This window comes from Mixophyes fleayi, chromosome 7, assembly GCF_038048845.1.
Source record: "Mixophyes fleayi isolate aMixFle1 chromosome 7, aMixFle1.hap1, whole genome shotgun sequence".
Taxonomy (NCBI): Eukaryota; Metazoa; Chordata; class Amphibia; order Anura; family Limnodynastidae; genus Mixophyes; species Mixophyes fleayi.
In genome coordinates, this window is record NC_134408.1 from 152797647 (window position 1) to 152865631 (window position 67985).

Below are 67985 nucleotides of genomic sequence, written 5' to 3' on the forward strand. Positions count from 1 at the left end.
GAGAACGTGAGCAAGAGAGAACATGAATTAGAGTGAGCAATAGTGAGCGTGAGTGTGCACTAAACTCATTTATCACCCATTAGATTATTTTACTCCTTAAACATAATTGAGTTTGAATATGTATTGAGAAGATTGTTATATTATTTGAAATGATTGTAACATTGTTTATGGCCCATTAATCACCATTGTAATCATTTTAGTGCGATAGGTTTGTGAATCGGTTCCCGGCAACGTAATTCACCGTGTAAAACGACATCAATGAACAGTGCTCTGTGTCACAGCGTCACACGAGAAATGTTTAATGAACAAAATGATACATAAACCAGGAGATTCCCAGTTACTGCCCCTGGCTGGAGGTAAATAACAGACATATACCCCAGGATCGGGGCATCAGCTGTCATCCCAGGAAGTGGCTGCAAATCATCCGGCAGCTTTTTGTGGGGTGAACCAATATTCTGCCTATTGACTCTCTAGGGACATAATTGAGGTACGAGGCACGAGGCACATCTTTTCCTAGTCTATTGTTTGGCTGCATTCTCATAAATATCAGTTCCCCTACAAATGGCTGCCTTGTAGGGGACATTTCTCTTTAAATGTAGCCACGTGGGACCTTGACCTAATTTCTTCACATTTCTGGATTTCTGTATCAGGCGGTAATTTTCTGCAGTATAGGTTGTAAAACAAACAAAAACATTTCAAATGTGAAGGACACACACTGCACACTGCCATATACACCAGGTTTCTTTGTTCAGGTTGAATGTTTTTTCTATTGGGCTTCCTTGAGACCTCCGGTGACACACCAGAGATTCTGTTTCCGGAAACATGAAGTCTCTTCAGGTGGAGGGGGGGGATGTGAATGTCTATATCTGCCCCCCCAGAGTGGGTAACCCCACAATAAGCATGAATAGTCTGAATAATCAGCAAACAGTCGCAGCAGCAGAGATAGACATCGCCATTCTCCGTCACCTCTCGACTACACCTCACATGTGACTCTGGATTCTGCGGCATTCCTTCCCCCGATGCAGGGTTCCTCCTTTGGCGCACATTATACGCTCAGCGGCGCTCTGGTACCAGAGAGACCCGATCTAGTGAAACTGGTTTACAAATTGCCCCTTACTGATAACAGACGAATGGTGGAATCGGCCACGTGACGCAAAGTCAGCGTTCTCCTCCGTCAGCTGCGTGGTTTCCATGCCGACATAGGCAAAGGTTGGAGTCACCACATACTGCTCCTCGTGCGACGGTTTCCTCCTGTGGGGGAGGGGAGAGATGGGCAACAATGTATCTCGCAGACATCTATATATCTATATCTAGTGGTCTTGTTACACACCCAACCAGTAACATATTTACATTCATATTTATTCTGCGTCTCTTACAGGCCAATTTGACGAAACATTTACCATAATGGAGGTCACTCCGGGATGATTATAGGGTTAACTGCTGTTTTTCACAACAATCCTGTTACAATATGACACAATAACATGAAACTTTAATATTAAAGAGTAACACAGACCTGCAGACAGTTGTGGCCAATAGACGAATCCACGCAAAGAAGCTGAAGTTCGCAGCGGCTCCTACGATGAGAAAAGCGATGAGAGAGACCTGGGGCTGATTCATTAAGGATGTTAACTTAAGAAACTTCTTATTTCAGTCTCCAGGACAAAACCATGTTACAATACAAGGGGTGCAAATTAGTTTTCTGTTTTGCACATAAGTTAAATACTGACTGTTTTTTCATGTAGCACACAAATACTTGATAGCTTATTTGTACACTGAAATTTAAAGTTGATATTTGTTGCTACATAAAAAAACAGTCAGTATTTAACTCTTGATTTATCCTGGATCAAACATCTCAAATTCTAGATTTCATTTTTTTATTGTATTTTAAGTTAGAGAACTTGTGACCTGATAAAAAAATCTTTGTGCAGAGGGACACACAACACTCTGCTTTTAGGGAGAACGAGACATTCAGAGGAAAACACAAATGATAACGTGGATCCACATAAAGCGACTGGAGGATTTGTATAATCATCCAGTACGTTCCTCTGCATACAGCACATGAGTACACTGTATATAGAGGTAGGCAGCCAAAACACACGTGAGGAGCGTCAGAAGAGGGCCTTAGCCCCCAAGGTGCCAAATTGTGCCTACTTCACACACACACAGATCCCTATCGGACACTGCCCCTATTGCACGGAGACCCCCAAATTGCACAGAGACCCTCTCCCTTGTTGCCAAGTTAAAACTTTTGGCTCAACGCTGTTGTAGAACCAGTCCGTACTGGTACTTGTAGTTCTACAATACTGGAGAATCCAAAATATAACTACACTTGGAGGATAGGCCAATAATCAGTTTACTGAATTCAAAGTAAATTAATGTGGGCGCAGTAATGTGTTACCGAGCTGGCTGGGACTTCCGGTTCTTCCAATATTAGCCAACAAAAAATATTTTTTGGCGGCAATATCCTTTAAACAAAACTTGACTAAAATGATTCATTACCTGCAGGATTCCGCAGGGTAGATCTACATAATCGGACACAGGCACATAAACAGATCCTACACGAATTTGGGTATTTACCAGCCGCATTCTGACCCACGAGCCCCGATACGTACCTGGATTTAAGCCCGGGCTCACCCTGCCAATGTAGATATACAGAATAATGGCCACACCGATGTTTGCCAGAGCGTAGATCCACTGAATCACAAACATTATAACAAGAGAAAGGATCGCCTACCAGGGAGGGAGAACAAAGATTATTATAGTCAAACATTAACGCTGAATATAAACTACACACAAGTCACTTTTTAAGGCTCAATGTGCAAAATTTTCCCCATCTATCCCTATGCTATATACACATAGTACAAATATAGCATATAGCACATACCAGTCCCGTAGCTCTGCCCATTTAGGGGTCCACAGTGAGCCCCCCATCTATTGGCTGCCCCCTCCGCTGTTTCTTCTCATCTTAACAGAGTGTTGCAGAAATCTATTTCTGTTTCTCAGTTCTACCACAATGACAGAGGATGGGGCGTAGACAGGGACATGAACGGACATGGTAATATGTATAGAGTACATGATACTCACCCCCAGGAAAGACACCCAGTGATTGCAGAGTTTGCTGTAGAAGGAGGAGGACAGACCTTGAATCTCGAACTCTGGAACTTTCGTTTTGGAGTTCGAATCTGTCGAAAATCAAAAAATATAATTTATGAAAGTGAAAAAGGACCATATTAACGTATTATTGCACCTGTTGCCTTCCTAGGTACACCCCAATATCCTGGTTTCGAGAACTGGTGTGCTTCATGTTGTTCATGTTGTTAATTTTCATTATTTTTATTGTGCTAATTGTAGCAATTTCAATAGATTGCATTTGGGGGGGGGGGCAGATTTATGTCTGGTTTAGTGTATACATTAATTTCTTATTCAATAAAGTGTCTGTGGTCTGTTAACATCTGATTTCTATATGTTTTTATAGATCTGTTCCATTTCCCACAAGAACACCTTATTCATTCAGAGTCACCCAACATATACACAGAGGATGCTGAAGGATCACCCCCATTATTCAGATCACTGACCACCCAAGAGGCACCAGTACACACAAACCAAGATGGACCAGTAGTATAGTCCACAGCAGTAATAACTCTCCATCTTCATTCTATACATCAATCACTCATTACATCATCATCAATTTATTTATATAGGGCCAACATATTCCGTAGCACTTTACAATTACATGTCACTTTAATGACCGCTGAGACACAACCAGAGCGTTGCCAACACTCCCAAACCCACCTTCCTTCTCCTCTGCTCCTGGTTGCTGGATTTCCATGACCAGTTGCTCCTGGTCGCCTGTTCGGTCTACGTTCTCGGTCTCATCGCACATACATTGGCTGTCTTGTTCCAGGACGTCGCTCTTTACTACACTCTGATCCTCACTATCTGTAGGCTCTGGAGCTAGCAGACTGCTCACTTGGACCTGCTCAGTGACTGTGTTCTCCACCGTTTGGTCCTCTTGGTCCGGGTCAGTTGTGGTTTTGTCCAGAGTCCTCCTCTCCAGCTCATGGTCGGCGATTTGCTGAAAGTCCAGTTGGAAGCTGTTCTGCAAGGTCTCCTTAGCTGGTTTTCTAGACTTTTTGAGTTTCATGAATGTCTTTTGCTCTTTATCCGGAGTTCTGGTGCTGTCCATCGTCTCTGTGTGACCCGGCTTGAAGAGCTGATCCATGTCTTTTGTGAATTCCAGCAGGGTCCCATTTGAACCATAATTGGTGGACTTATCAAAGACCAAAGGCTGAGATGGACCTGCTGTCCTTGAAGTCACTCTTTTGATCTTTCTGTGAGAGTGCTGCAGATTGTACGTCATCGTTATCGAGAAGTAAGAGTAATCCACAGCGCTGTACGTCAACATGAAATTAATGGTAACTATTGGTGCCAATGTGTTCACTTGGCCAATGAAGACAAAAGCCATTGTAAGGAGGCCCGTCAAGAAGATAGCAGCCACCGGAGTCTTGTTAGGACCTCTCTAAATAGAGACAACCAAAGAGACATTGATAAGATAGATATATTCCTATCCATTTTCTTTACAAGTTTTATGTATTTTCTGGTTCAACTGATTCATACTTGTTATTAAAGGTCACTCTCCAGACTAACGCAAATTATAAAGGTTAAATTAACATGTTATTACACTAAAGGTTACCTACCCCATAAAATAAATCATCAGGCTGCCAAATTCATCGCCTTAACTTATCAGGATATATCCGATGTTGAGCATATTTTAATTGTACAAAGAGCCCAGGGCCAATAAGCTCCTTAGGGGCAAGACGACCTCTCATTGTCACAGGTCTGTTTACAATGATGAGGTCCACCTAAGCTATCCCCAGGCTCAGGAGAACCAATGGGAGCACCACTTACATAAATCTAGGGACAGGGCCCCTAAGAATCTCTCCAAACCCAATCCAAGTGAGAAAACCCCCCAACAAAAAGTAAAGTGCCAACTAAACAGGTCCTGACTGGGATGAGACATAGAATGTGCCTCCCACCCACCTATGTGGGGACACCACTCCCAAGGGATTCACTGCCACCCACTGGGCACCAACTGGAGCCACCTCAGGCTCCTTTGCTAGTGGCCTTCTGGGCAGAGGACCCAGACAGACGTCTTATGATCAGAAGGTCCAACTCTATATTACATCTTACATTATATAATATATTATACTGTATTCATCTATATTGTACAGATTCTGGAGCTGATCATTAATCGCTGTATAGTCATCTCATAACTACTGGCTGATTGACACGTAATCAGTTTGTTTCCCACCATTTATAATGAGGAAGGGAACGCAGCCAAGTCTATAATCTCTTTTCTCAATAGAATTACATGTGGAATGTTCATACTCTGCTCAGAGGAATTACTAATTATATCATTGCATTAACCCCCATATAGGACATTTCATTCTTTCATATATCTGACCCCCAATCCTGGACATGGTTTGCAAAATAAATAAAAAAAATAACCTGCTTGCAAACATTTATGGTAATGTGATTAGGTGTAATTAAAAGTTTTACATAGTAAATAGTAATCAAACACAATCAGTATCAGTGATCAACTTGTGTTTCTGGATTTTTATTTTAACTTTCATCTTTTAGCGATTTGAGGTTTTTAATTTTGAAATAACCGACTTACCCCGTGTCCCAGGAAGGAGAGCACAGGTATGACCTTCTCCTGTGCGATGCACTGGAGGATTCTGGGAGCGCCATAAAGCCCCCCCATGCAGGATGCCAACGAGGAGATGTAGAGACCCAGCAGAAAGAGGAAGCCCACCAGCGACACCTGAGGAGGGGGGAACACAGAGGATCAGATCCAACAGGAGACAACTCGGAGCCAAACACAACACTCCCACAAGATCACCTCTTGTCCGTCTCCTGAGAGAGACCACCTGCCTGGACTGGATTACCCAATAAGCAACATAGGCCCCCACCAAGACCCACCATCCACCCAGACACCCTGACCCCTGGTGAGTATATACTTACTCAAGGGTAAGGTGGAGAGGTTCAGGGGGATCACATGGTAAAGGAATTTTTGGTAGGGACGTGGGGAGCCTGGGGTCCCATGGGTGTCTTAATTTGTCTGTGCCTGGGACTCTAACCAATGACGGATTGTCTTCTCACAGTTTGTTGTACACCCTGAACAAGATGCGTTTCTCCAGTGTAACGTTTAGTCCGAGTGCTGGATCCACCAGACGCATGAGCTGGGGTTACCGGCCCAATGTCTGAGTGAATTCTGCAGTACATCCATGTAACATGAATGATTTTAATCTTTGATAGTTAAACCTATGAGAGGTCTCATTCATTGCCACAAAACAGAGACATAATATTATATACAGCTTGTTACTCTGTGGATATCACAGTGCAGAGTCCGTGAGAGAAGTACAGGAACATAATCCCATTATAAGACCCAGCAAGTGAATCACGTATTAGCTGGTAACAGTTAATGCTGCAGATTATTAGACGTAATCCAGCTCCTGCAGAGCCGCGTGAACACGTTACATAGACCCGGGGCCACGGTACTGGAACATGGTCACATAGAGAGGTTTTATTTTTGGAGTAACCACTCATACCATCGCTATTCCATGTAACACGGACTTCATGTGTTGGGCAACTATAAACCAGGAAACAACCTGCGGTTATTCTGAATAACTCCGGATAAAATGCTGGTGTTACATATAATATTATATTGGGGTTCTGGGAGGAGGAGGAATGTTCTGTGCGTCACATAACAACACAGACCAGTTATACATCAGATATTGGGGTACAGTACAGACGTTACATGGAGAGGTTCTAGATCAGATATTGGGGTACAGTACAGACGTTACATGGAGAGGTTCTAGATCAGATATTGGGGTACAGTACAGACGTTACATGGAGAGGTTCTAGATCAGATATTGGGGTACAGTACAGACGTTACATGGAGAGGTTCTAGATCAGATATTGGGGTACAGTACAGACGTTACATGGAGAGGTTCTAGATCAGGTGTTGGGGTACAGTACAGACGTTACATGGAGAGGTTCTAGATAAGACGTCGGGGTACAGTACAGACGTTACATGGAGAGGTTCTAGATAAGACGTCGGGGTACAGTACAGACGTTACATGGAGAGGTTCTAGATCAGATGTTGGGGTACAGGCGTTACAGGGAGAGGTTCTAGATCAGATGTTGGGGTACAGTACAGACGTTACATGGAGAGGTTCTAGATCAGATATTGGGGTACAGTACAGACGTTACATGGAGAGGTTCTAGATCAGATATTGGGGTACAGTACAGACGTTACATGGAGAGGTTCTAGATAAGACGTTGGGGTACAGTACAGACGTCACATGGAGAGGTTCTAGATAAGACGTTGGGGTACAGTACAGACGTCACAGGTAGAGGTTCCAGATCAGATGTTGGGGTACAGACGTTACATGGAGAGGTTCTAGATCAGGTGTTGGGGTACAGACGTCACAGGGAGAGGTTCTAGATCAGGTGTTGGGGTACAGTACAGACGTCACAGGGAGAGGTTCTAGATCAGACATTGGGGTACAGTACACTATGATTTTGCAGACCATACACAGCACCGTGTAGGATCTATCACAGGAGGAGCAGACAGTAAACGGTACCGGTGATGTCTGCACTGATTGCCCTGTTGGACAAGGTTGTTCGGCCCGAGCACCGGATGGTCTGATTTACCTTCTCTGCAATCATGAACTCATAGCGCAGGAATTCCCTGGTACAAATGGCTCCGAGCAAGATGACAAACACAATATAGAGAAACCACCTAGAACGACAGAATCAGTTTCAGACTGGAATCAAATCTCCATCTCTCGTTTCCTTATATGTAACATGAAGAGGTGCAAGTTATAGTGATCGGTACGTTCTTATATTAGGAGACTTGTGATGTCATCGTGTCACATGTCAGTTCCATGACGGAACATATTACGGTCAGTGTAGGTAATAGGCGCCTGTATGTGAGGATCAGCTTCACACAAGGATATTGTTCACCTCCCTGTGATATAATAATAGTGGTATTATAAGTCACCACGTAGCTCTGACCTGTATAACGGCCTAACTTTGTCATTAGATATACGGAGGTCACGTAATTTACCTTCTATGTGCTCGTGTGAGCGGATCATTAGCGCCTAAGTTCTATCATGATCCCCCAATATACTGTGCGGTGTAATATAATATATAATGTAATATATACAGCACATAGGCTGCTGCCATCTATAGCATCGGTTCTCTCACTTGTATTACAGGAATATGGTTCTTTGCTGTAAACTTACGATATAGCGATGGCGGCCAAGGAGCCAACGGGGATGTTCACGGACGGTCGCTGCAGATCTCCGCTCATGTTGAACCCGGCCATGACGCCTATGGATCAGGACAGACAGACGTGGAAGTAAAGATATTGTGTATAGAATATATATTTACTTATGTATCATTACCACGTTGTGTAGTAACAAAAGTATTAACACACAAGTAATATTCATGTGGATCCGAATGTAGATCTCACCCTGCAATAATCACAGCAATCTCGGGATTAGATCCTACATGGTCTGAGCGGATCCCCACAATAATACTGTGAGCCGGGGGTCCTACAACCCCCGACGGACCCGTCATAGATCAGCTGAGTGCAGGGTCCCGCTAGCCGTCACTGCAGACTCTGCAGCATAACCTGTAAGTGTACACACAGGACGTCTGGTGGGAATAGGAAAACTCTCCCCCCACAACCGCAATGTTCTCAGACAAAACTTCTGTTCCTAAAATGTTTACCTAAAACGGTCCTAAATGGTCTCATTTATAGATTACAATTTATTACTAATATCATAGCAGTATGTAGTATAAAATGGTCCTCTGGAGAATTATTACAGTATATAGTAATGTATTGTATATGTACCTTTCTGGCTGCAGCATGTATTATTACAGTATATATATATATATATATATATATATATATATATATATACACACACACACACACGCCTACTGTCTGGGGAGAGTATTATTACAGTATAATATATATATATATATATATACACACCTACTGTCTGGGGAGAGTATTATTACAGTATAATATATATATATATATATATATATATATATATATATATATATATATATATATATATATATATATATATATACACACACACACACACACCTACTGTCTGGGGTCTGGGGAGAGTATTATTACAGTATATATATATATATATATATATATATATATATATATATATATATATATATATATATATATATACATACACACATACACACACACACCTACTGTCTGGGGAGAGTATTACTGCAGTATATATGTATTATGGTGGTGTATATAATATAGCATTATATCCACATTACTCTGAGGACAATGTTATCTGCTCTATACGTCGGTCACCGACTGCAATTCCTGTAACTGAATCATCTCCATAGTAACTAATCCGCCTTAATTCCATCGCAGCTCTTTGAATCATGTGCAGCAGATTACTGGGTGATCCGTTAATTAGAGAACAGATATTGCTGTTTAACGTCCTGCAAAACATATGGAGGGATCTGTGCGGCCATTTATTAAAATAGGTCAGAGTGTCACAAATACACTATATCCACCATCTGTGTATGTGGGGAGGGTACAAGGGATCAGAGCATCACATACACTCTGTGTGCATCATATCTGGCGGGGGGGGTACAAGGGATCAGAGCATCACATACACTCTATGCAGCATCTGCTTGGGGGGGGTGACACACCCACAATTTATCAGTTTTATAGACTAGATAATACCCCCCCCCTTAATACCTGTAGCAGCTGGGAAAAATACCCCGAACACAGTGAAGAAGCTTTCTCCGGGGGTATAGTCTGGAAGTGTGTTGTTCCGCAGCAATTCATCCGAATATCCTACAAAACCGTGTTCTGAGGAAAGAGAACATACATATATCATGTTACACGGCCCCTTGGCGTGCAATCCACATATAATCACCTATATTATTATATAGTTGGAGCGTCTATCATACAGACCTGGGGGTAAATGTATCAAGTTGAGAGTTTTTCGGGGGGTTTGAAAAGTGGAGATGTTGCCTATAGCAACTAATCAGATTCTAGCTGTCATTCTGTAGACTGTACTAAATAAATGATAACTAGAATCTGAGGTAAATTTGTGGTAAAATGTTGGCAAATGTTCTGCATAATCTATTAATAACCACTTTCCTGCCTCCCGTTCCCTCAACCTTTACAGACTCCCCCTTTATAATATCAGATAATAACTCAGATTACTTCATCATCATCATCATCATCACCATTTATATAGCGCCACTGATTCCGCAGCGCTGACTTCCAGATGACACAGGCCTGGATGCTGGTATAACTCTGCAGAGACCGTATATTCACAGGACACATTTATATCAGATTTCTGTTACCCACAGCTTAAAAAACAACCACCACATACATGAAGAACCGGTTTGTAACATTATTAATATAACCTTCTTTTCAAAGGCTTGTATTACTGAGCTGAATAATATACAAGGTATAATTGGAGACTTAATATATAACTAACTATATCCACCATACTGTCACTGCAGGAGGCGGCCATGTTAGTAGGGAGGAGCTTTGACAGCAGACACAGTGACTGACAGTTTGGCAGACTTGCGCTGTGTGGAATGGCGGATTCATACACCGGGGTGGGGCCAGTGACGTCACAACAGATCAAATACTGGACTATTTTTTAGCAGAGCTACAAAAGAAAGTCGGGATAACACCGGACAATGTATGTTATCTCCACTGTTCATTGCACCTCCCCCCTTATCGCCAGACGCTGGTGGATCTGGGCGCCGTCATTGTGAAGGGAAACTTCTGGCTGGAGGGACTTGGAGTCTCAGATTATATATCAGTCACACAGCGACGCTCAGATCCAGGACACAGAAAACACTTTCTTCTCTCAGCGGTCTCGTTACTTGTGTCAGATGCCGCTATCTACACCCAGACGCTCCCAACCCTTTATTCCAATACCAGCAGCTAATCTCTTCCTCTCCATGCCCACACTTTCCACAAGTCACAATTACATTCTTATTTATCTAAAAACAAAAAATAATTTATTCCAGAGTGGAACGGTGGGGCCACTTCCTCCGGGCCGGGACCAGCGTGGCGAGGGTTAAACTCCACAATAATGATGGGGGCGTAAAATCTCCAGTCTGTTCTGTCCGAGCCACACACATGCTGCCCTCACCCATCACTGCCAGCTCCGCTCTCTGCCCTCACCCATCACTGCCAGCTCCGCTCTCTGGGCTCACCCATCACTGCCAGCTCAGCTCTCTGGGCTCACCCATCACTGCCAGCTCAGCTCTCTGCCCTCCCCCATCACTGCCAGCTCCGCTCTCTGCCCTCACCCATCACTGCCAGCTCCGCTCTCTGCCCTCACCCATCACTGCCAGCTCCGCTCTCTGCCCTCACCCATCACTGCCAGCTCCGCTCTCTGGGCTCACCCATCACTGCCAGCTCAGCTCTCTGCCCTCACCCATCACTGCCAGCTCCGCTCTCTGCCCTCACCCATCACTGTCAGCTCCGCTCTCTGCCCTCACCCATCACTGCCAGCTCCGCTCTCTGCCCTCACCCATCACTGCCAGCTCCGCTCTCTGCCCTCACCCATCACTGCCAGCACCGCTCTCTGCCCTCACCCATCACTGCCAGCACCGCTCTCTGCCCTCACCCATCACTGCCAGCTCCGCTCTCTGCCCTCACCCATCACTGCCAGCTCCGCTCTCTGCCCTCACCCATCACTGCCAGCTCCGCTCTCTGCCCTCACCAATCACTGCCAGCTTCGCTCTCTGCCCTCACCAATCACTGCCAGCTTCGCTCTCTGCCCTCACCCATCACTGCCAGCTCCGCTCTCTGTCCTCACCCATCACTGCCAGCTTCGCTCTCTGCCCTCACCCATCACTGCCAGCTCCACTCTCTGCCCTCACCCATCACTGCCAGCTCCGCTCTCTGCCCTCACCCATCATTGCCAGCTCCGCTCTCTGCCCTCACCCATCATTGCCAGCTCCGCTCTCTGCTCTCACCCATCACTGCCAGCTCCGCTCTCTGCCCTCACCCATCACTGCCAGCTCCGCTCTCTGCCCTCACCCATCACTGCCAGCTCCGCTCTCTGCCCTCACCCATCACTGCCAGCTCCACTCTCTGTCCTCACCCATCACTGCCAGCTCCGCTCTCTGCCCTCACCCATCACATTATTGTTTTTTTTAATATCACATGACTATAATACTATAAGTCAAATATAAATTCTGGGACTATAGAATGTACTGTTGAATTTCTATGTCATATGCAGAGTTTTTTTCATACTGTCTATGAATATATTTACAAGATATCTGCATTTCTATATAAAATTAATGTATTTTAATAAATTTGATGGGAAGTGAGAAGACTAGCGCCCCCTTGTGTATTTTTACATAGTGATTATGATGCTGAAGATGAGGGGGATATAGGTGTAAAAGTGCCATGGCCGGGGATGGGGATAAATCATCCTTAGTGACCTGGGTGATTAGCTGGAAAATTTCAACCCAAAGTGGTTGTAGCTTAGGACAGTTCCAAAAAACGTGTATAAGCGTACCAACTTCCCCACAATTTCTCCAACAGTATTTGGTTTCTGACGGCCAGATTTTATGCAGTTTGTCTGGTGTAAGATACACCCTGTGAATTATTTTAATAAGCATTTCTGAATGGTTGATACACTTTGACATTTTGTATATATTCCGATAGATTTTCGTCCAGACCTCTGGCGAAATATCTAAATCTAGGTCTCTCTCCCAGATCCCCTGCACCAAGAGATCTCTGCTGTCCACAGGAACCATCAAGAGTATGAGAAGTGGGAGAGAGAGACAACACAATACCAGGGGGAGCCGGTTTCAAGGCCAGTGGGGATGAGGGATGAGAATGCACCCAATGTCTAATTTGGAGGTACTTGTAAAAGTCACAGGCTGGGACATCATATCTCTCCTTAATTGGGGAAAAAGAGAGAAGTGAGCTTCCCTCCATAAGGTCCCGCACCCGACTAGCCCCCTGCCTGTCCCAAAAGCCAAGGCGCAGGTCTGGAATCAGTTGGGACAGTGCAATTGTTGAAAGGTTAGAGGAGGGGAGATGAAATTCTGGCAGAAGAGTCAACATCTTGTCCCAGACAGAGAGAGAGTCTCCAACACTTCTCAGGGCTTGGGAAGGGCTGGGTCTACTCGGCTTGTCTAACCATAGCAGGTCTAGTAATGGGAATGGGAAGAAACTATGTTGCTCAATGTCAACCCAAGGCTTCCTTAGCTGAGGAGGGGCATGCCAATCCCTAAGCTGGTCTAGGATAGCCGCAGACTGGTATGTTTCTAGCTTAGGGGCAGCTAATCCACCTTTTACTTTAGCTCTAAACATCTTATGTCTTGATAGTTTGGGACGTCTATTGCTCCGGATAAATTTAAACGCGATAGAATAGAATTTTTTAAGCAAAGACATAGGCACCAGATAAGGAATACAACGGAATAGGTGTAGTATCTTTGGAAGGAGCATCATCTTTATGGCTGCTACTCTCCCCACCCAGGAAACCTCAAAGTTAATCCAGGATTTAGTGAGTTTATCAAACAAGCCTAACGGTGGTTGGTAATTAAGTTGGATAGTCAGGTTAAGGTCAGACGGTATACATATGCCTAAGTTATGGAGAGGGAACACCAATGAAATTTATATGTAGACTTAAGGAGCTTCAAGGCATCTTGTGTGAGGGCCACCCCAAAGCTTCCGATTTGGTAGTATTAAGCTTATAATAAGATACCGCTGAGTAGTCTTCTAAAATGCGGGATAGGGCGGGTAAGGAAGACTCAGGGTTTGAAACAAACAAAAGGACATCGTCCACAAACAAACAGATTTTATGCTGTTGAGAACCAATGACCGCCCCCCACCACATTTTGATCCATCCTAACTTTAGCCGCCAGGGGTTCCATAGCAAGAACAAAAATCAGGGGGGATAATGGACAGCCTTGCCTGGTACCATTGCTAATCTGAAAGGCAGAGGAGAGGAACCCATTACTGAAGACTCTAGCAGATAGAGTAGTATACAAGGTAGATATATCTTGCAGAAAGGAGCCCCCAAAACCAAATTTAGTGAGAACAGCCATCATATACTTCCAGCGGATTCTATCGAATGCTTTTTCAGTGTCCAAGGAGAGCAACAAGAGGGGCACAGAGCCAGCTGAATGGGTCTCTATAATGTTCAGAATTTACCTCGTATTGTCTGGAGCCGGTTTACCTGGAATGAAACCTACCTGATCCATACAGATTAATTGTGGGAGAAAAGGGTTTAAACGGTTAGCAATCAGCTTGGCAAAAATTTTAAGATGTAAGTCAAGGAGCGCTATTGCATTTAAATCCAAGTTTAGAGAACATATTGCATCATGATGCTAATCACTGAGTGCAATATCTCAGAGTTTGTGGTGCCAAGTAGGAAAGGGAGCTGGTTTACCCCCTGCCAGCACGTATTTCCAGAATGGTATATAAAGAACTCTGTTGGTGCAGCTGGCAGTTGGTGCCAGCTACACCAACTGCCCTCACCCCTCTATTACCAACTACACCCACTTCTCCCCTACCAGCTCCGCTCTCTGCCCTCACCCCACTGCCCCATTAGACCTCACTTCACTCCAGTAATATAGTCTCTGCTCTGGACTCCATCCGTGGGCAGATTTGGGGGAGCAGGGGTGCCTATAATCTCGTCGGTTTATAATTATTCTGAAGAGAACTTCACTATATGAGCAAATACATAGTATGACTTCACCACCAGGTCTGTAGGGGGGAGAGGAATAGGGGGATGTTCTTCCTGCACAGGTTATCTGGGTTCCTTACTCACCGTCAGTAACCGACTGTTACTGACCATTTCTACTGGTGACACCAGACACTCGCGACTGCAAATGCCAACAGCGCAATTGTTATAGGAGATTCTCGCTGCACCACTAGGATCCTTCAACCGCTTACTTCTGGGGTAACCGGTATAGCTGCTGCAGTGCCTCTTTGCTGGGGGCTGGCAGGTTCCTCCTGACGGCTTACTATTGAACAGAACTGCTGGGTAGCGGGCAGAGCGCTGGCACAGAGACGCTGGGTTCAACACAGGACAGCCCAGGATTAGAGTATAAGATCTTATCTGTTGGTCACAGAATACAGCAGGTAATAGGTGTATGCAGAATCTTCAAGCAATGATGTTTATGTGCTCAAGGGTCCTTACAAGGACCATTACACACTAGTTAGAGGTACTAGTGATCATCCAGAAGTACAGAGGGTATAATACATTACATGGTCAGACAATGCTCTTTATATAGCGTTTCTGACACATGTATTGGCAGGGGGTAACCAGCCCCTTTTCCTATCTGACACCACAAAGTCTGATATATTACATTCAATGATTAGTATCAGGATGCAATATGTTCTCTAAACTTGGATTTAAATTCAATTTAAGCTTAATTTTTTTTACATCAATCTGTGGTTCCCTAAATGTCTCTCTGTTAGGTTTTCTATCTCTCTAAGACACAGTATGAAAGTCTAAAGACCCCTCTTGTGCATTCAGGCTGAAAGAGATCGTTGTCACTCACAAAGGAGAGGCCTAAGTAGCATGGGATTTCCTTTTCTCCTTTCTTACAAAAAACACATTTCTCCAACATACACCTACTGCATCAGAAAGCAATACATTTCTAATACAAAAAAATCAGCAATTATGTACATCGGTGCACTGCGCCACTGATTGAAATAAATTTATACAATAAGCTATTTATAAGTGATCCAGCCACATATAATGTGGAAATAATGGAGAAATACAAAAGGTGCAATCCCCACATGTATCAGATAAGGACCCTCCATCCAGCACCAGCACTCCCCCCTCTCCCTGCCAGCACCAGCGCGCCACCCCTCCCCTCCGTCCGGCACCAGCGCGCCCCCCCCCCTCCCCTCCGTACAGCACCAGGGCGCGCTCCCCTCTCCCTTCCGTCCCGCTCCAGCGCGCCCTCCCCCCCTCCGTACGGCACCAGGGCGCGCTCCCCCCTCCCTTCCGTCCCGCTCCAGCGCGCCCTTCCCCCCCCCCTCTCCGTCCGGCTCCAGCGCGCCCCCCCCCTCCCCTCCGGCTCCAGCGCGCCCCTCCCTTCGCCTTCGTCCAGCATCAGCACGCCCCTCTCCTCTCTGTCCAGCACCAGCGCACCCCCCTCCCCTCAGGTCGACACCAGCGCGCCCCCCCTCCCCACCCTCTCCTCCATCCGGTACCAGCACGCCCCCCTCCCCTCCGTCCGGTACCAGCACGCCCCCCTCCCCTTGACACTCTTCTTTTGGCACAAGCTCTCTGCCCATGATCCTCCTGCAATGAATGCAACATACAGAACGTTATTGGGTGAAATATATGATTTAGATGATGGGATCTAGCACCTCATCTACAGGTCACATCTAATTTATAGAGTTTCTTCTAGTAAACATGGTGCAGTATTTGGGCAGATCCTGAAGACATCGGTTACTACGTCCCACTGTGACCATGAACTATTTCCAGAAACATTCCAGAGTTTGTTGTGTCATTCTCTCTGTCTGATACATGAGGATCCTGCGGTGATTGGAGAAATATCTGGGAAATCTCTGGACACTGATCCCTGAATCATCATTTATTTATATAGCGCCACTGATTCCTGCCACTGTCTGCGTGTGCCGTGTGCCCTGTGATAACTCCTGCATGGTGCTAATAAACAGTCTCTGGGCCGAGCGCTGCCACTACAGGTCTGTCCCCCGGCTCCTATCCCACATACTTGGCAGAGGCTCAGACGGCCGCAGTCTGGGAGCTGCTCACGTATGAGGTCATGCTACATCTATGTGTGGTAATTGGAAAAACCTGCAGAAAGTGATTTCCTCTTTTACACAGAACCCAGCAAACAGCTGGTACACAGCACAAACACGCCAGTAGCTCATGTGCAAAGTAATCACATGTACCAAGATATCCACCCCACATGTGTGACCCGTGCGTTTTTCATGTTTATACTGCACGTAGATGATCCCATGTGTCTGCGTGACCCATGTGTATAGTATGTGCGGCCCATGTGCCTGTGCGCCCTCTGCGTGTATAGTATGTGCGGCCCACGTCTGTGCGCACCACGCATGACCCACCTCTGTGCGCACCACGCATGACCCACCTCTGTGCGCACCACGCATGACCCACCTCTGTGCGCACCACGCATGACCCACCTCTGTGCGCACCACGCATGACCCACCTCTGTGCGCACCACGCATGACCCACCTCTGTGCGCACCACGCATGACCCACGTCTGTGCGCACCACGCATGACCCACGTCTGTGCGCACCACGCATGACCCACGTCTGTGCGCACCACGCATGACCTACGTCTGTGCGCCCTCCGCGTGTACTGTATGCATGACCCACGTCTGTGCGCCCTCCGCGTGTACTGTATGCATGACCCACTTCTGTGCGCCCTCCTCGTGCACTGTATGCATGACCCACGTCTGTGCGCACCATGTATGACCCACGTCTGTGCGCACCATGTATGACCCACGTCTGTGCGCACCATGTATGGCCCACGTCTGTGCGCACCATGTATGGCCCACGTCTGTGCGCCCTCTGTGTGTGGCTACAGGAAGGCTGCAATCAGGATGAACACAGGTCCGTGTAGAACAAATGACAGACATCCTTCCTGCCCCCGCTGGAACCAGACAACACCCTGCAACTTGCACTTCCCTGGGAGGAAAACAAGAGCCGGATCCTAATCTTTCTCCTTCAGATCTGGATGCTTCTCGCAGGAAAACATTTCACACAAAGCGAAAGCAAAAGACAATTCTCCCAGCGCCTCCGTCTAACTAACATCAGACCTTGTTCATTGGAAATGTTCAAATATTTATAGTTATGAAGCCAGATATCTGCGTTTGGGAGAGAAGATCCCACTGAGGGGCTGAGAAACGTCCCCGGGGCTGAGTCAGCGTCAAGATGGGTCTATTTCAGGACAGATTGAGCCTTTCCTGGTGTGAAACATTAATTCTTATATAAACATCCAGGGAAAGTGATGAGTGGGGCGGATTCATACGATTCACTGGTCCTCAGAAGGTCTTTGAAGTGGTGTAAAGAGAGTAAAGTCTAATAGATGGAGCAGTGATGCCCCCTGGTGGTTACATGTACATAATGCAGCATCAGATGTACATATATGGCGCAGAGATTACTGGCCGTAATGTTACAGAATAACCGCCCCCCACTCCCCCCACCACCAATCTCTGCCCATGCAGGGCACACAGATCTCCCATGAACCATCTGCTGGGGGTATTACATAGATATCCCCTTTAACAAGTGACTTCATACTGCTTAGCGCTCACACAGCGGAAGAGCCCCGCAGCCACGAAGCAGTCACAGGAGAGGTGCCGGAAAGTGCGTCAATCACCTGCGCGGTCACTAGTCAGTGTGGAAATGGTGGATCCATGACCAGAGGTCAGAAGGTCACCGGGCCTCAGAGAGGGAAAGTTTCCCCTGAGTTTCTGCAGAAAGACCCCTGAAACAGGGCCCGAGATACGTCAGGTAACTTTATTTTAGACCAGAACCTCCCAACGACTTTGCATCCCAATCCCTCTAAGAGATTCCACCTACATGGACTTGAATTTCTGCTGCCGCTTTTTACGTTTCTTATGACAAAGACCAGTTTGTAGTTTCTCCCCCGTTGATCAGAACAGAAATCTCAAATCACAGTAACAGGGGACAAAGCTGAAGAGATTATTTCATATCAGACAAGTAAACCGGCCCCTCATCCCGCTGGATCATAGATGAATCTTACATGGCGGAGCCTAGACGGACCTCGATGAACTACAATACCCAGCATGTGGCTGCTGATCTTTGTCCTACAGCAGCTTCTTGTTTCCCCCGTACGCCACATGATTCTGTTATACTAATACTAGTCTGAGAATAAAACCCAGTGCACAGGATAAGAGGAATCGTACTGGGCACGTGGTTATTACTGTGAATAGGGGACATCACCAGAGACAGATCCTTACAACTGGGCATTGTCCCTGGGAATTAGGGACCGGATACATATACAATACGATCTGCACTTGTTTCCTTTTTATAAAACCAAATCAACAGATGCGATGGGCTTTGTACGATAAAACGTTATCGTGGGAGCGGACACACTAATGCGATATCGGACCAAACAGTCGTTTATCATGTGACCTGTGCGATAATTACATAGACCTGGACCCATCTTAACATTACAATCTCTGATCTGATGACGTCTCTATAACAGAATTTTCCTCTTTGCATAAAAAAACTGCATTGAAAAACGTGAATTGAGCGGAATCTAAATATTGAAATAAAGTCGCGGTGGAAATTCTCACCTTCTATATAGAAATGAAAGATCAGAGCGTCAGGAGAGAAACTAGTGAGGTGCGGAGGGAGAACGGAGACGGAGGACAGAACCAATCACAGATTGGGCCGTTCTACACAGTAATATGTAAGAACCATGAACGTGTGGAAAGTGTTGAGGTTTATTGGCAGGAAAATTAATGTAATAAATTGGGACACAAAATAAAACCAGTGTACTATAGACAATATGGGTCATAGCGCATGGCCCAGTATGTTGCATTTAGTCCAGTCACCAACGCAGGAAGCACTCCCCCTGCTGGCACAATTACACATTACAAACATAGCCAGAGATTCTTGTGGTTCTTACCTGGATCCAGGTGAGTGAAGGAGCCAATCACGAAGTCCAGGGTGGAAACGGCCAGTAACAGTAGAAGCAACAACTGCAGCCGTATGATCCACTTCACTCCGGCCAGATTAATTCCCAGCAGCCCCAGGAGCACGGCCAGGGAGATGCCTCGGACGGCCCAGATGCTCTCCAGCTGTAACAGGTCCGAGATAGATTCTGCAAAGCCGGTGATATACATGGCACCTGCAACACACTGAGGAAGGGGCTCATTACAGGGGATGTCATAGAGCGACGCAGCCAATAAAAAGCGTTAAATCAGCGATAGTTACTAAAAAAAAAAAAAAAAAGATCTGGCTGAAAATAACTGGATGTCTCTTAATTCAGCATAAAAATCATCACCCAACTGAATGACCTCAGGATCAGAGCTCTGAAAACAAATGATGTTTAATTTAGTCTGATTGTAAGCTCTGTGGTCACGAGTTTATAATCTCACAGCTGCGTGCAATCAGATTTGCAAGAATATGGAAATCACACAGCTACAATATGGGAAAATAGGCGTTTGTATCTTACAGAGCGCTCACTCACCTGCCCAAATATATAGAGAAGACCAACCGTTCCGCCCACTTTGCCCCCCAGGACAGTGGAAATCATGGAGTAGACTCCGCCGCTGCCTATGCTGCAGCGTTCACACACACCGATGCCCGACACCACCGTCACCAGGGCCACGAGAATCACGAAGGACACCAGGAAGATTCCCAGCAGGACCCCGGTGTTACCCTGGCAGGATGGGGAGAATTATTCACTACTAGAAACTTGGACACGTACAGACACCAACCTCGCTCCACATATAAAGGGACAATTATAAACAGTGACACAAAATAATAAATCAGTAAATCTGAAGTATCCTCCTTTAAATGAGATGTGTACAAGGGGTGAAGTGAGGACAGTGAAGACCACTCTGTATGTGAGAACAACACAAATCCGGCAGCTCAGAAACAAACAATATTGCACCTACAGGGAATGTCTGGACGATGACAGTGAGCTGACCCCAATGTATAATATGAAATATAGAGAGATGTGAAGGAGCAGAATATTAATTACATCTATGTTGGGGCAGTTTTCTGATTAAGAAAATAGAAATATCTTCTGTAATTGATTGGTGATTATTTTAGTTATATATAAATCTGTAAAAATGTTTTATTACATTACATAAACTTCTACTTGGCAATGGGGACATCTGCTGGCTATAACAGGGTATTACACCATAAAAAAAAAAAAGCGGGGTGTCATAAAAATAATAAAAATGGATTTACAGTGTGATCAGTTCTCTTATATATTCGCCTCCTATTACCTGTTTTTTGGACAAGAGATAGACGGTAACATTTAATATGGACAAGATACATTGTGTGTGATGGCTGACGTGAGCCTGCACTAGAATTGTATCTCTGCGTTACAGTTATGTTTCTTTCCTGCTCTACTACTACTGTGTAATAGACATTATGTATCACAATAAGGATTGTTGTAGAATCTCCCTGGAATTACATTACATTAAGATTATCACAAATTATCATCTTGAACTGGATGATTATAATACAGGATTTATTGTTCTTCTATTGTGGGTGCTTCATACACACCAGTGATTATATGGATTATAAATGTACAAAACAAACATGTAATTTATTTACTACTTTATAACAACTGATCAAGCCTCTGGTTTCTGTGATATCTCTGTCTGTCTGTCTGTGTGTGTGTGTATATTAGGGGATTTAGACTGTAAGCCCCAATGGGGCAGGGACTGATGTGAGTGAGTTCTCTGTACAGCGCTGCGGAATCAGTGGCGCTATATAAATGGTGATGATGATGATGATATTGGCTGCATTGATATTAGATCACGTGATTAATCATGTGACTGAGTCATGTGTCCTTGTGGTAAATGTCTGCACAATATCATTAGCACTGCAGTTGTTACACTTAATTTGTTATCACTGATAAAGGAACATCCTGAAACAATGGGCTAAATACAGAAGCTTCACTCAAGGACAGAATATATGATGTAAGATGTGTTTTTAAGTTAAAATCATTGTACCAAATAAGACCATAAATATTTGTGTGTTACCCACAAGAAATCTTACATTAACCTCATTGTAAATGTTAGGAGAAGATCCAACAAGGTCCGAACAGGATGACGTGCGCTTCAAAAGCTGAAACCATTTGTATACACATCTCCTCATCCATATACAATGAATATTAAACACATACATATGAGCAATGCAGGTTACAATGAATTGCCGGTGTGTAGGAAGCCATAGTCTGGATCATGTTCCATATAACAGTAATTCTGTAACGTGTGATCTTCTATATGAAATGTTCATACATCCGGCTAATGACATAAGAACACTGATAAGTGCATCCAGCCTGTTCCTGTGGAAGTGATTATGTATTAAAAGTTACAAAGAGGTTCTAGAATCAGTGTAAATATCTATATTATCCACCGGGTGGGTGGTATTCCTTATAATGTACAAGTGTTTGTAATAAATGCTGAAGTGATCACATCACTAGTCCCATTTATAAGGACAGAACGTATTGGAGTTTATGTGTATTATAACCTATGTCAGAGCCATCAATAAGATTTAATGGACACGATCCAGGTACAGACACTGCATTTCCTATTGAATAACGTTTTATCTACAAGAAACAAACTTTTAGCGTCATAAAAGGAGAAAACACTCACCACAAGCCACCCGGTGCGGAGAAACAGAACCACCCCAAAAATATTGATCATACACGAGGTGAAGACGCCGTCCCAGGTACCAAACAGAATTGGCTCCCAGACAAACAGCTGAATTTTCCACCACGGCTGGGACTGTACCTGAGAGAAATGAGGAGAGAGAGATCCAAGTAACATCCGTCACAAGAGACGCAGGTGGTAAAACGCGTCAGCGCATCTTACATACTCTCTCACCTGCGCGTCCTCGTGGAACAGGTCCGTGATATTTCCATTCTCCCTCATGTTTCCGTTCGGAGGAGCTTTGATTTTTCCGTTCATGTCTGCAAGACTGAGTGATGATGTCATGATGATGTCACCTGCAGAGAGTCACGTAACAGGACCAGCCAGGCCGTAGCTCCTCCCTCTGCGTCATGTCACTGTTACAATCACAGGTATAAAAGATAGAATTAGTGACTAATACAGCGTATATATCAGTGGTGCAAGAAACAGTTCCTGTACGAAACTAAGTGCAAGGACAGAGTAAGAGATATAAGTAGGATATATTTTCCACCTCAATATTTTTCTCACAATGGGGTTTTGAAACATGAACATGTTCTAACAATCCCTACACAGGTTAATAAACTAATCTGTAAATTACAGTATAAAAATGTGAGATGAATGTTCATCGTTGTGAGGTTCTAGAGGACGCAGAGTAAAATGTTACTAGACCAACAGATTATATGTTTTACACAAACACCAATCACACATTACATGTGACTAACACACCGTTCATGTTATATACACCCCCAGCGTATACAGGGGAGGGCTGGCACATATTAGTCTGGAGGTAGGACTCCACTCAGTAGCCATTTTAAGGGAAATAAAATGCAATTGGCCCAGTGACCCAGCTCAAGGTAGCCCACTATGGGACCGGCCCGCGGGGCAGATGCCCCCTACCCCAGCCCGCCCCATGTATAATAAATGTAACGAGTACTAATGAATCTAGGAGCCGCGTCATTACTTGCAGTGGATGGTTCTGTACATGAAAGTCAGCGGTCTAAGGGGTATATTTACTAAACTGCGGGTTTGAAAAAGTGGAGATGTTGTCTATAGCAACCAATCAGATTCTAGCTTTCATTTTGTAGAATCTACTAAATAAATGATAACTAGAATCTGATTGGTTGCTATAGGCAGCATCTCCACTTTTAAAACCCGCAGTTTAGTAAATATACCCCCTAAGTGTATAATTATTATCATCCGTTGCTGGTAGAATGAGGAATCTATGAGGATGGAACTGCAAGACCAGAGCCCCAAGGGTTAAAATGATCTATACAAACACAGGAACAAAGTCAATATTTAATTTGCTTTAAAACGTTAATTTAGTATAATTCCATCCCCCAAACACACACACATACACACACACATACACACACACATACACACACATACACACACACACACACACATACACACACACACATACACACACACAGACACACACACAGACACACACATACACACACAGGGACTGATGCAGAGTTGGTGACAAAATGGGAGTAAATTACTCTAAAAGAGCACGGAAAATAGCGTGTTCCCACCCACACACAGAGCCGTACACGCAGCATATGCGCCTGGTCTATGTCATCATCTTCAGCGAGTATTCCCGCTGCCCTATAGCAGTTGCAAAAGTTATGACACAGAATAGGCATGTATGGGTGTTCCTGCAGGTCCGAGCCGCACTTGTATGAATCCACCTTTACTGTTCTCCGCCAACGTCAGAACGTCCCTACCCTCCCCCACAGGCTGCGCAAGTGTCAGAATAACGCATGTGTGCACAGGCGCATATTCCTGCGCCATCTTTCTGGGCTTGTGCAGAGCAATTCCAAGGAACATACACTTCACAAACCAGCGCACGTCTTACTCCGCATCATCCGTCTCCTGGGACCCCTACAGAGAGAGTTTATTCAGCGATCATTATACCAGGACACCAAGAGATTGGGTAAAAATAATAAATCAGACGTCAAAATTATTTTTTTTGCCCAGACGTATTATGTACATTATTTTGTATTTAGAAACTCTGTGTGTGAACCTGTGTTTAGCAGAGATTATGTCACATAAGAGGGATCTGTGTGGTCCGCAGATTATTGGGTCTATCAGAATTACGTCCTCGTCATGTAATAATATGTTGTTTACAGAAGACACGTTAAGGACAGCCGGGGACACATGAATATTACAGGGCGACTGCTCTGTACAATCTCCTTTACCGGCAGATTGCGTTATGCGACGACCGCACGAGGTTTAAGCTGTTACCATCCGGATTTATGTGGGAGAAGTTACATCAATATGGATTTCACAAGACGGTGAAACTAAGGTCCAGCCCAGTGAATAAACAGAGATTAAGTGATATTTACATTGCTCTGCCGGGGACGGTCGGTGACCCAGTAACCTCATCTATGAGCAGTTCTTATATCACTGAGTACATTCCTGTAAACGCGTTTGTTTTATTTCTGGGTTCCAAGACGGCAGCATCTGTGGCGCTGAGAAATGTTCCATGTTTTGGGGCGTTCTGTGCAGAGCGCAGGATAAGCGCAACAACACCCAAATAAATACACCCAAATACACCCAAATACACCGAAATACACCCATATCATCACTTCGTGTCCACAGACAATAGATGTATTGATGGTTGGTCCTGGTCACCAAGCAAAACAATAGTTATAATCTACAGTAACCAGGAGGTAAATGTTATTTCTCTACTGCAGATATAAAAACTAAATGAATCTGATGGTTGATCGGGGTTACACCATCTTTTCTTAAATTGATTCCATCCACTATTTTTTTTTAAACTTTCCCCATTATGATACTTTTAGTCCCCTGCACTTAATCTGGAGATCCATAAAATCTGGAATAATCACCAAGAATTAAAAATACTCCGTTCCGGGAAGTGCAACAGAGAGAGATCAGATAAAAATAATCAAAGAGATCGTCCATCAGATCTGCAGTGAAACCAGCGAGGGACAGTCCCTGTGGGGTCCAGGGGTGACAGGATGAACATCCATTTTGGCCACACACGTTCCCTGTACACAGGCGGATATGGCCAGACTGTGGTCAATACCCGGCTGCAATTGAACATGCCCGATATTGATCCATTCAGTATTGGTAGGATCAGTATAAGGCATTAAGGTAACTTTCTGCCCAAACACAACATTGTAGATTATATATCCAGCATAGCTGATCAGAAGTGTCGCTGTGCATTATCAAACTCCTATGTCCTATAGATTGTTAGCTTGTGAGCAGGACCCCTCTCCGTCTGTTAATACCCAGTCATTATCATCATCTATTTATATAGCGCCACAAATTCCGCAGCGCTGTACAGAGAACTCACTCACATCAGTTTCTGCCCCATTGGAGCTTACAGTCTAATTCCCTAACATACACACATAGAGACAAAGACTAGGGTCAATTTGTTAGCAGCCAATTAACCTACCAGTGTGTTTTTGGAGTGTGGGAGGAAACCAGAGCACCCGGAGGAAACCCACAAAACACAGGGAGAACATACAAACTCCTCACAGATAACTACACAAGTAAGATACTTATTCTCACTATCACTGTACAAACACCAGACCGGCTATTAGTAATTACCCAGAACCCAGCTGTGGTGGAGACACAATAAGGTACGTTTATAAAAAATCTTAGAAAAATACAATTAATATATTTAAATAAAACTAAATAAGACGCAGACCCGTTATCCATCCAATGGGCCGTCAGTTCCCTCGGAGGACCTGAGCCACCCGTTTTACAGCACCAAAGTGAAGGGAAAAAGAAGTTCAAAAATATTTCCATAATCCCTACGGAGGTCTGAGAGTGAGGAATGACTCTCGGCCTTTATAGAGGCTGCACCTTCACAGCCAGTCACTGACTTCTTGATAAATACTCCATATGTAACGCTGCCAGGTCAGCATCTACGGCCACAGCTCACAGTATTACTCTGGATACTTACCATGACATTACAGAGGGATCCGTAAAGTTCTTACACTTCCTGTGAACAAGCTCAGGTAACAGCCCCCTCCCGCTCTCTGTGTGAATTCCAGCACCTGGTTCCTGTACACACCTGTCGCAGAGTATTGAGCTATTTACACTGTGCCTGATACCTGCCAGCAGGAGACCTGTCATAACTATATTGTGTCTGCAGAGGTGAGAGGGTTAATAAGAGTAAACGTCTCAGCACATGATACAGCCGCCTCCCAGCTTCCTCCTTGTATCCGGGAGCAAAGGAACCAGCCTACTACAAACACTGGGGGTAGATTTACTAAACTGTGGGTTTGAAAAAGTGGAGATGCTGTTTATAGCAACCAATCCGATTCTAGTTATCATTTGTTTAGTACATTCTGCAAAATGACAGCTACAATCTGATTGGTTGCTATAGGCAACATCTCCACTTTTTCAAACCTGCAGTTTAGTAAATATACCCCTAGGTCTGGACAGGTTGTCTACTAATGAGTCCCAGAGAGGACATATCTTACACTCCCCCAAACTCCCTGAGACCAGCACAGTGGTATAATATTCTGCTCCTATGCAGTTATTTCTAGAACGGCCATAACCTGGACTGAATAACTGGTGTTAAAAACACCTTCAGCATCATTGAGTAAATTCAGCCCAGATGATTTCAATTGGAAAATAAATTGGTAAAGCAGATTTCTACTACACCTAATCCTTAGGTTTGCAGACATAGATTCCACTAGATTTATCCTACAAACATCACAGCAGAGGCGGACAAAAAGTGCCAATTTCGAGAGCCAGTCAGTCGGCTGCAGGAGAAGATGTACGTCCATTGTATAACTGACATTTGTAAAAATAACTTCTCTAGTGTCACAGCAATGTTTACCGAGTATCATAATATGCAGCGGATGAGATAATCTATGGGGGTGTGGCTATGCAAATAAGCAGGTGTGACTACACCAATAAAGGATAAGATCTGTTATTCTAGCTATAATTCCCATTAACAAGCAACGCTCAGTAAGTAATACTTGCCCATGCCAACCTCATCTCCTGCCTCTGCCAATCTACTACACTCTACTATGTGTGCCCTTACCACCCCCACTTCTCTACTACACTTCCTCAATGGCTTCCTGGTGGATGAGGTTATGATGGAGGGTCCATATTCTGTATGTAGTGGATGGGGTCATGTTGGAGGGTCCATATTCTGTATGTAGTGGATGGGGTCATGTTGGAGGGTCCATATTCTGTATGTAGTGGATGGGGTCATGTTGGAGGGTCCATATTCTGTATGTAGTGGATGGGGTCATGTTGGAGGGTCCATATTCTGTATGTAGTGGATGGGATCATGTTGGAGGGTCCATATACTGTACCCGGTGGATGGGGTCATGTCGGAGGGTCCATATTCTGTACCTGGTGGATGGGGTCATGTTGGAGGGTCCATATTCTGTATGTAGTGGATGGGGTCATGTTGGAGGGTCCATATTCTGTACCTGGTGGATGGGCTCATGTTGGAGGGTCCATATTCTGTATGTAGTGGATGGGATCATGTCGGAGGGTCCATATTCTGTATGTAGTGGATGGGCTCATGTTGGAGGGTCCATATTCTGTATGTAGTGGATGGGGTCATGTTGGAGGGTCCATATTCTGTATGTAGTGGATGGGGTCATGTTGGAGGGTCCATATTCTGTATGTAGTGGATGGGGTTATGTTGGAGGGTCCATATTCTGTATGTAGTGGATGGGGTTATGTTGGAGGGTCCATATACTGTACCTGGTGGATGGGGTCATGTTGGAGGGTCCATATTCTGTACGTAGTGGATGGGGTCATGTTGGAGGGTCCATATTCTGTATGTAGTGGATGGGGTTATGTTGGAGGGTCCATATACTGTACCTGGTGGATGGGGTCATGTTGGAGGGTCCATATTCTGTATGTAGTGGATGGGGTCATGTTGGAGGGTCCATATACTGTACCTGGTGGATGGGGTCATGTTGGAGGGTCCATATTCTGTATGTAGTGGATGGGGTTATGTTGGAGGGTCCATATACTGTACCTGGTGGATGGGGTCATGTTGGAGGGTCCATATTCTGTACGTAGTGGATGGGGTCATGTTGGAGGGTCCATATTCTGTATGTAGTGGATGGGGTCATGTTGGAGGGTCCATATTCTGTATGTAGTGGATGGGGTCATGTTGGAGGGTCCATATTCTGTATGTAGTGGATGGGGTCATGTTGGAGGGTCCATATTCTGTATGTAGTGGATGGGATCATGTTGGAGGGTCCATATACTGTACCCGGTGGATGGGGTCATGTCGGAGGATCCATATACTGTATGTAGTGGATGGGGTCATGTTGGAGGGTCCATATTCTGTACCTGGTGGATGGGGTCATGTCGGAGGGTCCATATTCTGTACCTGGTGGATGGGGTCATGTTGGAGGGTCCATATTCTGTATGTAGTGGATGGGGTCATGTCGGAGGGTCCATATTCTGTACCTGGTGGATGGGGTCATGTTGGAGGGTCCATATTCTGTATGTAGTGGATGGGGTCATGTTGGAGGGTCCATATTCTGTACCTGGTGGATGGGCTCATGTTGGAGGGTCCATATTCTGTATGTAGTGGATGGGATCATGTTGGAGGGTCCATATTCTGTATGTAGTGGATGGGGTTATGTTGGAGGGTCCATATTCTGTATGTAGTGGATGGGGTCATGTTGGAGGGTCCATATTCTGTACCTGGTGGATGGGCTCATGTTGGAGGGTCCATATTCTGTATGTAGTGGATGGGCTCATGTTGGAGGGTCCATATTCTGTATGTAGTGGATGGGGTTATGTTGGAGGGTCCATATTCTGTATGTAGTGGATGGGATCATGTTGGAGGGTCCATATTCTGTATGTAGTGGATGGGGTCATGTCGGAGGGTCCATATTCTGTATGTAGTGGATGGGGTCATGTCGGAGGATCCATATTCTGTATGTAGTGGATGGGGTCATGTTGGAGGGTCCATATTCTGTATGTAGTGGATGGGGTCATGTCGGAGGATCCATATTCTGTATGTAGTGGATGGGGTCATGTTGGAGGGTCCATATTCTGTATGTAGTGGATGGGGTCATGTCGGAGGATCCATATTCTGTATGTAGTGGATGGGCTCATGTTGGAGGGTCCATATTCTGTATGTAGTGGATGGGGTCATGTCGGAGGATCCATATTCTGTATGTAGTGGATGGGCTCATGTTGGAGGGTCCATATTCTGTATGTAGTGGATGGGGTCATGTTGGAGGGTCCATATTCTGTATGTAGTGGATGGGGTCATGTTGGAGGGTCCATATTCTGTATGTAGTGGATGGGGTTATGTTGGAGGGTCCATATACTGTACCTGGTGGATGGGGTCATGTTGGAGGGTCCATATTCTGTATGTAGTGGATGGGGTCATGTTGGAGGGTCCATATACTGTACCTGGTGGATGGGGTCATGTTGGAGGGTCCATATTCTGTATGTAGTGGATGGGGTTATGTTGGAGGGTCCATATACTGTACCTGGTGGATGGGGTCATGTTGGAGGGTCCATATTCTGTATGTAGTGGATGGGGTCATGTTGGAGGGTCCATATTCTGTATGTAGTGGATGGGGTCATGTTGGAGGGTCCATATTCTGTATGTAGTGGATGGGCTCATGTTGGAGGGTCCATATTCTGTATGTAGTGGATGGGGTCATGTTGGAGGGTCCATATTCTGTATGTAGTGGATGGGGTCATGTTGGAGGGTCCATATTCTGTACCTGGTGGATGGGATCATGTTGGAGGGTCCATATACTGTATGTAGTGGATGGGGTCATGTCGGAGGGTCCATATACTGTATGTAGTGGATGGGGTCATGTTGGAGGGTCCATATTCTGTATGTAGTGGATGGGGTCATGTTGGAGGGTCCATATTCTGTACCTGGTGGATGGGATCATGTTGGAGGGTCCATATTCTGTATGTAGTGGATGGGGTCATGTCGGAGGGTCCATATTCTGTACCCGGTGGATGGGGTCATGTTGGAGGGTCCATATACTGTATGTAGTGGATGGGGTCATGTCGGAGGATCCATATTCTGTATGTAGTGGATGGGGTCATGTTGGAGGGTCCATATACTGTACCCGGTGGATGGGGTCATGACGGAGGGTCCATATTCTGTACCTGGTGGATGGGGTCATGTCGGAGGGTCCATATTCTGTATGTAGTGGATGGGGTCATGTTGGAGGGTTCATATACTGTACCCGGTGGATGGGATCATGTTGGAGGGTCCATATTCTGTATGTAGTGGATGGGGTCATGTTGGAGGGTCCATATTCTGTATGTAGTGGATGGGGTCATGTTGGAGGGTCCATATACTGTACCCGGTGGATGGGATCATGTTGGAGGGTCCATATACTGTATGTAGTGGATGGGGTCATGTTGGAGGGTCCATATTCTGTATGTAGTGGATGGGGTCATGTTGGAGGGTCCATATACTGTACCCGGTGGATGGGGTCATGTCGGAGGATCCATATTCTGTACCTGGTGGATGGGGTCATGTTGGAGGGTCCATATTCTGTATGTAGTGGATGGGGTCATGTTGGAGGGTCCATATACTGTACCCGGTGGATGGGGTCATGTCGGAGGATCCATATTCTGTACCTGGTGGATGGGGTCATGTTGGAGGATCCATATTCTGTATGTAGTGGATGGGGTCATGTTGGAGGGTCCATATTCTGTACCCGGTGGATGGGGTCATGTCGGAGGATCCATATTCTGTATGTAGTGGATGGGGTCATGTTGGAGGGTCCATATTCTGTACCTGGTGGATGGGGTCATGTCGGAGGATCCATATTCTGTATGTAGTGGATGGGGTCATGTTGGAGGGTCCATATTCTGTACCTGGTGGATGGGGTCATGTTGGAGGGTCCATATTCTGTATGTAGTGGATGGGGTCATGTCGGAGGGTCCATATTCTGTATGTAGTGGATGGGATCATGTTGGAGGGTCCATATACTGTACCCGGTGGATGGGGTCATGTTGGAGGGTCCATATTCTGTATGTAGTGGATGGGGTTATGTTGGAGGGTCCATATACTGTACCCGGTGGATGGGGTCATGTTGGAGGGTCCATATACTGTACCCGGTGGATGGGGTCATGTTGGAGGGTCCATATACTGTACCCGGTGGATGGGGTCATGTTGGAGGGTCCATATACTGTACCTGGTGGATGGGGTCATGTTGGAGGGTCCATATACTGTACCCGGTGGATGGGGTCATGTTGGAGGGTCCATATACGGTACCCGGTGGATGGGGTCATGTCGGAGGGTCCATATACTGTACCTGGTGGATGGGGTCATGTTGGAGGGTCCATATACTGTACCTGGTGGATGGGGTCATGTTGGAGGGTCCATATACTGTACCCGGTGGATGGGGTCATGTCGGAGGGTCCATATACTGTACCTGGTGGATGGGATCAAGTTCATCTTTTTCTAAATTCCAAATGCATTGAACCAGAGGAAGAGAATACACTGAGAAAATGTAACTCACTGTGGGAAATAGCTTCATGTTCTGTATTTTGTGGAGTCTAATTATTAATTATACCCAGGTCACAGCGTCCAGTATTGTTAGAGACCCGAGCAGCAGAAAGCCGAGGTGCTGTCATGTGGCCACAAATTAAATGATCCCGCATGTCACATGGGGCAATCAGCCAAAATCAAAGTGAGCGGCTGGAAGCTGGTCCAGATTTGACTTTATTGCCCTCTAAAGCTACTTATGCTGTGCCCCCTCTACCCCCCAAAAGTTCCATAAATCCAACACTGATTTGTAACAGAAATGAATGTATTATAGCAGCAATAATACATCCTCACTGATCAGCAGATACTGTATATAGAAAATAAGACCTGGCCCCCAGTATTTGTGCTCTAGGTACCAGCCAGACTAGATCCCAATCTTATTCCTGGAACACTTATTTCTGTGATACTTGTAGCAAAGACACAATGTTCAGAATAACAAATTAATCTGAAAACGACTTATTACAATATATATAACAAGGATATTTCTTATATGTGAACCAGGATCTGCTGTATGTATATAACGCAGGTGAGGTCCCCATTTACCTTCCTTACAGCGATGTCACACGCCAGGTAATCTTCACTTACTGACATTTTAAACCTGGTCCTTGTTATTGAAAGTTTTAATCCCAGTGTATATAGCAGTGCTTATTAAATGCTAAAATACTGCTTAGTGACCCCGCTTCCCAAAATCAGAGAGGAAATATAGTAAGATTTAATACAGGGGGAATAAACTACATAGAGGCAAAAAAAACACAAACTGTATAAGGGACAAGTTCTGTGGCTCTATGGGACAGGGCTAGAATAATTACCATCCCACCCACAACAGGGCATGTTTTCAGGATTTCTTAGTCATGGATCAATTTGTGTGTATGAGAGGAGGACCCAGAGAGATGGGAGGAGCTTATACAACTTGCTGATTTGCCATTGGCTGTTTCCCTCAGTAAAACAGGCCAGTGTTGGACCCTCTGACCTCCTCAGTACCCTGCGGAGCGGTGGCTTCTAGGTGAGGCCAGGTTTAGGACAGTATCGGGAATGAGGGGCCCTGGGCACTATTAGTTGGCAGATATCATTATGTTTATTTTATGGCACAACTGCTGAGAAGTGACGCACCCCCCCCCCCCCCCGACCCCCCCCCTGAGACTGTTACCTGGGGCAATCTAGGAGGACCCCCCCCCCCAGCTCATCATGTGATCTCTACAGTCTGCTATATGTAGCCATGTGACTTCCAGATCTGTATTACTGGGGGGCCGAGCACCCCAATCATATGTGTTGTTATAGGTCTTTTCCATCACCTCCTATATATTATTAGTGATTTGTAGTTTTCTATAGGTGCTATATGTGCACATCACATCATTTCTTACAGCTTCCTGTACATGCATGTAATATGTCTGGTATAGGTGTATATAATGCTATAGGTGCAGTTATTGTTATTACCATTGTCTTCTATAGGTGCAGTTGTGACATCCACAGTCTGGTACAGGTGGATATAATGTGGCATCCACAGTCTGGTACAGGTGGATATAATGTGACAGTTAAGATATTTATTTTGCTGTATAAAATGCATGCTTTCACCTGATCATAGATGTACAGAGCGCACGTCCCTCAAGCTGCCTACAGGTGTATACAGGGGGGGGGGCTGACATGTTAGCCTGGGGGGGGGGGGGGGGGGGGGGGGCAGCTTGTTAGGAACAAGTTAAAGGAAAAGGAATGCAGGTGGCCCAGTGACCCGGCCTCAGGAAGCCAATTATGGGAGCAGCCTGGGGCCCCCCGTGCACAGATCGTTATTTCCACACATGTCCTATATAAATATACATAGTTATCCTGCCCGATTTTCAGGGATTGTCCCACATTATATGTCCCTGGTAATGAGCCCAATGTTCAGTGACTGCTCAGTACAACTGCTCCTATCTTATATACTGGGTGCAATTCTCTGTCTCTTCCTATCCCCGGTTACACAGAGGTATTATCTCTCTCTCTATATATCACTATGCTGCAGTATAAGGTAAGTGACCCGGAGCCCCTCACCCGTCACTCACCCGTCCGAGTCCCCCAGGTCAGTGCGGAGTCTCCGGACTCATCCTCCTGCGTCACCTGAGCTACGTGTTACCTGTCCGGGCTGACACCTGTCCCCCGCCCTCCTGGACCTCCCCCTGCCGTGCCCGCTTCATACATATATATTTATATCTATCTATATATATCTATATATATCTATATATATATATATATATATATATATATATACTGACCCGTCCTATATCTGTGTCCTAATATATATATATATATATATATATATATATATATATATATATATATATATACTGACCTGTCCTATATCTGTGTCCTAATATATATATATCTATCTATCTATCTATCTATCTATCTATCTATATATATATATATATATATATATATATATATATATATTAGGACACAGATATAGGACAGGTCAGTATATATCTATACTGACCCGTCCTATATCTGTGTCCTAATATATATATATATATATATATATATATATATATATATATATATATATATATATATATATATATATATATATATACTGACCTGTCCTATATCCAAAGTAACAAAGGGAAACGCTGATAACATTAGCAAATGTAATATTTATTAAAAGTATTCACACCATATAACTTATATTAAATAATATGTATAAATAAACATACAAGAATACACTATTTCATAGTCAAATGGCCACAGCTCAAAATATCCGGATTAAGCAGGATTTATATAAACTCATCAACATCCAAAACACCAATTGGTGACTAGAATCATATAAATCCTCATGAAGACATTATTGATATAGACAGAATTCTGAATAGTTGGTTATGCGCATAACATGATTGGTTCCATTGAATATACCTCCTGTGATCACACAGAAAGTGAAAAAATGGGGATTAATCAGTCCATAGGATCCAGTAATTGTAACTTCACCTTTTCATGCAATATATATCATACCTATATTATACAGCACTCCACACCTGGCTTATATATCATCCTACATCTCTTCCTACCTGTCCAATATATCATCCTATATCCCATCACACCTGTCCTATATATCATCTTATATCTCTTCCTACCTGTCCAATATATCATCCTATATCCCATCACACCTGTCCTATATATCATACCTATATTATACAACACTCCACACCTGGCCTATATATCATCCTATATACCCTCATACCTGTCCAATATATCATCCTATATCCCATCACATCTGTCCTATATATCATCCTATATCCCCTCATAGCTGTCCTATATATCATCCTAATTCTCTTCCTACCTGTCCAATATATCATCCTATATCTCCTCATTCCTGTCCTATATATCATCCTATATCTCCTCATACCTGTCCAATATATCATCCTATATCTCCTCATTCCTGTCCTATATATCATCCTATAACTCCTCACACCTGTCCTATATATCATCCTATATCTCCTCACACCTGTCCTATATATCATCCTATATCTCCTCATACCTATAATCTATTGCACCCGTATCACCTGTCCTAGGATGTATATAGTGCTGAGAAACTATGTAAAATGTGCTTTATGTTAAACAAGACAAGTTGTCTATCAGGACTTAGAACAGACAGTGGCTTTAGATGTCGGGAAGGGGTGGAATACACCATCACACTTTACATCAGCAGAGATCTATAGTGATAGCCCAGGGTCCTAGCACAGAACAATGTATGGTTTAAGATTTGTGCATATAGATCGTGTATGTACTAAGTGCTCCTCCAGTACAGAAGCCCCAACACCCATCACTAATCCTCAGTGGTCCCATCACGTCCGTGGAGAGAAAGAAATCAGGATACAGATGTCACTATATTTCCGCTACAATGTAACACATTTGTACAGTTCTGTAATAGCTGAAGGGTTTTCTCATAACTTCTTCATTATAGTAAAAGGAGACCTGCAATGTCAGTCTGGTCCGGCATTTCTGGATATTCAGGTTGAAGAGGAGATGAATCTTCATTATCTTGAACAGATCTCGTACCTGTCTGCAATATTACACACCTGTCTGCAATATTACACACCTGTCTGCAATATTACGTAGCTATCTGCAATATTACACACCTGTCTGCAATATTACACACCTGTCTGCAATATTACGTAGCTATCTGCAATATTACACACCTGTCGCAATATTACACACCTGTCTGCAATATTACACACCTGTCTGCAATATTACGTAGCTATCTGCAATATTACACACCTGTCTGAAATATTACACACCTGTCTGTAATATTACAACACCTGTCTGCAATATTACACACCTGTCTGTAATATTACAACACCTGTCTGCAATATTACGTAGCTTTCTGCAATATTACGTACCTGATTGCAATATTACACAACTGTCTGCAATATTACGTAGCTATCTGCAATATTACACACCTGTCTGTAATATTACGCAGCTGTCTGTAATATTACACACCTGTCTGCAATATTACACACCTGTCTGCAATATTACGTAGCTTTCTGCAATATTACGTACCTGATTGCAATATTACACAACTGTCTGCAATATTACGTAGCTATCTGCAATATTACACACCTGTCTGTAATATTACGCAGCTGTCCGTAATATTACAACACCTGTCTGTAATATTACGCACCTGTCTGCAATATTACACAGCTGTCTGTAATATTACAACACCTGTCTGCAATATTACGTAGCTTTCTGCAATATTACACACCTGTCTGCAATATTACACACCTGTCTGCAATATTACACACCTGTCTGTAATATTACACAGCTGTCTGTAATATTACAACACCTGTCTGTAATATTACGCACCTGTCTGCAATATTACACAGCTGTCTGTAATATTACAACACCTGTCTGTAATATTACGCACCTGTCTGCAATATTACACAGCTGTCTGTAATATTACAACACCTGTCTGTAATATTACGCACCTGTCTGTAATATTACGCACCTGTCCAGCCAAATCAGTACTTTCTGCTGACTCACAGGATTCTTATTTAATGTGTTTTCCTTCTTTCCATCAACCCCTTAAGGCTTTGATTTAAGCACTTTCAAATTTAGGGGTGGTGAGAGGTCAGGATCCCCAAATAATTATTCATAAATAGACATCCCAACAAGCACTGTAGATATGTTACAGATAAGGGACCACCAGTCATTACATTCACCTGTAAGATTAACTTGTAAGATTGAAGATGTTCCCCCCTATCCCTCCGTGGTAGAATTAATTATTATAGAGGATTTCATCAATAACCAAAAACAGGGACAACAAATTTCCAGGTACGAATGGTTAAAAGCTAGACCTGGAATTGAGGCATAGTTGGCAACTGTCTAAACGCGCTACTGAGTGCAGTGGATGGTACAGGGTGCAGTGGATGGTACGGAGTGCAGTGGATGGTACAGGGTGCAGTGGATGGTATGGAGTGCAGTGGATGGTACAGGGTGCAGTGGATGGTACAGGGTGCAGTGGATGGTACGGAGTGCAGTGGATGGTACAGGGTGCAGTGGATGGTACGGAGTGCAGTGGATGGTACGGAGTGCAGTGGATGGCACAGGGTGCAGTGGATGGTATGGAGTGCAGTGGATGGTACAGGGTGCAGTGGATGGTACAGGGTGCAGTGGATGGTACGGAGTGCAGTGGGTGGTACAGGGTGCAGTGGATGGTACGGAGTGCAGTGGATGGTACAGGGCGCAGTGGATGGTACAGAGTGCAGTGGATGGTACGGAGCGCAGTGGATGGTACAGGGTGCAGTGGATGGTATGGGGTGCAGTGGATGGTACGGAGTGCAGTGGATGGCACAGGGTGCAGTGGATGGTATGGAGTGCAGTGGCTGGTACAGGGTGCAGTGGATGGTACAGGGTGCAGTGGATGGTACGGAGTGCAGTGGATGGTACAGGGTGCAGTGGATGGTATGGAGTGCAGTGGATGGTACAGGGTGCAGTGGATGGTACGGAGTGCAGTGGATGGTACGGAGTGCAGTGGCTGGTACAGGGTGCAGTGGGTGGTACAGGGTGCAGTGGATGGTACGGAGTGCAGTGGATGGTACAGGGTGCAGTGGATGGTACGGAGTGCAGTGAATGGTACAGGGTGCAGTGGATGGTATGGAGTGCAGTGGCTGGTACAGGGTGCAGTGGATGGTACGGAGTGCAGTGGATGGTACAGGGTGCAGTGAATGGTACGGAGTGCAGTGGATGGTACGGAGTGCAGTGGTTGGTATGGAGTGCAGTGGATGGTACAGGGTGCAGTGGATGGTACGGAGTGCAGTGGATGGTACGGAGTGCAGTGGATGGTACAGGGTGCAGTGGATGGTACGGAGTGCAGTGGATGGTACGGAGTGCAGTGGATGGTATGGAGTGCAGTGGCTGGTACAGGGTGCAGTGGATGGTACGGAGTGCAGTGGATGGTACAGGGTGCAGTGGATGGTACAGGGTGCAGTGGATGGTACGGAGTGCAGTGGATGGTACAGGGTGCAGTGGATGGTACGGAGTGCAGTGGATGGTACGGAGTGCAGTGGATGGTACAGGGTGCAGTGGATGGTACGGAGTGCAGTGGATGGTACAGGGTGCAGTGGATGGTACGGAGTGCAGTGGATGGTACAGGGTGCAGTGGATGGTACGGAGTGCAGTGGATGGTACGGAGTGCAGTGGATGGTATGGAGTGCAGTGGCTGGTACAGGGTGCAGTGAATGGTACGGAGTGCAGTGGATGGTACAGGGTGCAGTGGATGGTACGGAGTGCAGTGGATGGTACGGAGTGCAGTGGATGGTATGGAGTGCAGTGGATGGTACAGGGTGCAGTGGATGGTACGGAGTGCAGTGGATGGTACGGAGTGCAGTGGATGGTACAGGGTGCAGTGGATGGTACGGAGTGCAGTGGATGGTACGGAGTGCAGTGGATGGTACAGGGTGCAGTGGATGGTACGGAGTGCAGTGGATGGTACAGGGTGCAGTGGATGGTACGGAGTGCAGTGGATGGTACAGGGTGCAGTGGATGGTACGGAGTGCAGTGGATGGTACGGAGTGCAGTGGATGGTACAGGGTGCAGTGGATGGTACGGAGTGCAGTGGATGGTACAGGGTGCAGTGGATGGTACGGAGTGCAGTGGATGGTACGGAGTGCAGTGGATGGTACAGGGTGCAGTGGATGGTACGGAGTGCAGTGGATGGTACAGGGTGCAGTGGATGGTACGGAGTGCAGTGGATGGTACAGGGTGCAGTGGATGGTACGGAGTGCAGTGGATGGTACGGAGTGCAGTGGATGGTACAGGGTGCAGTGGATGGTACAGGGTGCAGTGGATGGTACGGAGTGCAGTGAATGGTGCGGCCAATGTGTCAGCTGTGTAATCAAGTACTAAACCTCTCACCTAATTACATCGGCCAAAGGAGTAAAAAAAAATAATAATTAAAAACAGGAAAAATTGGGTTCAAAATTGTTTCCACGCATTTGACTAGTTGAATTCTCCCCCATATGGCAGCGGTTACCAAAAGGTTAAAAACTGCGCCCCATCAGGTGGAGGACAGACCCCCCCAGTTACAAGAGAGAAATTCCCACCTATACCACTCATACTGGTACACCGTCACCTACCCTACCCCCACTGGTACACTCACACCTAGAATACTCTGCCCTATACCACTCACACTGCTACACCCTCACACCTACCCTACTGACACTACTACACCCTCACACCTACTCTACCCCCACTGGAACACACTCACACCTACCTGACTCTGCCCTATACCACTCACACTGCTACACCCTCACACCTACCCTGCTCCCACTTGTACTCGCTCACACCTAGAATACTCTGCCCTATACCACTCACACTACTACATCCTCACACCTACCCTACTCACATGGTTACACCCTCACACCTACGCTACCCCCACTGGTACACCCTCACACCTACGCTACCCCCACTGGTACACCCTCACACCTACCCTGCTCCCACTGGTACACCCTCACACCTACCCTGCTCCCACTGGTACACCCTCACACCTACTCTACCCCCACTGGTACACCCTCACACCTACTCTACCCCCACTGGTACACCCTCACACCTACCCTGCTCCCACTGGTACACCCTCACACCTACTCTACCCCCACTGGTACACCCTCACACCTACCCTGCTCCCACTGGTACACCCTCACACCTACCCTACCCCCACTGGTACACCCTCACACCTACCCTACCCCCACTGGTACACCCTCACACCTACCCTGCTCCCACTGGTACACCCTCACACCTACTCTACCCCCACTGGTACACCCTCACACCTACCCTACTGGTACACCCTCACACCTACCCTACCCCCACTGGTACACCCTCACACCTACTCTACCCCCACTGGTACACCCTCACACCTACCCTGCTCCCACTGGTACACCCTCACACCTACCCTGCTCCCACTGGTACACCCTCACACCTAATCTACCCCCACTGGTACACCCTCACACCTACTCTACCCCCACTGGTACACCCTCACACCTACCCTGCTCCCACTAGTACACCCTCACACCTACTCTACCCCCACTGGTACACCCTCACACCTACTCTACCCCCACTGGTACACCCTCACACCTACCCTGCTCCCACTGGTACACCCTCACACCTAATCTACCCCCACTGGTACACCCTCACACCTACTCTACCCCCACTGGTACACCCTCACACCTACCCTGCTCCCACTGGTACACCCTCACACCTACCCTACCCCCACTGGTACACCCTCACACCTACCCTACTGGTACACCCTCACACCTACCCTACCCCCACTGGTACACCCTCACACCTACTCTACCCCCACTGGTACACCCTCACACCTACCCTGCTCCCACTGGTACACCCTCACACCTACCCTGCTCCCACTGGTACACCCTCACACCTAATCTACCCCCACTGGTACACCCTCACACCTACTCTACCCCCACTGGTACACCCTCACACCTACCCTGCTCCCACTAGTACACCCTCACACCTACTCTACCCCCACTGGTACACCCTCACACCTACTCTACCCCCACTGGTACACCCTCACACCTACCCTGCTCCCACTGGTACACCCTCACACCTACTCTACCCCCACTGGTACACCCTCACACCTACTCTACCCCCACTGGTACACCCTCACACCTACCCTGCTCCCACTGGTACACTCACACCTAGAATACTCTGCCCTATACCACTCACACTACTACACCCTCACACCTAGAATACATCCATGCAGCACCTCTCTATTCTTTCAAGGACCCTGGGAATTGTAGAAGCCATTCAAATTCATTTCTCAATAGTTCTGGCCAGGATACAGATCGGAGAAATATACTTCTGTTTATATACATTACAGTTCTCTTTCAGCATTTCTTTGCAGAACCCGTGTTCCTGTTCTTGTGATAGAAAACATTATTTTTAGTGCTGCAGATTAGATTCTCTCCACACTACAGGGACACACGTTTGGTGATCACCAAGACTTACAAAACCTGGATTTGTTTTGATTCCATTTAAGTTTTAGGACTCTTCCAAAATATAAACATAAAGATATTCTAAGGTTGCTTCAGCAATAAACAAGTTGGTCACCACTGCAGCGGAAGTCAGATGTCTGATGACTATTGTTCCGTCCATTGTGTTTCTGTATAAGAGTCACAAACTGAGAAATTATTTGTCTCTTTGGAGCATTTTGGCTACTTACAGGTAGGGGGTTTTACACTTTAAAAACACATTTTACTATACATTCCCCTAACAATAGTACTTTGTTAAGGGTCCCTCCCTTAAGGCCCCCACAATTCACGATATTTAGCAGGATTTCATCACTTACAACCAGCCGGGACCTCTGCAATTATCTTTTGTGCTGCTCTCGCTGTACCCGGGGACATTGACACAGTGGCTTTAATGGAACGTCGTACATTTTCTGTGCCCAAAGTAATAGAGAAGATCTTCAACAAACCTGAGCTACTTGTCCAACAGCAGTAACCGGAGGCTCTTCAACAAGTGTAACGGACCAGAATCTTTTACTACACCGACCGAGATTTTTTCCATAAATTCTTTTTGCTACAAGTCTGCAGTAAAATATTTCCCTGAATAGTTTTCTCCTCGAACCCCGAGTCTCCTTATTCTGAGATCTGAAATAAGCTAATGAATTCTCAGCAGATTGTTAATCCTGGGTTATGATTTGGACCAGGTCCTTCACGATCTATTGGGAGGTCCAATGATAGCAATAGGAACGTTAAGAATCATTGTTCAAGATTTAGGGTGATTATAGCTTCACCCTCTGATGTTGCTCCATCCAAGAGTACCAGGAAGTTAATGAGGATCAAGTAGATGTTGTCTTGACACCTAACTGGGGCAGGTTCTGTCTACCCTACCTGGAGTCCCTTGACAAGCAGCCCTGAGAAGTATTTTGGTCTTACTGAGATATGTCGTCACTCAGGAGCTATTGTCCTATTTTACAGATCTTCTAACGAAGATCCAGGAAGGGTGCGAGATACAAGTTCTTCATAGGTCTCTTTATTCCCAAATACTGACATCTGTTTTCATGGTAGTTGAGACTCTCTCCTATAGTTGTTACTTTCTCTGCTTTAGAACAAAAAGCGAAAATGATAACACAGAGGGTCATCTACATATAGATGGGAAAAGGTCTCTGTATTAAAAACCAGCCTCAAATTCAAAATGTGTCCCAGAAACTATTCTTTGTGCTCAGTTCCAACGGCTCTTGGTCTCTGCCGACTTCTACAATGGCTGCACCTCCTTTTAGGCTTGTTAATCCAATTCTATACCAAATAAAGATCTGCAAGCAGTGGGTCACGTTTCAATATCGATATTCATCAGTGGATCGGCTGAATTACATTTAGTGTAGGTATTGGCTTTATTAAACACTTATACTTTGAAGGTTTTATTGAGTTCCATACAACGACTGCGTGATTAGATCCATGACAATTGTTTTTATGTGAATAAATTCTTGTTCTGCACAGACACATTGTATGTATTTAGTGTGATGGTCCTAACTACGTTGTCTATTCGGTGCTGTTTATACCAATGTTACAGCTGCTGGAGGCAACTTTTTTTTACTCGTTGAGGAATTTTATTTCTTGTTCTTTTTGGGAAGGTCGCTGTGTCACAGGTACCTCCTTACCAGAGGATCAGAAAACTTATATTTTTTTTCTTGCATAGAAAATGGTCTTTTAAACATAATAATAAAATAACATTTATTTATTAACATTTGCAACAATCATTTTTTTTCAGTGGTATTTGAAATGTTAATAACACCTGTATTACTTTGGGGTAAAAACTTTGTCTTTTTAACACACATGATCTTTGTTTGGCCTTATATTCTTGAAATTATAACAGTAAAGACACAAACAATATAAAAAATAAAGAGATCATTTGGGATTTGTCCATTTCTTTCCAACAGCTGCTATTTTAGATAACAGCACTTTGTTTTTCTAATGGGAATAATCGTCCCCTTTAAATAAATGGTCACCTCTAAGAATGCAATTTACACTGCAAAAATAACTTTTGTGAAAGGCGTATTGTATATGATCACTTAGGGAGTAGTTTTAAAAGTCTCACGAACCTCGTTTCACATCCTAATAAAGCCAACCACGGTGGTCATCACTATACGGTCATTGTTGTCAACTTTACTCTCCTATCTACAAAGACAGTATTATTAGGTCAACAATTCAAATGTAGACAGTACTATTAGGTTGACAATAATATCTCTAACCATATAATACTGTTGACATTTGAATGGTCGACCTAATGATAGTCGACCAATCGAATACTGCCGACCCTCATGTGAATTGACGACCTAATAATACTGTTGACATTTGTATTGTCAACTTTCTGACTGTTGACCAAATAAATGTTGAGCACATACTGAAATAAACACAACACAGTTCTTGGAGTGCTGTTATCATCTGATCACTTCCTATCGAAGCTGCAAAGTCTTAATCATGTTTAAAGTTAGATATTGGCACAAAACAGAGCAGACGCTGAGCTGAATGAGGTCAACAGCTTTATTGGAGGCAGCAGAGAATAACCCCACAGTCAGAATCCAGCATAATTCACCTTCCTCTGTGCTCGTCTCTATCATCGTACAAAGCGCGGGGTACATAGAAAAGATAGTGTACAAACACGGGGCCTCTAAAGCACGCGGTAAGAAAGTCTAGCGTTTAAAAACATCTCTCCTATAAAAATGGAGTTCATTTACATGTATAAATTAACCGCTGGCTCGTCAGTGGCCGCCCTTCATATAACCTGCTCTGTACAGTCCAGTCTACACCGAGAGGAGCATCTTTCATTAACATCAGTCAAGATAAAAGAAATGTGTTGAATCTGCTGCTGGGCGGCTGGGAGAAGCACTGGTCCGACCTGGGAATATAAACACTGGCTGAGCGCCAGGAGTCACCACCACATTGGGGATACCACCGTTTAAAGCGTTGGTGGTTTCTGGGACTATGGACACAAATGATACAGGATGAACTGTTACTAACATCAAACTGAGCTTATACACAATATAATCCTGATATTTCTCTGCAGTTATGGGAGGGGGCTGTGGGTAGGTGGGAGGCTGAGGGTGAATTTATAGTATAGATACAAGGTATACATTGTCTTTAATAACTATATCCTAAATGTGATTTAATGAAACGAACGACCTGCAGTCACACAATTCTCTTCCAGCTGCTGAGCTTCCTGTGTTCTGTGGGACACAAGATACGATAGATACAATCATTGTAGCTGAAACCTCATAATCCACAACGTCTGCCTCTAAACTGCTACACACACACACACACACACACACACACACACACACATTAAGGTGTGGGTATTAATTCAATAAGTGTCTTTAGTGCTAACTGGGATTAAAATATCTTATTAAACGGAAAAAGTGCAAGTTCTTTGCTCCATTATACTGAATAGGACAATCATTAGAAGGAATTCAGAACAGTAATTTGCAGCAGTATGATAGATGAACACTCTTTAAAAAACAAGAGATGATTTTGCTGCTTATATTTGCACATAAGAGCCCTATGCTATTGAATCGTTGGTTAGATACACTCTCTAGCAGAGTATCCTGGGTATGCCTGGCTGTGTAATCACCTGATCTCTTTTAAATAAGGATTTCCGATGCATAAGTGTAATTATAACGCAGCCCAGACATCTCCGCCTACACAACTAAAGCGGCAGCTAAAGTACGGGATTAAATAACAATATTGCTGCAGGATGATGCCGCGTGGGGCTGACATTCGGGGCGATATACAAGTCTATCCTCATGTTCAGATTAACTATGTAATATTACCAGGTCTCTGCTGCTTTCAATGATCATACAGGACACAGTATATGTTGCGGGTGAAGAAACTATCTCCCCCAGATCCACAAACAGAAAATTAGGATCAAGGAACACACAGAAGTCAGCAGACTCCAACAGGAGTGTTTTAATTGGTCAGAAGAGACGGCGTTAAGTTTTGAGGACATAACTCCTTCCTCGGATGGCGGTAATTACAAGTGCAAAGTGTCTATTTATACAATTCAATAGTGAACAATGTTAATGACCACAAATAAATTATTTATTATATGAACAAGGTCTGTCTATAAACGGTCAAGACTTTTCCTGTTTGCGTTCTGTGATCCTAATTTCCATTCTGACTCTACGCTGCCATCTCCTGGTACATCAGGTAATTGCTTTACATTGTAGGAGTAGGACTGTTGCACGGTTATAGGGATTGTGGCACAATCTTTACGCAAGGAAAGAGCTGAATTGAAGGCATCATGGCGTTGGCATCTTATGCCCACCGTCCATGCTGAGTCATAGCCGTCAATATCCAGCAACTGCCTGAACATTGCAAACTATAATACCATCAAAATCAAATTGGACATTAGTTCACACCCAGCCCTCGGATCCTGCGGCAGAGGCGACACCATAAACACTACCGGTCAATACTGCTCACACAGATTACACACAGCCACAGTAACACAACACAAGAGACATGGATAAAAGACATTTACGAAACAAATGGCCAAACGATTGCTGCAAAAAATACAGGAACAACAACAAAATACTGTAACAACTTAAAGCAAAAATAAATCTAAATCTAACTAAGTGTGACTTGGAGGGCAAATGTCCCTGTGACAAACAATAAAAAGGACTAATTTCTAAAGATGTCACCTCTCACATGTGGGATTAACGCTCTTTCCCACAGCAAGGTGAGGCCTGAAAATATTTCAAACAATTCAAAACGAAAAAAAAAACCGGAAACGTACTTTTGAATAATGGGGGAGATTCAACTTGGTGCAAAGTGTCGCTGGAACGTCCACCTTGCGCCAATGTTATGGCAGAAACCTCCGCTCATTGCACCTCGCACCCCATAGGAGGTGCAAAGAAAAATAAGTAGAGATTCCTACCGTAATTGCCGCCAATGTGTGAGGCCGGACAGCGCTGTGATGTCACCGCGACATCGCCAGAAATTGAAACCTCCCCCATTGTCTGGGTAAACCACACGTTGTACAATCTCCTCACTTTATATATTTGACACTGCTGTGGGATTTATAAAGTAGAAACCAGAAACTTCCACAAACCAGAACGTGAAAAAAAGTTAATTGTTGCTGCTGCTCGGTGACCATGTTAAACTCAGACACTGCGAGGAGCTGTGCTAAACATTTTAAAGAGGGGAAGAACGGCAAGGGCAGACTGTGGAACAGACGGGGGTCATTTTAAGGAGCGCGGTGCTCCAAAATAACAGGGAAGAATTTAGGAAAATCCTAAACCCCAAGCGTTTCCAGATATTCGATCCCCGACCTGTTTACTGAAAGTAAACTGAAAGAATTTATGACAGATTCATTAAAAGGGAACCGTTTTCTATCATATAAGGAATCACTGAGACTACTCTGCTGTTCAGCAGACGTAGTGGCTGCCATTTATCCCCATACTTTCCTGTAAATCATCTAACATCTATCATATAAGGGATCACTGAGACTACTCTGCTGTTCAGCAGACGCAGTGGCTGCCATTTATCCCCATACTTTCCTGTAAATCATCTAACATCTATCATATAAGGGATCACTGAGACTACTTTGCTGTTCAGCAGACGCAGTGGCTGCCATTTATCCCCATACTTTCCTGTAAATCAGATCACATTCCCCTCTCCCCTATCAGTGTGACATAAAGTGGTGACTTTATTATGTATATTAATAAATTATAAGCATACAATATCCACCATCTACTAGTATTTCGTAGTATAGATATATTGTGTTGCATCCCACATGTTTTCTTACAAACCCTCCGTACATGTCGGGAGCACTTGAAGAGAAGGATGCAAAATGCTGTAATAAGATGATATTAAAATCTATATGTATACAAAATAGATCTGTATGTTCTCCCTACAGAGTCTGGAAATGTGTTATAACTGAGCATTAGCATCTCTCACCCTCCGTCCATCAGACCCATCAAACAGTCTCTGCATACGAAGGATACAATGTTTGTTCGGTTGTATTTCAGTAACAGTAGAGGGTCCATGGGGTGAAATAAAAAAAACTTCTCATACTGCACCATGAAACCTCCACGGAAAATGTCTGAGACACAGCAAGGGGGAAACGCAGCGGTCTTTGTATCAGGGGTTATTGCTAATAATGTCTAAATAACACACACAGGAGAAGGGAGACTGGTCATGATTGCCACAGTGTCCACAGGACAGTCCCCACTCTCTCTGCACTGCATCACACACAGGAATAAACCTGAACATATTATTGCTATTTGCTGAAATAAAGCTATAGATTTGAGAGAGAACCAAGATCACGTCAGGGGCAGCGAGCCGAGGGGTCTCGTCAGGGGCAGCGAGCCGAGGGGTCACGTCAGGGGCAGCGAGCCGAGGGGTCACGTCAGGGGCAGCGAGCCGAGGGGTCACGTCAGGGGCAGCGAGCCGAGGGGGTCACGTCAGGGGCAGCGAGCCGAGGGGGTCACGTCAGGGGCAGCGAGCCGAGGGGTCACGTCAGGGGCAGCGAGCCGAGGGGTCACCTCAGGGGCAGCGAGCCGAGGGGGTCACGTCAGGGGCAGCGAGCCGAGGGGGTCACGTCAGGGGCAGCGAGCCGAGGGGGTCACGTCAGGGGCAGCGAGCCGAGGGGTCACCTCAGGGGCAGCGAGCCGAGGGGGTCACGTCAGGGGCAGCGAGCCGAGGGGTCACGTCAGGGGCAGCGAGCCGAGGGGTCACGTCAGGGGCAGCGAGCCGAGGGGTCACGCCAGGGGCAGCGAGCCGAGGGGTCACGTCAGGGGCAGCGAGCCGAGGGGTCTCGTCAGGGGCAGCGAGCCGAGGGGTCACGTCAGGGGCAGCGAGCCGAGGGGTCACGCCAGGGGCAGCGAGCCGAGGGGTCACGCCAGGGGCAGCGAGCCGAGGGGTCACGCCAGGGGCAGCGAGCCGAGGGGTCACGCCAGGGGCAGCGAGCCGAGGGGTCACGTCAGGGGCAGCGAGCCGAGGGGGTCACGCCAGGGGCAGCGAGCCGAGGGGTCACGTCAGGGGCAGCGAGCCGAGGGGGTCACGTCAGGGGCAGCGAGCCGAGGGGGTCACGTCAGGGGCAGCGAGCCGAGGGGTCACGTCAGGGGCAGCGAGCCGAGGGGTCACGTCAGGGGCAGCGAGCCGAGGGGTCACGTCAGGAGGGGGTCTCGTCATGGACAACAAGCAGATGAGAACCAAGATCCCGTCACAGAGATTGGAGAAAGCAGTGAGGTAATTTCAGAGAGTTGGCATATACTATAATATGTGTACCCCACATTTAATATAACCCCTTCTCCCCAAATTTTGTTCTGTGTTGATGAGGGAGGGGAATATCCCTATAAGCAATTACCCCATTTGATAACACTTTATATTGAAATTTTTGTACAACTTCAACCCCTACGAAAGCTCAATGACCTTGTGGAAACAGGACGGCAATTTACAAGGAGTCAGATATGATGCATTAGATGAATTCCACAGATCATATGTGGTAATCTCAGTCTCTGATAGTCTTGTTCCCTGTAGTGTCAGCTAATCAGCAACAGACGTGTAATGAATCGGGAATAATATTCTGAACCAATGTGATCTATTTACATTCAAACTTTGTAAGAAAAGATGTTACAGATTTCACTGCAGAGACCAATAATGGCTGCCCACAAATTACTAGGAGAACCAGATGTGTACCCCACATTTACTGTAACCCCCTCTCCCCATATTACGATCTGTGTTCATGAGGGAGAGAAACATCTGTAGAAGCAACGACCTCCATCTGATCACACTTTATATGACGTTATATCCTACCCTATCCTGACCACAGGGTGATCAGCACAAACAAATCCTCTTTTGACCATAGAAGCGTAGATTATCATCTAGATCATCATCAATAGGAGCAGCCCTACTGCTAACTCACAAAGTTAAATATCCACCTCTCTGAAACTAGACCTATTTACCAATATCCATCCTACAAAATAAAATATATGTAACACGCCTTCAAGAACCACCAAAAATCTGGTGCTGCGTTTATTTAAAGATGTTTCTTCTCCTAAGTGGCCGTAAAACACAGTTTGGACAGTGAGCGTTTGATGAGATTTTGAACATCAGATTCAATCAAGAAATATTTCATAAATAGCAATAAACATCTTATTTACCGAAGCCAAACATCAACTGGTAACTGTAATAACACCTCCGAGAAAAGGCAATAACTTCAGAAGTTATAAATGAAGAAAGAGTTTTCGTTTCAGCTTAGCGTAGCTTTAATACTGGGTAACACTAATTGTATCTGGTGGGCCCGACAACAACATTTTAAGGACAGTATGAGAACATAAGATAAACACATGATGACTCTGCAGAAACTTGTTGAACGAGTAAATGATTTTATGAAGCAGAGCTGATCATTTGTTGGATTGGCTGAGCTGCCCGGGAGTCTGTTCCCAATCAACTATAAATTGACGTTCGGCTGTTACAGAACAAATCATCAATGAAAACGGCAACATAAAGTGAAAAGCGTGATCATGCGGAAAACAATGGACTTGGCTCTAAGCTGTGCTTGTGAGCAGCTTCCTGACATTGTGCAGAGGAGATTCATCTACATATAGAATGAACAACAATCATCCACTGACAGGAGGTGAATAAAGGAGGGTTCATCTCCAGATTCAGAGTTAGAACTTGGATCATCCATAATCTGATACAATGATGCTACTTACACGTCTCTACTCCAGTCCTGACAAACCCCAAACATTTCTAGCATATCTTTATCCAGGCAGAATCTGAATAATTGTGTTTGTTGGAACTCAGTAAAATTTAGAAGTGGAGGAATTGTAAATATATCCGAATGAAAGGGGCCTTAGAAGTGGCAGACATTTCCTGGAGACCAAAAGGCACTGAAGCCTCAGCTACTATTGTGTCTGATTGACAATTGATCACAAAGTGGCCTAATACACAGACACACACATTATATATATATATACACATACACCGAATGTCTGCAGTGTGGCAGGGAGCATTATCCTGCTGAAAGAGGCCATCAGGGAATACCGTTACCATGAAGGGTGTACTTGTTCTGCAATGTTTAGGTAGGTCGTACGTGTCAAAGTAACATCCACATGAATGCCAGGGCCCAAGGTTTCCCAGCAGAACATTGCCCAGAGCATCACACCGGCTCTGCCGGCTGCCTTCTTCCCATAGTGCTTCCTGGTGCCATCTCTCCCCCAGGTAAATGACTCGGATGCACCCAGCCGTCCACATGATGTAGAAGAAAAGTGATCAGATCAGGCCACCTTCTTCCATTACACCATGGTTCAGTTCTGGTGCTCACGTGCCCATTGTAGGCGTTTTTGATAGTGGATAGTGGTCAGCATGGGCACTCTTACTGGTCTGCAGCTACACAGCCCCATACACAGCAAGCTGCGATGCTCTGTGTGATCTGACACCTCTCTATCATACCCAGCATTAACTTTTTCAGCAATTTGTGCTACAGTAGCTCCTCTGTGTGATTGGACCCGACGGGCGCCTTCACTCCCCATGTGCATCAATGAGTCTTGTGCGCCCATGACCAAGTCGTCAGTTCACCGGTTGTCCTTCCTTAGACCACTTTTGTTAGGTAGTAACCGCTGCATATCGGGAACCCCACAAGACCTGTCGTTTTGGAGATGCTCTGACCCAGTCGTCTACCCATCACAGTATGGCCCAAAGTCGCTCACGTCCTTACACTTGCCCGTTTTTTCCTGCTTCCAACACATCAACTTCAAGAACTCATTGTTCACTTGTTGCCTAATATCTCCCACTCCTTGTCAGGTGCCGATATAACGAGATAATCAATGTTATTCACTTCACTTGTCAGATGTGCTAATATTGCGGCTGATCGGTTTATATATACCCCCTTTGCTGAGCTTTCCTATATAGTGGCTAGTTGTATTCTAACACTGCAGGGGGAAATAAGTTTATGTAAGATTAAATATAGGAGCTAATACTGCATTAGTTAAGCTCACAGTAGCATCATTAATATAACCTAATTGTAGCAGTTTAGTGTGAGCTAGTTATTTATATAGGTGATATCTGTGGACCTTTTGTGTGCTCAGACCTCTCTCCTAAACAATAACCCAATCACACTTGTACATGGGGAGAAAAGTAAAAATAAAAAGTTACCACTAACACATTGACAGGAAAGGCAGCACATGAAACATGATGAAGATCATCCACATCTCTGATTTATCAATAGCATAACCGATAATACAAGAATATAAAATGCGTAGCTTAACCAAGGGCAAAATACAAGAGAAACAAAGACTGAAGCACTTGCTTAAATGGCCCCTAAACCAGTAATACAAACCGATGCTATATATAAAGACATAATGTAACATTCACAAATTATATATGTAAACGTTTCCATACCTTTATAGAACATAAAATGTTTGACATTTACTATGCAGGTCATTTGAAGCTATTGTCCCCTATTATCAATCATTAACTAGAAGAGGCTACCTGCAGTGTTTAATGGCTATATAGCCTGCCGTTCATAGGAAAATACATAACTTAATATCTTCTCTTATGATCTCGGAACCTTTTACATATTTATTTGAGAATTACTACTAGGTCTCTTATATAATTCAGCTGTATACTAGGTTTACTGGTCTATTATTGTATTTCCACATTCACGCCTCCACCTACCACTGTAACCATAAGTCACACTTTTCCAATTCATAGTACACAGAATTTTTGGGTACACACAATGGCAGGTCTCACCCTCAGGTACGGAAATAAGAACACGGGACATAAGGAGCCATTTTTACATGTGGCAGCATCAATGAAACATACGAATGAGGAAAGAAGCCATATATAATTTAATTATACACAAAACAATTTAAGTGCTATTTTTCGCTTGACTAAGTGCTATTGTAGGATAAGCGACGCCAACTAACCACCTCATGTCCTGAGAGGCACCAGGAGCGCTGCAAAAGTGTCTGAAATGTCAGGACAGACTCATGACCGTGCACGAAGTGCACATCTAGGGTAACGTACAACGGGAAAGTGCACAGAGGAACACGGCTGTCTCCTGAAGACCTGGCACAGTGTTACAATCCATGCGGAGAAACACGGAAACCCCGGGTTATCATAAAACAGGGCCCCCAGCGCCAGGCGTGTCACAGGAGACTCTTGTAGAGGATATTTCCAATGCTCTGTGCAAATTGTGCAGTCTGCGGCTTTGTACAGAGCGGAGCATACCGGGCTCCTCTGGTGACTGTGCAGGTCGGAAAAGTGCTAAAATTACGCATTTAATACAATTCAGTAGTGGGGTATTGGCCGTACTGTTATAAACCTCAGAAACGCTCTTAAAATTTCATTCCAAACCGGAGCATTGTCTAAGTGCTACATTAAGAATCATGGAGGATCCCAGATTAGAACCCAGTTTTAAAACATTTTAAGCTGACTATTTATCAGCCAGAGGGACACCGTAACTACCAGTGCAACCTACTCCTGACATGGCAGACATCAACTACTACACAGAGGGGAGATTCAATTCTGTGCGATGTTCCGCAGTGGGAAACATCAGTAATATTTCTGCACACCTCTATGGGGTGAGCGCCACAATCATGATGTTGCAACACCACGGACTGCCCTGGGGGCTATTCTGGAGGCATATCATCGCAGAGAACAGAATCGACCCCATAAAGTCATTGGGAGAGGGAGCAGCTCTCGTGATGCGCCCCCTGCTGGTCATTTATATATAATCATTTACAAAACATGACCCTATTTCAGTCAGCTTTAAACGACACCCAGATTATCACAGAGGACGTACTCTGCTACCAGGAGTTAAAAGTGATAACATACAAACACATTAAAATACCTGCACATATAAATTTGCTATGCATACCAAGTATGTGTGTATATATGTGCATGTTTGCATTGCATTGTACACACGCAACACGGTATTTCTAAAATGCAGAAAGAAATATAAACTGAAGAGAGCGGTTGCCAAGGTAAGTGCTTTTCTCAGATCTCCTCCCCGAGTGAGGAGCAATAATTACTCCTACTGTGCTAAAGGTCTGCAGAGCATTGCACAACAACACACTGTTCAGAGCAAGACTCTGCAGATTTCTCTAACAAGCAAGGATTCAAAAGTAGAGCGTCCATCACCCGGATAGATGCCAGCGATGCAGTGCCCGGGTTACTCTGAAACACTGCAGCCTTTCACCATCACTGCAAGGTTCTGATTCTGCCCCATTTATCTGTGAATGACATTAAAACAAAGACCCCAGACTGTAGAGCTCACCCCTGCCACTCAGAGCCACTCAGAGCCACGTTTCCTTAAAGTGCCTTACAACTGGTTTTTTTTTCCTTCTTTTTTTATCCTTAGTGGGTAAAAAAAAGAAAAAGAAAAAAAAAGGTGTCACCGGCAGCCACGTGTGGGTTCTAACAGCAGCCCATGCAGGACACACTTCCCCCCTCCTCTACAGACATGTACCTGTGCAGCACACGCCAGCTACCTCCTCCCCCCACGGCTGCCAAGGCCCCGGCTCTCTGCAGTACGGACAGATTAAGAACAATCCCAGAACATAAGCCAGCCACCGCTCAGTTCCCAGTATACAAAATACGGACATCTCTTGTGAGCCCGGGAACAATGGGGGGATTGTTATATGCTACACGTACTGTGGGGTACACAGAATGCTGCGGTAACACAGTGACTGCCTAAAATGTTAAGCAATGTGCAGCTATCCCCCTCTGGTGACAAAAGGGTTAAACAATTAAAGCATTAGCCAAAGGTCTGGCTAGTCGCTGGGTCAGGGCTAGAAGCCAGCTGGGTCCTACTCTCATTGACATTCACCAGGGGGAATTCTGGGAAATCGGCACTGGTGGCTGGCTGCCTCAGGTTCACCTGTCCGTTGGCAGTGCTAAACTGGGGAGAAATACCAGTTCGGGTGCCATGGTACTGTGCCCTGAAGGGTTGCTCGAAAGCATTCAGCTGGTACGCCTGATGGATAGGCTGTGATTCAGTCTTCTTCTGACCCGTCACTTGCTCTATGAAATCCTGTGCCGAGGAGGAGGGCGTAGGAGACGTGTGGCTACCATCATCCGCTGTAAAGCTAAAGGCATTCTGGGAGTCAGTCACTATCAGGCCAAAGTGAGACTTGTCAGGGGATACTCTCAGTGAGGTGGGCAGACCTGCCCGGAAAGTGCTGATGGGCAGGGTGGCATAGACGTGCTTGTCCAGGGTGGGGAAGGTCGTCGTGCTGGAGAGAGTCTGGCTATCCGTGACAAAGTTCAGACTCGTGTTGTTCAGATAGGCATCATTTTGGCTAGTCCGGTCTAGAGCCTGTTGCAAAAACTTGGAATATTCCTGCAACATGCTGGCCTTGTCAGACTGCGGCACCTGGACGGTGGCCGCCAGGCTCTCGGGTTGGCTGGATGCCCCCACCTCAGAGGAGTTGATCGATATGCTGGAAGTTACCTCTGTATCTCCCACACTGAATGAGATCTCGTGCTGCCCGTTGGCTTTGTGGGAGTAATGATCTAAGAGCGTCTGTAACACCTCATCAGGAATCACGTTCTTATCATGATTCGCTTTAATGTCCACGCTAAGTGCTTGAGCATCTATGAGCGTGGCCGTGCCGTTCTCATCCATGACGCTAGCAACGGCTGCCTGTGTGGCGGATGGCTGAGACGCCATGGTGCCCACATTCAGGGCGTACTCCCTGCTACTGTTACTGGTGGCTGCAAGCAGGTACCTCTTCTTCTTAGAGAACTGCATTGCCTCCTCGTAGCTGACGCTGCTGTTGGCCGCTTTGGGGGTCCCTTCCTGCAGCGGATCACCGTGATCCATGTCTGAATTGCTTCCCGAGTCCAGCAGCGCCTGCTTATCCACAAGTTCAAAAGTATACTTAGCTACTTTACCATCATCAAAGGCAGACAGCGCAGTCATAGCCGAACTCTGTTCCAGCACCTGGCTCTGTTCCAGCACATGTTTCATACTCTTTTTGCTGTTCACCTTTTTGATGAGCAGTTTAGGAGGGCCGATATCTCTGGACACGGCTTCCTGTAAGTGCAAGTCGCTGACCGAGGGGTGGGGCATTTCTACGGCATACTCTGCCACCATGTACTCGTCTTTCACTTTGGTGCTGTCCGGGTAGAGGGGCAGAAAGTCCGTCTTGTCCTTTTTCTGATCTGCCTTTTCCAGAGGGTCCTTCTCGCCCATTACCAGGAGCTTTATCTTATCCGTCCTCGGTTTCTTTTTCGGTAAAGCTCCCTCTTTGGACACAGTGGAGAAACTGATGTCCCCATCTGGCGATAAGAGTGCAGATTTGCCGGCACATTTTCCTGCTTTCCTCTCACGATTCTCATGGCACATTCGCTTGTGTTTAAGTACCCGGTCTGTCCTCGAGAAGTACTGTTTATAAGGACAAGATACAACATATTAATACAGGGATATTTCATACAAGAACAGGCAACGGTACAGTCTTAGCTCAATATGGCCTATCAGACGTTTCCTTTCATTCGTCCATCTTACACAAAGCTTCTATCTGATTGGTGCCTCAGCCTAGAGAACAACTGTGTATTTGGCATCACGTCATTATATATAGTATTTACATGTCTTCTATAGAATGTACGTTTCATGTACACTTCACAGCAATGCTCCAACAATCACGGCACAAGACGGGAGCTATGCGAGTGCCAATAGGATTACGTTATAGAATATGCCTTTATACAGGGACAAGCATGTTGTTTAACATGTTACACATAACTACATTGTATACACAGACTGGCATCCAGAGGACCCTGCTAATTAGCACTTACAGTATAATAGTTGTACAATCATATAATTAGACCCGAAATTTACTGAAATGTAACCGTTCCTTCTAGTATTAATACCCACCTGTAGACAGTACTCGCCCTGGCGTTATTACCAAAGCCGCCCCCCCCCCCCCCCCCCCGTAGACAGTACTCGCCCTGGCGTTATTACCCCCCCCCCCCCCCCCCCGTAGACAGTACTCGCCCTGGCGTTATCACCCCCCTGCAGACAGTACTCGCCCTGGCGTTATCACCCACATGTTGACAGTAACCACCTGTAGACAGTACTCGCCCTGGCGTTAGTAACCACCTGTAGACAGTACTCGCCCTGGCGTTAGTAACCACCTGTAGACAGTACTCGCCCTGGCGTTAGTAACCACCTGTAGACAGTACTCGCCCTGGCGTTAGTACCCACCTGTAGACAGTACTCGCCCTGGCGTTAGTAACCACCTGTAGACAGTACTCGCCCTGGCGTTAGTACCCACCTGTAGACAGTACTCGCCCTGGCGTTAGTAACCACCTGTAGACAGTACTCGCCCTGGCGTTAGTAACCACCTGTAGACAGTACTCGCCCTGGCGTTAGTACCCACCTGTAGACAGTACTCGCCCTGGCGTTAGTACCCACCTGTAGACAGTACTCGCCCTGGCGTTAGTACCCACCTGTAGACAGTACTCGCCCTGGCGTTAGTACCCACCTGTACACAGTACTCGCCCTGGCGTTAGTACCCACCTGTACACAGTACTCGCCCTAGCGTTAGTAACCACCTGTAGACAGTACTCGCCCTGGCGTTAGTAACCACCTGTAGACAGTACTCGCCCTGGCGTTAGTAACCACCTGTAGACAGTACTCGCCCTGGCGTTAGTACCCACCTGTAGACAGTACTCGCCCTGGCGTTAGTACCCACCTGTAGACAGTACTCGCCCTGGCGTTAGTACCCACCTGTAGACAGTACTCGCCCTGGCGTTAGTACCCACCTGTAGACAGTACTCGCCCTGGCGTTAGTAACCACCTGTAGACAGTACTCGCCCTGGCGTTAGTAACCACCTGTAGACAGTACTCGCCCTGGCGTTAGTAACCACCTGTAGACAGTACTCGCCCTGGCGTTAGTAACCACCTGTAGACAGTACTCGCCCTGGCGTTAGTAACCACCTGTAGACAGTACTCGCCCTGGCGTTAGTAACCACCTGTAGACAGTACTCGCCCTGGCGTTAGTAACCACCTGTAGACAGTACTCGCCCTGGCGTTAGTACCCACCTGTAGACAGTACTCGCCCTGGCGTTAGTACCCACCTGTAGACAGTACTCGCCCTGGCGTTAGTAACCACCTGTAGACAGTACTCGCCCTGGCGTTAGTAACCACCTGTAGACAGTACTCGCCCTGGCGTTAGTAACCACCTGTAGACAGTACTCGCCCTGGCGTTAGTACCCACCTGTAGACAGTACTCGCCCTGGCGTTAGTACCCACCTGTAGACAGTACTCGCCCTGGCGTTAGTACCCACCTGTAGACAGTACTCGCCCTGGCGTTAGTACCCACCTGTACACAGTACTCGCCCTGGCGTTAGTACCCACCTGTACACAGTACTCGCCCTGGCGTTAGTACCCACCTGTACACAGTACTCGCCCTGGCGTTAGTACCCACCTGTACACAGTACTCGCCCTGGCGTTAGTACCCACCTGTACACAGTACTCGCCCTGGCGTTAGTACCCACCTGTACACAGTACTCGCCCTGGCGTTAGTACCCACCTGTACACAGTACTCGCCCTGGCGTTAGTACCCACCTGTACACAGTACTCGCCCTGGCATTGGTACCCACCTGTAGACAGAACTCGCCCTGGCGTTAGTACCCACCTGTACACAGTACTCGCCCTGGCGTTAGTAACCACCTGTAGACAGTACTCGCACTGGCGTTAGTACCCACCTGTAGACAGTACTCGCCCTGGCGTTAGTAACCACCTGTAGACAGTACTCGCCCTGGCGTTAGTACCCACCTGTAGACAGTACTCGCCCTGGCGTTAGTACCCACCTGTAGACAGTACTCGCACTGGCGTTAGTACCCACCTGTAGACAGTACTCGCCCTGGCATTAGTACCCACCTGTAGACAGTACTCGCCCTGGCATTGGTACCCACCTGTAGACAGAACTCGCCCTGGCGTTAGTACCCACCTGTAGACAGTACTCGCCCTGGCGTTAGTAACCACCTGTAGACAGTACTCGCCCTGGCATTAGTACCCACCTGTAGACAGTACTCGCCCTGGCGTTAGTAACCACCTGTAGACAGTACTCGCCCTGGCATTAGTACCCACCTGTAGACAGTACTCGCCCTGGCGTTAGTACCCACCTGTAGACAGTACTCGCCCTGGCGTTAGTACCCACCTGTAGACAGTACTCGCCCTGGCGTTAGTACCCACCTGTAGACAGTACTCGCCCTGGCGTTAGTACCCACCTGTAGACAGTACTCGCCCTGGCGTTAGTACCCACCTGTAGACAGTACTCGCCCTGGCGTTAGTACCCACCTGTAGACAGTACTCGCCCTGGCGTTAGTACCCACCTGTAGACAGTACTCGCCCTGGCGTTAGTACCCACCTGTAGACAGTACTCCGCCCTGGCGTTAGTACCCACCTGTAGACAGTACTCGCCCTGGCGTTAGTACCCACCTGTAGACAGTACTCGCCCTGGCATTAGTACCCACCTGTAGACAGTACTCGCCCTGGCGTTAGTAACCACCTGTAGACAGTACTCGCCCTGGCATTAGTACCCACCTGTAGACAGTACTCGCCCTGGCGTTAGTAACCACCTGTAGACAGTACTCGCCCTGGCGTAGTACCACCTGTAGACAGTACTCGCCCTGGCATTAGTACCCACCTGTAGACAGTACTCGCCCTGGCCTTAGTAACCACCTGTAGACAGAACTCGCCCTGGCATTAGTACCCACCTGTAGACAGTACTCGCCCTGGCCTCGCCTGGCATGGTACCCACCTGTAGACAGAACTCGCCCTGGCATTAGTACCCACCTGTAGACAGTACTCGCACTGGTAAGGCTTCTCCCCGCTGTGGGTTCTCTTGTGTCGCTCCATGTGGTATTTCTGAATGAAACGCATTCCGCACTCGTCACAATGAAAGGGCTTCTCTCCTGTCCGACAGAAGGAAAACATATCAAAAACAAAGTTGAACATTAAACAAATCTTGTGCAATTTTAAGGTAAAAAGAAATTTCTGAGGCGCTAACAAATCAATATGGAGCATCTCAGATAATAGAATTCCTCAGATGTTTAACTCAGTTACACATACAAATATTAGTAAGAAATCCATAGTGTGTCTGAAACAGATTATTAAGGTATAAGGATGCTGTGGGCAGATGTACAAGGCTGTACACAATCTCTATTCTTAGCTTATATCTACAAATTAATTTAAACAGCTAACGAAGTTAAATCCATACAAATGTATATAATGTCGCTGATTGGTTTACACATTTTCTTCAGTTTATAGTTTGTAATCAGATCTGATACAATAAATATCCTAATGTTGTAAAGAACCCGTAGATCACAGCCGCTGTGGGACTGACCAATCGCAGCCGTGGTGATCGGGGCTATTGATCAGTCCCACAACGTGCGAGTGTGATCAGAGCGATACTTTCCCCGAATGTAACAACATTTGTACTTTCACCGACGCGTTTCACTATACTGGGCAGTTTTCATCATGGTGTAAGCTGCAATGTTAGATCTCATCCTCTTTAACTGGGTGATAACTACTCCTATCCTGATATTGTTAATCTTTGTGAATCAAAAGTGAGCCTGTCAAATGGACATTGGTTACATTACATTTACGAATACACAAATAAGTAAAATGTATATATATATATATTTTATAACAGTTGCCTAACAATTGATACATTCCGTAGTCATGAATGTACATTGGAATTTAGGGACACGGAGCTGTCAGTGATACACGTTTTATAGCTGTCCTGAGTTCTCTATTGTTTGATCCATGTTCTTATTTGTTTTCCTTATAACTCTAAAAAAGAAGCTCAGAGATAAAGAATGTTGTTTGCTTTTAAATAATAAGCGGTTTTTATCCCGGTAACGCTGGTTTTCAAAATGGGATCCTGTTGAAATATGAAATTATATTTTAATCTGACAAGAAAAATAAATATATTTGGATGTAAAGGAAATGGATGGGCCATTCACAATCTTATCAGGAAGTTTCAGTTTATCATAAAATAAGAAATCCTATTTAATTTATTGACTTCCTCATGCGCATTTATTAATAAATTAGTTTAGGAAACATATCTGTTGCTTATTTATTCTTCATTCATAGAACATTTCCCTTTAACACTTAAACCGCTGTGTAAATAATTAACTGTATCCACTTGGAAAACTTTAGTGCTAATCTTCAAATCTCCCAATGCCTTAAAGTGCGACATCCAAACAGTTATGAGTTCCTTATGGCGTTAAATAACAAGTGGTACTGATACCATTAAGGTGCTGAATAAAGTTATCCCAGACACCAATATAACGGCCATAGAAGACCAGGTTTGAGTCCCGCGGAGGACAGCGATACAAGAGGGCTCTAGACTGAAAGGGGCGAACGCCTTCTTCCAGCAGGAACTCAAATTTAAGCTTTCAACATTGGAATCTCGCAACAAATCCTCTCCCTCGCCGGCACTGAAACTGGAGTTGACACAAGTTAAGCAACAGCTTCAAAACCTTTTTCTGGCCCGTACCTAGGCTGCCTTGTCCTGTATCCGACATAAATTCTACACCACAGGCAATAAGGCAGGACGGGTGCTGGCTAGGAAGCTTAGGGGCCAGCAGGCTAAAAATAGGATCCGACATATTTACAACACCGAAGACTTAAAGATTTCGAACCCCCGAGACATAGTCAATCTTTTTGCCAAGTATTATAAGAGCCTTTATAACCTTCTAAATGACCCAGCCATCCTGCAACTCACACCTAACCACATTCAGAACTTCCGACATCAAGTTAGATGTCGATCCTTACAATCACTGAATACTCCCTGGATCCCCCAGGAGGTCTTCGTAGTGATAAAAAACATTCCGTAATGTAAAACCCCGGGCCCAGATGGGTACATTAATGACTTCTAGATTACCTTTAGGAAAGAGGTTGTCCCCATATTGGTTGAATTATATAATGCAGGAACTGACTGTGGTGCTAGAAGCTCAAGTGGTGATGATTCCGAAACCAGGCAGAGGCAGCTGTCTGTCGTAACTACAGGCCGATTACTCTTCTCAATACCGACTTGAAGGTCCATGCTAAATTAATTGCCAACAGGCTCTTTGCTGGCACCAATAAGGGGCTGTTGGAGATATCTTTTATGTATTTTAGTCCCTTGTCCGGTAATCCAGCTGATCTGGATAGAAGTTTTTCGACTAGTAGAAAAAGTAATGAAGGTGCAACTAACCCCGTCTCCACTCATTGCCCTTCTCCAATAATTCCCAGAACAACTGCCGAAACACCACAGGTATGTGTGGAGCCATATCCTTATCGCTGCTAGAGCAGCCATTGCACAGCAGTGTTAGCACTCACCCCCTCCATTTACAAAATTGTAGCTAAAATCCACTTCAGCTATGAGATGGAGACATACGAGATCCCTTATTCTACGGCACCATCCTCACCCATTGTCAAGTGGATGACCTGACATGTGTTCACCACTGAAGATGAGGGTTCTAAGATGTTATGCCCACCAGACTTGCTGACCACCGCCACTAATGACCTCTCCAAGTTCCCCATGAGACATGCAATAGTTTGGTTCTAGCTTATTTATCTGCCTGAAGTTTGCCTTGTATATTAACCCTCATGCAATAATGCCATTTCATATTTGATAGTATGTATCTTGTGTTGTCTGCTTCCCACTATGTACCATTCCCTTCCTTTTTTCTGTATCCCTTTCCCGTACCATTTAAATATCCCAAGAAAAATAATTCTGTTAAAAAAAAAAAAGAAGACGACCAGGTTTGCCCTAAAGGGGCCAATTTACATGTAAGTTCCTTCATATACACACATGGAAAGATTAGCAAAATTTGGGGCAAACTATGTCCCCATGGCCGTCCCATATATCTGTAAATCATGAAAAATAATTGTGACATAAAATAAGACAAATAAAATCCAAAAAGTCAACATATGATGCCTGTCTGAGATCCCACTATCTCTCTTTAGTGACTCACAGCAACAACTCTCAATACATGGGGATTATGAGTGTAGAAGGTTTGATAACCACAAATAAGCAAATTATAGCTTTTCTTCCACTAGATTTCTGACATAAATCTGAATACAGTAGTGGTCGATATCCTGGATATAGGATGTCAGATAGGAGGTATGAAGAACAGCATTAACCAACGATTATATCTTTATCTCAGTGTTGACTTTCCTTGCGGTGACCCGATTTGTATAGTTATATACTATTCATATGATTATTGGTCCGTTTACACAATTTCATTGCTATCGTGTATGAATGTTTATGTGAAACAAATAAGTTTGTGGTATTGAATTTCATGGCCCCATTCACCCTTTTTTATACCCATGTTTATATTATATTTTGCTACATCAATTGGGGGGAATGCTTTTTTTGGGGGGGTGGGGAGCCAGGGGGGGGGGGGGAGAGTAGCTGGTCAATACCCATAAGCTTATATATGAGCATGTAAGTTATATAAACACTGCTCTGGTAGTGACAGTGTGGAGGGGAAGGGGGATAACATTAGGACGGGTGAAGGGAGAGGTGATAACACGGGTGCAGGAGGGGGGTGGGGATAATGTCAGGGTGGGTGTAAGAAAAGGGAGAGGGGGGGGGTGGACGCAGCGTTACTCACCTGTGTGGATCTTCTCATGTCTCTGCAGAAGATACTTCTGAATGAAACGCATATCACACTGACTGCACTGAAAGGGTTTCTCACCTGGAACAATACAATTACATATTCATTAATTAAACACCTAAGCGCCAACAGTAGCACCATTAAATGTAAAAAAGTTTTAATAATAAAATATGACCGAAATCTACAATTATTTCAGATTTTTCCCTAGGTTGCAGAAACGGGAGACCCCCCACCCACCCCCGAGATGCCTGGACATGATCAGACTCTGGGGAATTACCCCGTACCATATAGTGACACTGGGCACTCGGATTGCAGGTCTCCTATTTATCTCCCTTCCCCAGTTCACCATGTTACTGAAATAGCAAGGTGTTATGAATTATTACAGATATCTGTACGTCAGCCCAAAGCGCCTCATTTCCATAGTATGGAAACTTTCAATCCAATATCACTGAATAATTCCTTCCACGCCCCACTACATGTAGGGCCAGGGACCACGAGACGGGTGAACGAGCACCAGGAGAGTCAGTGAAGAACATGACGTCTCTGTTTTACATTTCCAATAAAAGCTCAGTAATGATATATTCATTCCTACCCTGCAATACGGACACACAAACACCTGCACATACGTGTTGTGGGAGGGTTACCTGTGTGGATGAAGACGTGTCTCTGCAGGTGATAGTTGGTTCTGAACGCTGCGTTGCAGTGCTCACACACATGGCATTTGGGGATCTTCAGACCCAGTGATCCATCCTCATTAATAGTGAGGATCTACAACAGGTACAAAGCATTCAGTCAATACACCCGCAGAATAATACGCGAAAGAACATATGAGCCAGGTAAGTAAAAGGCAGGGGCAGAGGGCAGTTGGGGTAATGCTCTGCGGTCTCCAGGAGGTTGGACAGTAGGAATAAGATGACCATTCCTCCTGCAGGCCAGAAACTAGCCAACCAGTTATCCGCTAAGCAGATTTATGAGATTAATAACAAGCTCTGAGTAACAGGTAAGTGTGGCGAGTAGTGCCACTTGCACCCAGGTGTGTGACGGAGAGGGAAAGAGGGAATTGAGCTCTACTAGTTCAGATTCTAGAGCTTTCATCGCACTGTGAACACTTAGCAGCTTAGGGGTCACTGCACCATTTCTTGGCAAACGCTCACTTGGGTCTCTAAATGTGTGGCAATGATGCTCGTAGAGTGCCTCTGTGAGCGTGCACTCACCAGGAATGACGAATAAAGGTCCCTACGCTTATATTAGTTTTAACTTTAATTTGCACGAAATCCTCAATTTGGGAAAATGCAAAAAAACTAAACGCATAGATATTGCCTTTGTATTGAAGCTGATTATTGGGGTCCCGGTTACTGTCACCCCAACCCAGTGCCAGTCGCTGCTTACTTAATGATGTGACCTAGAAAATGTCACTTTTATACATGTTACTCCTCTTTGGTTATCTGATTGGTGCATTATAGAAAGGCCCGCCCCTAGTGATGTCACATTTTGAACACACCCACAGTGAGCATGTCATGTGATTCGAATACAACCAGCAGTCCCCCATCAGGTCCACCCTAATATAATCATCGTACGTGCAGGGTCCCACTCAGTTTACCTTGGCCGGGGAACGCTGTTTTCTTTTCTTCTTCTTCTGGAAATCCACCGGCTCCAGCAGCTGTGTGTTCTCGGTCATTTGAGCCTCCATTTCCTCCGAGAACTTTATCTCTTGTTTCACGTGAACCTGCTGAGATGATACGGTGGAGAGAGATGTAATAACCACATATCTGGCCACGCATTGGACAAATGTCCGACTGGGCAGGAAAGAAACAAATGGGGGAGTAGAGGAAACTTTAACAACCAAACAGGCAAATAGGATGAAGAATCTGCAATGATGACAAAGTATTTAAACCCGCTCAGTCCACTAGTAAGAGCAATGTCAGAGCGTTGTTACACTTGTGGTAGTTGTGTTGTGTACTGCGGACCCAGCCCTGTAAGGAGACTGACCGTATACTGGAATCCGGGGGGAAGGAGCCGTTCCTGAGAGTCCGCCACCTCCTCCTCATCATTTTTCACGGTTTCCTCCTGCACCATCAGTTCATCCTGTGACATCATCTCCTCTCGTCCCTGAGAGGCGTCTGTCAGCCTCTCTCTCCGTAACGGCGCCGCGCAGGGCTGGTCAGTCTCCCCTATTCCTGGAAGACCCCTGGAAGATTGCAGGACACTCGTGTGGCCACATTTGAGGAAACCTTCTAGATTGTTATCAATGTTCATATTTCACACAGAAGTCTGTAAGGAAAATGGAGAAACTTTCAGAGCTTCAGTAAATGGACGAACAGTCATTCTGCCATATTCCTCTTTATTAGTGTGGTGTCAGGGGTGTAACAAATCTGGGGGGGGGGGGGGGGCTAGGTGTCCCAGCCTTTAATACCTCTACTTTAAAGTGGAAATAATGCCATATGCTAAGGTAGCCTAGCACATGAATGACTTCCATCGCCCAACAGTGCAAATCTTCACTAATATCAAAGCAACCAATTAACAATAAGCTTTTATCCATCTGGGGCAGGTTAGACAATATATTGGTTGCTATGGTTTTAGTCCATCTTTGTGCAATGTTAGTAAATAGCCCTTATTGTGAGACATCTTTCTACGGACAGGACCTGCATTTCTCAACATATCAGTCTCCTACACATGACCTCAAAACGTCTTTGGTGGCGCCATACTCCTTGACTAGGGCAAGTACACCAAAATGTCTTCCAAGATGGGGACTGAAGGGAGCATTCTGGTGATGTACGGAACAGTGAAGAAACTTTGCAGAGTACAATAATTGACATGAGGGAAAGAGATAGAGAGATGCATTTATAGGAACCAGTGACATCACTGAGAATGCAGCCTATCCAATCATTAGGAACCAGTGACATCACTGAGAATGCAGCCTATCCAGTCACTAGGAACCAGTGACATCACTGAGAATGCAGCCTATCGATTCACTAGGAACCAGTGACATCACTGAGAGTGCAGCCTATCCATTCACTAGGAACCAGTGACATCACTGACTGCGCAGTCTATCCATTCACTAGGAACCAGTGACATCACTGAGAGTGCAGCCTATCCATTCACTAGGAACCAGTGACATCACTGAGAGTGCAGCCTATCCATTCACTAGGAACCAGTGACATCACTGAGAGTGCAGCCTATCCAGTCACTAGGAACCAGTGACATCACTGAGAGTGCAGCCTATCACTTTACTAGGAGGAAGAGAGGGCAGCCTATCCACTCACTGGTGCCGCAGGGAGATGTTAAGCTACAGATAAGTAGCAGAGAAACTAACAACAAAAGTGACTTAAAGGACAGTATACATTAATACCAATGATTTATTTTGTACTCTGGCAACCAATCCTCTATGTAAGTATAGAAATTAAACAGCTAGAGCGTGTACAAGTGAACTGTGACGTCACAGTAATCCGATAAGGTAAAAGATGCAGATAAAATATATAAAAACATGAAATCACATTTAAATAATTTGCTAAAATTGTTCATTACCATAATAATAGATATCTAAGAGAGGGGACTTGCAGATGCAGCCTTTCAGCTGCAGGGCAAAAAACCCTATACCAGGCTGGGACAACCCGCGGCTCTCCAGTTGTTATAAAACTACAAGCCCCAGCATGCTTTGCTAGTAGATAGCCAGTTGATACTTGGCATGCATGCTGGAGAGAAACAGGTTAGCCTGGCCTGTCCTACACTCTGCAAATGCCTGTCTGCACCACCTACACCCATATCGACTGCAGCACTGCCTGTAAACTGGATTAGAAAAATAAAAATAAAAGCACAAATTAACCCTAACTAGTCAGCCTCATAAAACCTTGCTCAGCTCCTTGGGCACTTAAGTTAAAACTGAGGAACACTGGGGTAGGAAGAGATGAGGAGCTCCTTCAGGTGGAGGAGCTCACCACAACCCCAAGGTAGCAGTGTCCCCCCTAGGAAGCAGTTTAACCTATTGAGATACACCGATACATTTAAACAGGAATTGGCTGCATCCCAAAAAGAGTTACCTAAGGGACACAAGACATAATTTACAGGTATACAAACACATTAGGCACCTGTAATGCCAAGTCCTTATATAACTGTAAAGACCACATAGAAAGATGTCCACAAACATATTTTATGCAGTCAGTCTCAATTAAAGACAGAAGAAGTACATTTCATTACGGAGAGTATTTAATATACACTACACCAAAATTATTTTTGGAATGAGGGACGATGCTACAAACAAATTAAAGGCACGGCTATGGGCACATGATTTGTGCTCAGCTATGCCAGCTCATTTGTATCAAAATGTAAAGAAAATCCTATTTGGGATAACAACTGTTTTCTATAAAACCTAATTTGCTGGCATCATTACATCGATTATATTTATTTAATCTGGAATGGACTCCATGAAAGACTGAATTGATTTTGAATAACATCCCAGGAGGGTAATATCAGCACCTAAAAGGTCACTGCACACTTTCGTCAACTTTTGATTTACAAATATAAGATTCTCATGAAAAAAATCCTAGAAAATACAAAGGAGAAACAGTCCTCAAGGTCTTTAATGTTCTATGAAATTAGACAGAGGACTTGATATAATATAAACAGAAGAGACAACCCACAAAGTTCAACTCTGCATTAGTCACTAAACAGAACAGCAAATCTACAGTCAAGAAACATTGACATGTCCTCAATATGGATGAAGAACTTCTTCCACCACAATCAAACATTATTTGCAACTACACTGCTACTATTACATCGTTCTTGATTTTAAATGGACCTGACTTTTTCTTATTTTAGCATTTTTCGACCCCACACCGAAATGATCTATACCACATTGTAAATATTTGCAGAAGTAAAGCACATTTATATCCACTGTAAGGAGTTATAAGGGAATCTTA

The 67985-nt window shown here is 45.3% G+C and overlaps 2 protein-coding genes across 4 annotated transcripts; both read right to left on the reverse strand.

Moving 5' to 3' along the window:
* Nucleotides 1–275: 275 nt before the first annotated feature.
* On the reverse strand, nucleotides 276–34097 carry SLC12A8 (solute carrier family 12 member 8). 2 transcript variants are annotated; one of them, XM_075181205.1, is made up of 14 exons: nucleotides 34009–34097; nucleotides 22666–22847; nucleotides 22435–22572; nucleotides 20289–20480; nucleotides 19725–19956; nucleotides 9824–9937; nucleotides 8313–8400; nucleotides 7720–7807; nucleotides 5678–5824; nucleotides 3793–4519; nucleotides 3085–3182; nucleotides 2613–2730; nucleotides 1514–1574; nucleotides 276–1251 (listed from the first exon to the last, which is right to left on the reverse strand). In XM_075181205.1, exons 2-14 carry the CDS (start codon nucleotides 22774–22776, stop codon nucleotides 1086–1088), a joined length of 2280 nt encoding a protein of 759 aa, XP_075037306.1. In that variant the 5' UTR covers nucleotides 22777–22847; nucleotides 34009–34097; the 3' UTR covers nucleotides 276–1085. The 2 variants fall into 2 exon arrangements, with proteins under 2 accessions (XP_075037306.1, XP_075037305.1); XM_075181204.1 differs by lacking the exon at nucleotides 34009–34097 and adding an exon at nucleotides 26411–26636.
* Nucleotides 34098–51643: 17546 nt separating this feature from the next.
* Nucleotides 51644–66005, reverse strand: ZNF148 (zinc finger protein 148). 2 transcript variants are annotated; one of them, XM_075181207.1, is made up of 6 exons: nucleotides 65059–66005; nucleotides 64670–64795; nucleotides 63714–63837; nucleotides 63067–63150; nucleotides 59255–59373; nucleotides 51644–55840 (listed from the first exon to the last, which is right to left on the reverse strand). In XM_075181207.1, the coding sequence occupies exons 1-6, from the start codon at nucleotides 65323–65325 to the stop codon at nucleotides 54209–54211; spliced, it is 2352 nt and encodes a 783-aa protein (XP_075037308.1). In that variant the 5' UTR covers nucleotides 65326–66005; the 3' UTR covers nucleotides 51644–54208. The 2 variants fall into 2 exon arrangements, with proteins under 2 accessions (XP_075037308.1, XP_075037307.1); XM_075181206.1 differs by having other exon boundaries at nucleotides 64670–64798.
* Nucleotides 66006–67985: the final 1980 nt, after the last annotated feature.

What these genes read in the sequence shown, in the direction of transcription:
- SLC12A8 (XM_075181205.1), bottom strand. Translation starts at nt 22,776, where the DNA reads ATGACATCATCACTCAGTCTTGCAGACATGAACGGAAAAATCAAAGCT. An exon ending in ATTTTTCCCAGCTGCTACAG is followed by an intron (nt 8,401 to 9,823) that starts GTATTAAGGGGG and finishes CCTGATCCATAG; the next exon opens with GCGTCATGGCCGGGTTCAAC. An exon ending in TTGGCCGCCATCGCTATATC is followed by an intron (nt 7,808 to 8,312) that starts GTAAGTTTACAG and finishes CTGTCGTTCTAG; the next exon opens with GTGGTTTCTCTATATTGTGT.
- ZNF148 (XM_075181206.1), bottom strand. Translation starts at nt 65,325, where the DNA reads ATGAACATTGATAACAATCTAGAAGGTTTCCTCAAATGTGGCCACACG. An exon ending in CCCCCGGATTCCAGTATACG is followed by an intron (nt 64,799 to 65,058) that starts GTCAGTCTCCTT and finishes GTATCATCTCAG; the next exon opens with CAGGTTCACGTGAAACAAGA. An exon ending in AGTGCGAGTACTGTCTACAG is followed by an intron (nt 55,841 to 59,254) that starts GTGGGTACTAAT and finishes CCTTATAAACAG; the next exon opens with TACTTCTCGAGGACAGACCG.